This window comes from Eurosta solidaginis, chromosome 5 (assembly GCF_040869045.1).
Source record: "Eurosta solidaginis isolate ZX-2024a chromosome 5, ASM4086904v1, whole genome shotgun sequence".
NCBI lineage: Eukaryota > Metazoa > Arthropoda > Insecta > Diptera > Tephritidae > Eurosta > Eurosta solidaginis.
The window spans coordinates 209,801,433-209,873,521 of NC_090323.1; the positions used below are offsets into that span (position 1 = coordinate 209,801,433).

The window sequence follows — 72,089 nt, forward strand, 5'->3', positions numbered from 1 at the left end:
CGAACCATTTGGCTTGATCAATAAACCAGCTGATGTCATTTTTCAAGCTTTTAGTTATTAAGATCGGACCGCAAAGAACTAGCTCAAGTTTGGTACTTGCTTTTCGAAAATGCTTGACACTCGCAGAGTGGATCGAAAACTTGGTGCGACATTTCTGCCACTATTTTGAAGCTCGTGCGATTTGCTAGAGGTGAAATATCTTAATCATTGTTTTGGTATTTTATATTTCGTTTGCTTTTGAAACTAATTTCCACTTGCTATTCGAAACATATTATTAAAAAATATTAAAACATCACAAGTAGCTCTAAGGTATTGTTATGTTAAGTTTATCTGCTTATGTTTTAAAATCTTTTGTTTAAGGAATAAATGGTCTCTTATTTGCATTAAATTTGATTTCCTCTTGCTATTAAAAAGCGACTTCGATAATATTAAAAGTGTATTAATTTATGAATGGACGCTAGACCTCTTTCAGTTTAATTGCAATTTTTATTTATTTAATTTTTAGTATAAATATCTGTATCATTTAATAATTGAGACATACAACAAACAGTAGTTGACAAAACCGTGGAGATTACAGTTCAGTCGGAACTTTAGATATTTTTTAAAGCATTACAAATTTCCTATAAAATGTTCAAATTGGTAAGCAATATTTCGGTTAATGGTCTGGTTTAGTGAATGCTGATCTTATATTTATAACTTCCTCCTTTTCAGATAATTGCCCTTTCCGCTCTTTTCGTTGTTACCTCAGCTGGTTACATACGTGATAACGGAGCTGGTGGTCATGGCCATGGTTTAAGTTATAGTGGCGCTATATCACCATCTTACTACCATTCGTCTTATGAACCTGCTCCACATTATGTGAAAATTTATAGCGCTCCCATCGTATCCGTACCAGTTGTGAAGACAATTACGCCAGCCTACAAGACATACAAACTGGTAGAAAATGCCCCAGTACATATCGTGCCAGTTGTTTACTCGCTTAATAGCTATTCGGATCACTATGGTATCCATTAGTCAATGTTTGTGGAAGAAAATGCCTGTTGAAGCTATGTATAATATTTGTTGATATAATTGAGTGAAAATGATATCGACGTAATTGAGTTTATTTTAATAAATGTTGAAATTGAATATTTTGTTTATTTCTTGCGCTTTGAATGATTATAAAACGTTTAAGTTAAAGCCTATGAAAAATGGGCACATAAAACTTCAATAGTTATACCTGCCTGACAAAAGAGGTGACTCGAATGGAAACACCCGAAAGTTGAAGGTACCAAAGAGTCGATCGCAAGTCTTTTTGGTAGCACAAGGTGGTAGGATCAAAGCGTAAACGATTCATGTATGGCAAAGAACATGCGTAATGCTTTGTTTTCACTATGTCAAAATCACTGACATCAAATACTGACATAACTGTCACCATGGCGATTTGGTGTCAAATGTGTTTTCATTACATATTAAAAACTGGAATGAAGTCGATATAGCAGTGTGTGATAAAGACTGTCATCAAATTGTGGTGTCAGTCGATTGACATCCAGTTTTCACCACTGACGTCAAACGTTAAGTAAATATTTTTGACAGCGACGTGGTCATTTCGGGAAATAGGATCATTTGGGGTACCTACCGGAATCATTTCTGGTTGGTTTTCGGGTTCCGTCTGGGATCCCATCGGGGTCATTTCGGTACTTTTTCGGGATCATTTGGGGTACCTTCCGGCATCATTTCTAGATATTTTGGGTATCCGTCCATGATCCCGTCGGGGTCATTTTGGAACTTTTTCTTGATTAATACGGGATCATTTGGAGTACCTTCCGGCATCATTTCTAGATGGTTTTGGGTATCCGTCCATGATCCCGTCGGGGTCATTTCGGGACTTTTTCGCGACTAATACGGGATCATTTGGGGACCCTTTCGGCATAATTTCTGGAGGGATTTCGGGTTAAGTCCGGGATTCCATCGGGGTCATTTCGGTACTTTTTCGGCATCATTTCTGTGGTTCTCTGGATAAGTCTCGAATCGTGTCGTTGTCATTTCGGGTTTTTTTGGGACTATTCCCGGAACTTTTGGGGACCCTTCCGGGGGCATTTCTGGATGGTTTCCACGATCCGTCCGTGATATCGTCAGGGTCATTTCGTGGCTTTTTCTGGATAAATTCGGGATAATTTGTTGGATCCTGTCAGGTTTTCAGCTCATATAGATCTTTTTGTTTTACTCTATTACAAAAATAAAGTGCATTAGACAGAAAAAATGTTTAAACAGATAATATGATAAGCAGGCTAACGGGAATAGCCCATATATTTCATTTTCTCCTTGCGGACGGGGCCGCGGGTAAAGGCTAGTAAATTTATAAAGAAAAAAGGACTCACGCGGAAAGAGCAGCGCAGGCTGTTTCACTTGGCAGATACCTCAAATCGCGACATCTTTAAAATATTCGCCACATCTTGAGCCTCCTCAAATTCCGGTCCCTCTATTGAGGCGAAAGAAAATTCAAGGTCCCCTCCCTGACCTCTACTTCCTACAATAGCTTCTCCGTTTGCTCGGCTGCCCATTTTTCAGTCAGTTTTCTCACCCGCTTCCTTTTTTCAGTGGTACTACCGACTGGGTGAACGAAAATTGCAGAATTTGAAGCTGACTCATCCATTACGTCTTCCAACTACCCCAACCCCAAACGGCAACCTTACTCAAAAATGTCCATACCTTTCGTTTGATTCCCATATCGGTATATGTCATGCAATTTTTTTTTAAATTTCGAAAAGGTGGCAACCTTGTGAAACATTCTGAGTGGCAACACCTAAGTAGAAAGTCTTAGAAGATGATACATTATCTCTGTGCCAAATTTCATTTAAATCGGTTGAGCCGTTCCCGAGATCGTTCGGATATACAAAGAAACAAGAAATGCTCGTTTAGTGACAAATTTGCCAGCATGTTGGCAAATCTGTTTTGTATGTCAAACGTTGCCAACTGCGCTTGCAAACTGAAATTTGGTCGCTTTCACTTGTATGCCATTTTCTCTGACAGTGAGCTGTCATACCTGACTGCAAACGCAACTGACACTATTTCGCAGCCCGTTTTCATTATTTTGGCAATATTTGACAATATATATGCCATAATGAAAACAAGGCTTAACACCCCCATAAATATTTGAGAAGGAGGGCAAAAGCTTACTCAACTTAAGCTCTCACCAAAGTTTGTATTTTAGTCATCAAGTGGGCGCCTGTCATTGTGACATCGGCTAAGTTCATAAGTATGCAATTACTACCAATACAATTACAATAATGTGTTCGTACTGTAAGCTGAGTTTTCGACCCGCCACGTTAACTACTTCAAATACAAATTAAAAGCAAGCCTTTGATGATATATTTCTTTCTCAGAACCCTTATAAAGAAGGGTTCCGCTAAATAGTTGTTTGATGTCCACGTTGGTGCTAAATGCTAATGTTAACTTACATATTTATTTAATTGGTGCTTAACCGCTTAAACAGTTATGACTACCCAACAAGGCGTGCCAATCGCTGCTTCGCTTTGCAAACTGGCGCCAATTGGTAATACTAATATAATTAAAATTGTTTTCAACCTGGTTGTTGTTGTTGTTGTTGTTGTATTAACGATAATGACACTCGCCGAAGGCTTAAGGGATTGATACCAATGTTGATGGTCTTTTGCCGGATATAGATCCGGTACATTCTGGTAACAAAGCACCATTAAGTTACTAGGCCGACCATCTCGGGAACGATTTATATGATCACATTAAATCTTTAAGGCCATCCCTCCCTCCCCATACCCTAGTTCCATGAGGAGCCTGGGATGGCCAAAGCCTCGTCTGTTAATGAGAGAGGATTCACCGCGGGTAGGTGAGGTTGACAATTGGGTTGGAGGAGCTATATATTGCGATGGCAATCCCTTCAGAGGGTTGCGCTACACAATCCCTTTTCCCTGGTTCTTCCAGAGGATTGGGGGGCCACCCTCTTCCTCTGCTTCCGTAGAGAGGTTCCGATAAGAATAATTTCTCTGCCGGAGCATTATCTTTCATTCGCATTATATGGCCTAACCAGCATAGCCGATGTGCTCAAAATTAAACCTTCTTCTGTAAATGCCGTCGCCAAGACGTAGAGATCTGTTTGTCTTTCGAAGAACTTGTTTCTCGAACAAAGCGACTTCCTCATATGTTGTCAGTGTCGCTGGTTCTGCATCTTACATCAGAACGATACTTTGAGTGACCTATAGGGCACAATTTTCATTTGCCTACTTAGTCCAAATTACCATTTATTGGCAAGAGAGATTTTTCACTAGATTTCAAGTGTTATGTTGTTGCTCATGCTAATGCGGCATCCAAAATAAATGAAGTTGGTTACTATTTGCAAATTATGGCTATAAGCAGTGGCGTAATTGTCAGGACGCAAATGCGCTAACCCTTTGCTTGATGACAAGCGGTAATTCGTGTTGCCCTCATTCACTATCAAAATCATATTTTCTGATTTTTCTCCAGTTTTGAGTATGCAGTACTTACGCTTGTTTATGTCGATGACGAGAAGATCGTAAGTTTATGCCACAAATGGCAAGTTCTGCAGCCTTTCTTATTTTCTCCAGCAACAAATCGCGGTACATGTATGTGGCCCCCGTCTAAAATATCGTTAAGTCTCGAAAGGCTTGGAGATGTCCTTCTTAGTTTTGATTGAGCTGTTAGTAGTGCTCATCTTCTTTTTGCACAGCCATATAAGTTTTGAAATCAAGTTCAGGTATAGCGGCATATAGGCAGCGTCTTTTCGTGCTGATAAGATCTTATCATTTAATTTATGCTGGGTTTGAACTTTTTGTACGATATGCTTGAAAAAACCATCTACCGTGGTCATTGGTTTGCAGGATCCCCTATTTACACAAATTTATTTCTAGTCACGTGATGTATGGCGTAACCTCATGAAATTGATGTTATTGGCATTCAGATTTTTCTAGCGTATAAAGGGGAGAAATTGAGTCTTTTAGCGAGCGAGGGCAAGAACAAATAAGACTTTGTTGAGACTGGGCAGCCACTTCAATGTCGACCGATATTAATTTTATACTACAAAATTCTTCGTTGGCCAAAACTATAAATTCATTAAAGAATGACTCTAACCAGCAAATACTACTTTGGAGTAAGCGCTAGGGAGAGAATCTCGGACTTAATTTTTTCAAATCTATATTGCTCTAAATTATTACATCATTATTATATATACAAAAACAATGGCAATTAAACCTTACCGCTATGAATTTTGTAAAAAGAACATATTTGCTTGGTTAGCGCATGTATCTTACAGTTAAAAAATTTACACAACTATATGATTTGCAACTATTATATAACTAATGCGGCAGTTACCCACCGACGGGTGCCGTACGTAAGGACGTTTGTCGTACGAACCACGTTTGACCGAATTCTCAAGCCCGTAGAAATCAATGTGTGCGTCCGTGTACATGTACATAACATATTTGTGTGTGTATTGTTTACAGATAAGCACTGTTGCCATTGGCCATTTTGTATGTATGCTTATGGAAACATCAACTTTTTCTAATTTAATTTTTGATATTGTAAAAGGCCGGAATACATATTAAATAAGTATAAATAGATTAAATATTTATAATCAGCACTTTCACATAATTATTTCGAATTATTTTCACAATTTTTCAAACTTTAATTAGGTGTTTTTGCATAAAACTGCAAACGGTCAAAAATTAGTGCACAAAAGTTTACTACGCAACTCTGTCTAGTGAGAGAGCGATCAGCTGACACGTTCTTACGGAAAAAATCAAAATTGTTTTGATTTCTACGTTCCGCGCTCCGTACGTACGGGCGTTGCACGTCGGTGAGTTTTCGTTTACATTGCACACTCATAAGATAGGTCGTGTCAGCTGACACGTTTTTGGTACGTACGTTCGTGAGTAACTGCCGCATAACTGTACATTTTGCAATAATTAATGCAATGAGGTTGTTTACATTATATTTTTTTAGTTTATTTATTATTAAAAAAAGCTCTAAGTTCGTAGACTTCACGGCAAAAAGCGTTTCACTGCCAATAAGTAAACAATAACATAATAAAAGTAAGGACAGACTGTCTTCTGCTGTGCCAAATACATCGTACCTTTTATGAACGGCAGCAGAGCATATATATAAAATTCAAATTATGTATGTATCTATGAATGTAGGTATACATAGGGTTGCGTTCTAAACGGATCAACCGATCCTAATCAAATTAGAAACACCCATAAGAAACCTTCCAAGGATGGGCATAAATGAAAAAATAAAAATAATTTCGATACTTAAAAGGGGCGTTGCACCTCCCATACAGATGGAGTATTTGATACTGGAAGTATTCATGCTAGAACAATGAATTCAATAAAGAGTTACGTGAGGTCAATTCCTAACACGACCAAGAAAATGTGGGGTAAGGAATAAGCGGTCGTTGCAACTTCCATACAAATGGAATATTTCATACGGCATATCTAGGGATGTTGTAATGGTAGGGTAATAAAAATTCGTAAGGAGCTACACACATGACGTTAAGCCCTATCAAAAGAAAAAAAAAGAAGACTTGGCACCTTTCCTACAAGTGAGATGAGGTGGCTTTTAAGTGTTGGTTAGTGAGAGAAAAGCTTCTTGGAAAATGTATCATCCTGTACGTGATGACGACAGCGAATATCGAAGGTGGTATGTATGATGAATTGTATGAACTTTACGCAGATATGATGATAGTGCGGCGAATATCAACCCTGACGTTTCGCTGGCTAGTTCATGTTATGAGAATATACGAAGATGCTAAGGCTAAAAAAGTATTTCAGTCGATACCTCAGTTTGGAAGCAGAAGGAGGAGCTGATCTCCACTGAGTTGGGAGAGGCAGGTGGAGGAAGACTTGACCTCTCTTGGTGCTCCTAATTGGCGTTAGTTATCGTGACTCGCTAGGAAACGGCCAAAATCGCTCTGGCACATCAAAGCGAAACCGATCTATTTTAGTTTACTATAACACAAGTTATTCTCTCAGAACTGAACTTAATCTTAAAAATAATTAAGCGATTATGTTTTAACACAATTAATGAATTTTGTTGCTGCAATAAATGCTATCAATAAAATTACCATTACAAATAGAGCAGTGTTTAAATATAAATGTTGTCATATAATAAACGCCAGTGTCTTATAATAATTTGAGCGTCTCTTTCAAGCTACCTATTGTTATTGCAGAGAGTTAGTAGCAGCTCGCTGTCGTCTAAGCTCATGCGCTCTGTCACAGATTTTATGCGACATTTTGATCTTTTTTTTAGTGTTTTTGTTTTCCATAACTACCAACAGCAAACCAACCCCTTAGCTTGCGAACTTAAGTCGACAGATCGCTAATATACAACGTAACTGCAAGTTTCATTACATATTACATTTTGCTGTTGTTGGTATATCGCTGGGGCGTTTTTTCACCGTTTGTTTGTTGTAATGGCCGCGTCACAACCAACTTATTCATATAGATACGTTCAATGCATTCTTATGCATAATGAGTACATGGCACGTATTTTTATGGAGAACGGCAGATCGTGTAACACAGGTGCCATATGACATACAAAAGGTGGCAATCTTCAACTTTGTCTACATTTAAGGTTTAAGGAGAAGAGTTCAACATTTTCTTTGGCAATGATTGCTTTCATTCTTTGCATGTGAAATAATTTTCCTAATACTTTGCCATCATCCCTTCGCAAAGATCCTGAGTCAGATAAATAATTTTTCATATAAATGCAACAACAAAGATATGAGCCAGATAAATCCAGATAGAAATCCAATTCAATTTGTTAGCTAGATAACTTGTTAATTTCTTATCTTAAGTTTGGCAGCACTGCCTTTTATAAACATACTCTTTCAAAATTAAATATCGCTGCTTTGTTTTTAGACGTATGTGCAGGCTCGTCGAGAGGAGGGCGGGAATGGGGGGATTCCCCCGGGCCCGGGGTTTCTCAGGGGGCCCGCGATTTAGAGGTACTAACACATTTTTTTTTAATTTAGGAGAGTTAGTTGTTCCATGTGCAAATTTTAAGCCGAATTTCAAAAGCTACGAATATTGATAATGATTTTTTGCCTGGGCCTGAGGAGACAAGAAAAACATCAAACAAATTGTATGTTTACATGAATCCGAAATCGTAAAGTTTCCGTGGTGGCACTGATGGAGGTTCATCTTCAAAAAGTTTTCCAACAATACCACCAACTCTATATCAAAGTACAGATTATTTAAACGACTTCGATATCGGTACCGTGAATAATGAATTTTTTCGATCTGAAGAAGTCAACAAAATAATACGTCGAGGTCATCAAAAGTGTCCTGTTATTTTTCCTCGTGATTGTCAGGACGATGCATTTCCTACCTCGTTGTTAAACAGAATATTGCCAAATGGAGAGAAAGTGAAGAGTGACTGGTTAGTGTGGAGTGCCAGTAGCAATGCTTTTTATTGCCTACCGTGTCGTCTGTTAAGTACCAATACTTCAAATCGACCTAAAATTTGTTACGCGGATAATCGAAATTCGACGTATGGAAGAAGCTATACTATAAACTGCCATCACACGAAAATACTCAAGATCACATTAAATGTTATATTCATCTTTACAAAATCTAATTCAAAAGGAGGCTACAATTGATACACTTACCAATGAACAGCTAATCACTGAAACTCAAAAGTGGAAAGAAATTTTATATAGAATTTGGACACTATTTTATTTTTGGGTGAAGGGCCCTAAGTTTCAAAGGCGAAAGTATATATCAAGGTGAACGAAAAAATCGAGATATTTTGGGCATCTAAGATCTCATACGCCATCATGATCCGATACTTATAGATCATTTGGAGAAAGTTAGGATTTCACAATGATAGCTCAAACGTTTACAAGTTCACTATCTTTCTTCGGACATTCAGAACGAGTTTAAAGAAATTTGTGCAAAGCACGTGAGGGAAACTATATTAGATCAGGGCAAGAAAGCCAATTATTTTGCTATTATCGTTGATGCTATGCCTGACGCTAGTCACGTTGACTACGTACATTTTTAGCTATCTCCATTTCAATACGAAAGCAACAAATTTTACAATTCAAGGCGCTATAACCTCCGAAGAGATATAAGGCCGAGCTTCTCTCCAATGTGCGTCGTGCTCCTCTAGATTCTCCCTACAAATTGGCCGAATGGGATCTACATGTTTTATGTCGACTCCGAAGGCATCTACATTTCAGATCAGTTTTCACAGAGAGCTTTTCATGAAAGAAATACACCCGGAGCGCTTGCAAAACACTGCCGAGGGGCGACCCCGCTTAGAAAAATTGTCATCTAATTGAAAAACCTTATATCTAAAATTTTGATATGCTTTACCCGGGGTGTGAGCCCAGGGCATACGGTGTGGCAGGCGGAGCACGCTACGATCACACCACGATGGCCGGTGGCTGCCATCTAAATATGTTCAAAATCTGTATACGATTTCCCCAACATTTGTGTTGCTTTACGTATCTTTTGCACTATTTCCGTCGCTGTAGCTAGTGCAGAAGGTTTCTTCAGCGTCCTTTCAAGAACTAAAACTTTCATAGATCGTGCTCATCTCAAGAGCGAGTTTCAGGACTTCCCACGCTTTGTGTTGAATCCGTTTTGGCAAGACAGTTAAATTTTGATATTACATATTATAAAAATTTTGCAGCGAAAAAGCAAGTAAAGCCACTCCTTGATATCCGAACTTACTATATTGAATATTTAAATTTTATAATCATCATTAAATTTATCAGAAATGTATTAAAATGTTACCAAATATCTATAAAAGATTATTTGAAACAATAGTATAGTATAAATAGTGAATATTTTGTGTTAATTTTATTGTCAGCTGTTAGTCCAAAAATCATTTAGTTGATGTGGCAAACATTTTTTTTTGATGTAATCCATCAATAATGATTCATGAATGAGACGTCATTAATTCAATCAAATCATTTCAAATGTATTAGTCAAATGTATTAGTGGATTTTTTATAGGGGGCCCGTAAATTGTTTAGTCCCGGGCCCGGATTTTCTCTCTACGGCCCTGCGTATGTGGTAAATGAAACCCAACAGCGACATCTGCCTATCACAACTCATGTGTAAAAAAATATCACCCCCTCTATTTCTCAAGTCTCCTAATGAGTCAGAGCATTCCCGTGAGAATTGAGCGTGATACGGAGCTTAAAAAATAACTCGTTGATAGCTAATATGTCAGCAACTATTTGTCTTGTATGTTGTTGTTGTTGTAGCGATATGGTTGCTCCCCGAAGGCTTTAGGGAGTGTTATCGATGTGATGGTCCTTTGTCGGATAGAGATCCGGTACGCTCCGGTACCAAAGCACCATTAAGGTGCTGGCCCGACCATCTCGGGAACGATTTATGTGGCCACATTAAACCTTCAGGCCGTCCCCTCCCTCCCCAACCCAAAGTTCCATAAGGAGCTTAGGGTCGCCAGAGCCTCGTCTGTTAGTGAAACAGGATTCGCCGCGGAGAGGTGAGGTTGACAATTGGGTTTGGAGAAGCTATATATTGCGCTGGCAACCTGCAGGGTTGCGCTACACAGCCCCTTGAATCTGGTACTTTAGTCGCCTCTTACGACGGGCATACCTACCGCAGGTATATTCTGACCCCCTAACCCGCTGGGGATTTTTCTTGTATAGTGAGCATAACCGTATTTTTTCACGAATATATTCATCGGCGAATATATTCATCTGTGGGTAAAAAAATACTTATCATCATTTAGATAATGTATAGAAAACCCATCTAACTGCAAATATTGAATACTCGATGGAGTGGTAAATAACTACATAGCTACAAAACGGGTTGTATTTAATAGCGGAGATATGCACCTCTGTTCGGCATAGTGTATAACCTATAGCTGAATTGGTTGCCATGAATAAAGGACGCACACCATTTTTGGTCACAGAAGTTTAGAATAGTGTCGATATAAAATGAAGAGACACATTTCAGTTGCAACTGAGTATAATGCATAATACACATTGAAGCAGTGCTAAGTGCTGATAAAGTTATACACTAATCAGTCCAAATACAGTTTAAGTGCATACATATATATATATATATATATATATGTAAAAAAACACAGCTAATGTTTATAACAATGCTTTGCGAAATTCTGTATATGCACGAGCAAGGCTAAATAAGTTTCAATTGATTAGTCTGAAGTTCCTTTATATTTTTGGAAAGCAACACCTTGCGTGTTTGTGGCGATGTTACTATCATGCATAAGATTGCGTTGAACGCACAAATAAGAAAAAGTTCATTCTGACTCGGCCATAATATGCGCATTTGTTATAAACTCTTTTTTTTGTTGTGAGTGGCTGTTGCTTGAGTTAACTCTTTATGATTTGGCTTACAACTTGATTTTTATTTATTTTTCATATGCCAATTTTTCTTATGTGTCACAACAAAAACTATGTATGTATATGTGTTAGTGTCGCTTATGTGTTTGTGTTTTAGCTTTTCGCCAAATAATAAGAATTTTTCTGAGATTTTCGTGTATAAATATCAAACACAATTGCTGTGTGGAAGCATAACCAAATTTGCAGTAAACAAGAACTAGTTGTTAGTGTTGCTAAAAGTGTAGTGTCCTTTGCGTAAAAAATATCCTTCAAAATGTTCAAATTGGTAAGCAATGTTTTAGGCAACGAAGTTAGTAAAGTTATTGTGTAAAACTGTTTTTGGTCAGTGGAAAAGTTGAGTTACTATCAAAGTAGCAATCATTGTAAAAAAGTTTAAAAATTACAGAACTATGCTATTATGTGCTACAAACTGTGACTGAAATAAAGTTCTCTATTAAAAAGTGAAACTCTAAGGGATTACACCCAAAAAGTGAGAAGAATTTATGCATTTGTAGGACTTTACATGCCGATGCAAACAACGATTTTGACAATTTGCACTTATTTTTTGATGATTTTATAAAAAACAAATAATACTTCAAAAAGAATAACACTGCTCATAAGTCAGTATCTACAGATGCGAAAATAAAAATAGCAGTGAAACCTTTTATAAAATCTCGACAACTAAATTTATTTGTTTTTAAGTTCGATATTTTCAATAAAAACATCAATGAATTTAGTAACAGAAAACCAAACTCAAAACCATTTTTAGAAACACGCGAAAATCTTACGAAAATGTCGCATTTTTTTACGAGTTCTCTGAGTACATTTGTTTTTGTTTTATCGGCCTACTAAGAAAGAATTCCAGGATCGAGGTCAAGGTCTATAACATAAAAAACATTTTTTTTAGTTCTTCTATAAGTGAAAACCCCGCTGCGAAGACCTGCCTTCGAAATTGATCTATCTGCGCAGCTATTCAAAATTTAAATTAAAAAAAATAATAACAATTGTTTTTGTTTTTATCGGCCTATTGATAAATCATTCAAGGTTCGAGTCGAGCTCAAGGCCAGAACAATAATTTTTTCTAATGATAATTATTGTTATTTTTTAATTTTTCTAAATTTGAAAAATTGTATTTTGTTTTTGGAATAGTAAGTAGAACATTTTTCAGACAACCTGACATAGCTGCGCAGATAGATCCATTTCGAAGGGTGCTAAGCCTTCATCATCAGTACGCTTTAGGCATGCTGCGCTAACCATTTAGCTATACAGCGGTGGTTTGTTTGACTGGCAAATTTGCTACTTCTATTCCTTTTTACCAACTATATTTATTCAGTGTTGCGCCATCTGGTGCAAATTGTTAATAAACCATGAGCACTTGGGAATGTCAAACAAAGTAATTGACAATAAACAAAAATCCAGCATTATCAGTGATTTGCACCAGATGGCGCAACACTGAATAAATATAGTTGGTAAAAAGGAATAGAAGTAGCAAATTTGCCAGTCAAACAAACCACCGCTGTATAGCTAAATGGTTAGCGCAGCATGCAGGTTGTCTGAAAAATTTTCTACTTACTATTCCAAAAACAAAATACAATTTTTCAAATTTAGAAAAATTAAAAAATAACAATAATTATCATTAGAAAAAATTATTGTTCTGGCCTTGAGCTCGACTCGAACCTTGAAAAAATAATAACTTTTAAATTATAGAAAAATTAAAAAAAAAAACAACAATAATTATCATAAAAATTATTCTTATAGGTCTTGTGCTCAAATTCGAGCCTGGAGTTATCTGATTTTATTAAAAAAATATATAAATATAATGCACAATAAATCTGAAGAGATTTTTGGCCGAGCTTCTCTTCCAATTTTTTTCGTGCTCCTTTTTTAATTTTTCTTTCAAATTGGCGGCATGGAACTTACTTGTTTTATGCCGACTCCGAACGCCATCTGCAAGGTAGACGAGTTTTCACTGAGAGCTTTTTATGGCAGAAATATACTCGGATTGCTTGGCGAGGGAGTGACCTCGTTTGAAAAATTTTCTTCTAATTGAAAAAATATTTTTTCAAAAATGTTGATGTTGCTTTTGTACGTGGAGTGAACCCAGGATCTTCGGTGTGACAGGTGGAGCACGCTACCATTAACCGCGGCGGCCGTAGGGAATTCAATTTTGCAGCCCAGTACAAAAATAAAAGTTATATATTTCTAGCAATTCGCACTAATTATTAACAATTTTTTTATGAAAAGTGTTCCAGATTTTTCTTTGTTTTATGAGTAAACAAGAGAAAAACTTAAAAAAAAGGGCCATAAAATGCGTAAAATAAAAAACGTAGATGGAAATAAAACCAATTATTCAAGAAAAATGCCGAGACCTAAGCCGAACCTAATATACTAAGTCATATGTTCTATATTATCGTTATATTTGCCTTATTTTATTTTTCTACAATAAATAAAAAAATAAATGTAAGGCGCGATAACCTCCGAAGAGATCTAAGGCCGAGTTTCTCTTCTAATTTGCGTCGTGCTCCTCTTGATTTTACCTACAAATTTTATGCCTACATGTTTTATGCCGACTACGAACGGCATCTGCAAGGCAGATGAGTTTTCACTGAGAGCTTGTCATTGCAGAAATACACTCAGAGCGCTTGCCAAACACTGCCGAGGGGCGACCCCGGTTAGAGAAATGTTCTTCTAATTGAAAAAACCTTGTTTCTAAAATTTTGATGTTGCTTTGCCCGGAACGTGAACCCAGGATCTTCGGTGTGGTAGGCGGAGCACGCTACCATCACACCATGGTGGGATATATTATACAAGAGTTTAAAAATTGGAACAGAGCGGAAAGAGTACCAGTACGGGTAGAAAAAAGACTTGTGAGATAGTTCCCGTAAGGATGAAAAGAAGATGTGCGGAACAATAACCGTAAGGACATTAAGAAGAACAGAAAAAGTATGTGTCTGACAGTACCCATTGGGGTAAAAGGGAACCCGTCGGACACAAAAAATTTAGGTACAAACAGTTACAATCGCTACATAATAAAACAAAAGGAATAACTCCAACCCATATAAAGATATATAACTATGAAGCCAGTGCATGCGCATACTTCTTTGCTTTTCATTCCGGATTCATCCTAGAAGAGAAAAAATTATTATGATTTTTTGAGCAAAACAGAAAATTTAAAAATAACTGTTATTTTCAAGGTAAAAAAAAACCAATCAAAAATAAAAGTAGTTTCGATTTTGTTGAGCTTTCTTCTAATTTAAAAATTTTTTCAGTTAAGAAAAAATATATATTAGAGGTCAAAGCAAGCATAATATAAAGTATGAACCCTGGAGATTTCGAATTCAGTACTCAGCTCCCGAAAAGCTAGCTGATAAAGAAGTGAAATTCAGAAACATGTCCTAGTAACCATTGCCGTTTATAAACTTTGTAATTTTTCTCTAATAACAATAACAACAATAATTGTATAAAGCAATATGAGCAAGTCCGGCAAATTAAATACAAAAAAAATGTATCATAACAATAAAAAAAATTTTTTTTTTGTGAGTCCATGCGCAACCACTATAAGTTATTTATATACGAGTTAAATAAAAAAGTTTAAAAATATATTTTTTCCGAGCAAAACTTAAAAAATTATTATTTGAGAGGTGATTTTTATATTAAAATATATAATAAATTATAAATGTTACATTTCCTGATTTTAATATTTTTCTCCTATTTAAGAGCCATATGAATTTAAATTTTGAACAGTTTTAAAAAGTTTAAAAATTTAATTAAAATTTGCTTTATATACTAAATCGATTGGATTGCTTTTAGTGTAATATTCGATGATTCAATGCAAAGTCAGCATTACACAGCTTTTAAACAAAGGACTTAAGCAACGAACTCGTAGTGCATAACACAATCAACTCGTCGACAAAAAGAAATAAAATAACGCTAAATGCTCTATTAACTTTATATTTAGCCCAGGAAAATTCAGTGGTTTCCTCTATTTCAGAATAAATGTTGTTTTTGAGTTATCTGAAAAAAAAAAACCCCGACGAAGAAAGATTCAATGAGATTTTTAAACCAAACACCTTTAAGTTGATCTTTGCTGAAAAAAAAATTGTTGGGGCTTCAAACAGTTTATATTTTTTGATTGCGAGTTTGCGCTGCAACTAAAATAAACTCAATATAAACTTGCCACTTTGGCTATTTACACAAAAATGTATTTCTCATCTCAGTTGAAGGGCCCAATTTGGCCGATTTAAGCTCTGGTTAACTTAAAATTGCACTGGAAAACTAGGTCATAGTGATTTACCTAGAAACTTAAGCCAAGTTAAAGAAATTTTATATTAAAACTTTATACTTTCTCATTCCAGATCGTCGCTTTCTCCGCTCTTTGCGCTATTGCTTCAGCCGGCTATCTCGGCGATTATGGTTATGGTGGCTACGGTCTTGCCGGTCATGGTTACGGTTTGGGATATGGTGGCTATAGTGGCATTTATGGACCAGCATATCATTCGTCTGCCGTAGTAGCAGCACCAGTTGTTAAGACTTACAGTGCACCAATTGTAGCGGCACCTGTTGTGAAAGCAATTGCACCAGTTGCTACCTCATACGCTAACACCTACAAAGTAGCAACTAAATCGATACCTGTTGTACATGCTGCACCCGCTGTTGTGCATGCTGCGCCAGCTGTTTATGCGGCTCCAGCCTATTCCACTTATCATGGTTCATATGGTCTAAATTATGGTTATGGTCATGGTTACGGTCACGGTTATGGACATGGTTTATATCATTAAGTGCAAAAAATGCATGCATGTAGAAAACTTGCTGGAAAAGGAAACGAAAAAGGATAATGAATTTATGAAAAAAAAGATACAAGCATATGATATTATTCGGATAAAGTTATCATATCACCATCATATGCATTAACGCGCTTAAGCATAAATAATATGACAAAATCATCATCATATACATAATTACTTCTATATGTGCATACATAAAATCTTGCCAAGAGTGGGTGAGTTTTGAGACACTTAATTGAGTTATAGAGAAAATAGCAGTATTTAGTTTGCTAAGTGGAGTCAACAGTTGAGTACGTCGTGCCTGCAAAGTGAGTAAGCAGAAAAGAGACGAAAATTTGAACTGCCAACAATGAATGTATTGTTTTGTTTGTTTGTTTTGTGTATTTGATATTGAGTGTATTTTTAAGTATTTTTTAAATAAATGTTAAAAAAAAAATTTATTTATTATTGGGCTTCGTTCACTTGAAATTTGTCTGTTACAATTACATACGTACCGCTCATACAAATTACAACAGCGGCATAGCTATTTGTATCGCAAATAATCGATTGCCTTTAGCGTAATATGCGTTGATTCAATGCAAAGTTAGCATTACAACACATTTAAACAAAAGACTTTAGCAACGAACTCGAAGTTGATAACATTCAACTCGCTGCCAAAGACAAATAAAATAATGCTGAACGGTCTATTAACTACGTATTAAGCGCAGGAAATTTCAGTGGTTTGATTTGGCATAAATTACACAGCAAAAACAACAACAAAATTGTAAATCAATATGGAATACTTATTTTTCAAATTAATAACTCACAATCGAAAATCTTTTGGCTGCAATAAGGCAATTGGCCTATGTCTATTAGATAGCTAATTGCTAATGCAGCTGTGCCCTCAATTATGGCATGAGGAATTACGTTAATAACTGGCTGATTTTGGCATTTTTTACGCCCACACCGCCCCCACATATCAGACGCATCAACAGAAATTCTAGCAGTAATAACAATTTGTTTTACTGTTGCTTGTTGCACATTGTCTGTTGTATGTCTGTTGTCATAATATGGCATTGTTGTAAGCCATTTATTTGTTAATGCTTGCAACTTGCAAACTTTGTTGTTATATAATAGTACTATACTGCAATTTAATCGTAGCTATTTATCAAATTGTTGTTGCCGCCAGCGATTGCTAAGTTCCCGAGCGAATTATTTGTATATTTTTTTTCATATCTTCGCACAACACAACTTTCATTTGCATAAACAACGACCTTGATTTGTGTGCAATTTACCATTGTCGTAGTCTTTTGTAAATTATTTTAATGAAAAAAAAAAAACAAGTAAGGAAAGCTAAGTTCGGGTGTAACCGAACATTAAATACTCAGTTGAGAGCTATGCAGACAAAATAAGGAAAATCACCATGTAGGAAAATGAACCTAGGGTAACCCTGGAATGTGGTCGTATGACATGTGTATCAAATGGAAGGTATTAAAGAATATTTTAAGAGAGAGTAGGCCATAGTTCTATGGATGGACGCCATTTAGGGATATCGCCATAAAGGTGGACCAGGGCTGACTCTAGAATTTGTTTGTACGATATGGGAATCAAATGAAAGGTGTTACTGAGAATATTAAGAGGGAGTGGGCATTAGGTCTATAGGTGGACGCCTTTTCGAGATGTCGCCATTAGGGTGGGCCAGGGGTGAATCTAGAATGTTTGTACGATATGGGTATCAAACGAAAGGTGTTACTGAGCATTTTAAGAGGGAGTGGGCATTAGGTCTATAGGTGGACGCCTTTTCGAGATATCGCCATTAGGGTGGGCCAGGGGTGACTCTAAAATGTTTGTACGATATGGGTATCAAACGAAAGGTGTTACTGAGCATTTTAAGAGGGAGCGGGCCTTAGGTCTATAGGTGGACTCCTTTTAGAGATATCGCCATTAAGGTGGGCCAGGGGTGACTCTAGCATGTGTTTGTACGATATGGGAATCAAATGAAAGGTGTTACTGAGAATATTAAGAGGGAGTGGGCATTAGGTCTATAGGTGGACGCCTTTTCGAGATGTCGCCATTAGGGTGGGCCAGGGGTGAATCTAGAATGTTTGTACGATATGGGTATCAAACGAAAGGTGTTACTGAGCATTTTAAGAGGGAGTGGGCATTAGGTCTATAGGTGGACGCCTTTTCGAGATATCGCCATTAGGGTGGGCCAGGGGTGACTCTAAAATGTTTGTACGATATGGGTATCAAACGAAAGGTGTTACTGAGCATTTTAAGAGGGAGTGGGCATTAGGTCTATAGGTGGACGCCTTTTTGAGATATCGCCATTAGGGTGGGCCAGGGGTGACTCTAAAATGTTTGTACGATATGGGTATCAAACGAGAGGTGTTACTGAGCATTTTAAGAGGGAGTGGGCATTAGGTCTATAGGTGGACGCCTTTTTGAGATATCGCCATTAGGGTGGGCCAGGGGTGACTCTAGAATGTTTATACGATATGGGTAAATAACGAAAGGTGTTACTGAGCATTTTAAGAGGGAGTGGGCATTAAGTCTATAGGTGAACGCCTTTTCGAGATATCGCCATTAGGGTGGGCCAGGGGTGACTCTAGAATGTGTTTGTACGGTATGGATATCAAATTAAAGGTATTAATGAGGTTTTTAAAAGCTAGTGGCCCTTAGATCTATATGTGAAGGCGTTTTCGCGATATCGACCAAAATGTGGACCAGGTGATCCAGAAAATCATCTGTCCGGTACTGCTAATTTATTTATATATGCAATACCACTAACAGTATTCCTGCCAAGATTCCAAACGCTGTTGATTTCGTCTTGTAGAACTTTTTCATTTTCTTCTACTTAATATGGTAGGTGTCACACCCATTTTACAAAGTTTTTTCCAAAGTTATATTTTGCGTTAATAAACCAATCCAATTACCATGTTTCATCCCTTTTTTCGTATTTGGTATAGAATTATGGCATTTTTTTTAATTTTTCGTAATTTTCGATATGGATAAAGTGGGCGTGGTTATGGTCGGAGATCGGCCATTTTTTATACCAAGATAAAGTGAGTTCAGATAAGTACGTGAACTAAGTTTAGTAAAGATATATCGGTTTTTGCTCAAGTTATTGTGTTAACGGCCGAGCGGAAGGTCAGACGGTGGACTGTGTATAAAAACTGGGCGTGGCTTCCACCGATTTCACCCATTTTCACAGAAAACAGTTACCGTCATAGAATCTATGCCCCTACCAAATTTAAGAAAGATTGGTGAATTTTTGTTCGACTTATGGCATTAAAAGTATTCTAGACAAACTAAATGAAAATGGGCGGAGCCACGCCCATTTTTAAATTTTATTTTATTGTTGAATTTTGTTGCATCATATCATTACTGGAGTTGAATTTTGACTTAATTTACTTATATACAGTAATGATATTAAATTTTTTGTTAAAATTTTAATTAAACAAATTTTTTTTTTTAAAAGTGGGCGTGTTCTTCATCTGATTTTCCTAATTTTTATTCAGCACATATATAGTAACAGTAGTAATGTTCCTGCCAAATTTCATCATGATATTTTCATCGACTGCGAAATTACAGCTTGCAAAACTTTTAAATTACCTTCTTGTAAAAGTGGGCGGTGCCACGCCCATTGTCCAAAATCTTACCAATTTTCTACTCTGTGTCATAACGTCAACCCATCTACCAAGTTTCTTCGCTTTATCCGCCTTTGGCAATGAATTATCGCATTTTTTCGGTTTTTCGAAATTTTCGATATCGAAAAAATGGGCATGGTTATAGTCCGATATCGTTCATTTTAAATAGCGATCTGAGATGGGTGCCCAGGAATCTACATACCAAATTTCATCAAGATACCTCAAAATTTACTCAAGTTATCGTGTTAACGGACGGACGGACATGACTCAATCAAATTTTTTTTCGATCCTGATTATTTTGATATATGGAAGTCTATATCTATCTCGATTCCTTTATATATGTACAACCAACCGTTATCCAATCAAACTTAATATACTCTGTGAGCTCTGCTCAACTGAGTATAAAAAGCTTGAGTAACCATTGTTTAATACACTTATTGCACGAATATAAAGTTGAAATAATATAAGAAATCGTGCAGAAAAAAATTTATATTTTATTAGCTTTATTGTTAGTCATAACATTGCAAATATAGTGTCTTTTGAAATTTCTTTGATATCGAACTAAAAAGAAGAAATAGTAATAAATAAACAATATATATGTAAATAACTCGTTCTTTAAACTATATACCTTGCTTAAACGGAGTCCGGTAAAAGCAGCTTTTCGGTCTTTAAAAAAGTTTGATTGAATAATACCCAAAATAAAATGATTAACAAAAAATGTTCAGCTTAACGGTTTTGTTGAATATAACACTTACATTAAGTAATAATAATACTAAAAGCTAAAAATTAATTAGGTAGGTGCTAGATACTAGTAATCACACTACTCATCAATCTAGGGCGTTGGTCAGACAATTAAATAAATCATTGGACGCGCTAAATTTCTATTGATAGTCATAAATAAGACTAACTGAACCTTAATCAGGTTATGCTACGACCCACATTTTTAGAAATTTCACGCGCCCATCATTTTTATTTAATTGTCTGGTCAACGCCCTAGAATAATGAGGAGTGTGATGACTAGTACCTAGGACCCACCTAATTATTTTGTAGCTTTTAGTATCATTATTACTTAATGTAATTATTGTTTTCATTAAAACCTTTTAACTTAAACATTTTTTTATTATTTTATTTTCAAGTTTTTAGCCTTTCTTTAATTGACTATTATTTCACATTCTATTTAGTTCATTTAGGGCCTTATTATTACAGGGACTCTTTCCTGACAATTTATTGCAATCTAAGTCCTCAATCCTTCTAAAGACTTTACTCGACTCGGCGTCACGTATGCTTGTCCCTCCTCGAACTCCAAAGTATTTTGATATCACTTTTACTGGACTATATGTAATATTTGTTCCAGATGTGAGCCAAATCGGACCAGAAATACCAATTTTTCCAATATCTCGACCTTTGGGCCACCTGGTGGTTTTTTTCATAGGTTTCTTTCTATTCATATATGTATTATGTCGTTAGCTTATTGTGAAAAAGCGCTAAGTCACTTTTTACGAATTTTACAGGAGACGAAAAAAATGAATACTTTTTGAAATAACATTTTTTTTTGCAAAACTATGAATGAGTATACTTTAGTTGCAATACTTTTGAGTGTAGAAGCTTTGAAAAAGATAAATAAAAATCATGTATGCTAACCCAGCATCTATTTTATGACTTAGCACAATTTCCGCACTCAAAACAAATTTTTTCTCCTGATGTAGCACTTTTCACTCAATATGTTTCCCCATCACTATTCCCTTTTAATGATTGAAATATAACACCAAAACTATATATTTCACAAAAGATACTCTTTATTTGTCAAACTATTTCTAACGATTCTGATCTGGACTCTTTTTCCGGATGGTGCGCAGACAATAATTTATTATTAAATTCAAGCAAATGCTGTGCTGTGTCTTATTCCAAAAATACAGCTGCCGCATACTTTATCTACAAACTAAATGATAAATCTCTTAATCGTTACCAAGAGAGTAAAGAAATTGGTATAATTTTGGACTCCAAACTTTCTTTTTCTAGTCACATTGACTTCGTTGTGACTTTAAGGACCCTATGACGTTGAAGGCACTTTATATATCCTTGGTCAGAAGTGGTTTTGAATATTGCTCAATAATATGGAATCCTTTCTATGAATCTAACTCCTATAAAATTGAGGAAGTTCAAAAAATATTTACAAAAATTGCTTAACGTATGCTTCACTGGTCAGACGGCCTACCACCATATACAAGCAGGTACAAATTGCTCGGTCTTCAGGCTTTGCATGACAGAAGAACTTTTATCTCACTCATGCGACTTAGCACATTTACACACCATTGCACACAGCACGTAAAAATGAAAAATAAAAATATTTTTTTTGTAATCGATGTATTTAGAATTCAGTTTTAAAACTGCATTAAAATAAAATTTTTCAAAAAAAAAAAAAAGCGACTTAGCACATTTTCACATTAAGCTAACGAAATATGAGCCAAGTCTGACCAAAAATACGATTTTTTTAAATATTTCGATTCATGCGCCTCCTATCGGAGTTTTTTTCTTATTATTGCATTGTCATCGGGTTCTTAACTACATTCCTAGTTTCAAGCTTGCAGCTTATCGGGAAGTTACTTAAAATTACGCTCTACAAAGTTAATTAAAACCGTTTAAAAAACAAAGAAATCACTCGTTGTACATAGTGAAATTACTGCAGCATTTGAAGTAAAGAAAAGCGGATGAAAACAAGTGAGTAGAGATGGGAACGAGGTAAATACTCAAATGGTAAATACCCGGTAAATTGGTTATATATGGTAAAAATGTGTAAATACCCAAATATTTACCCAAGGTAAGGTTAAAAATAATCGTTTGGAAAATATGGGAAACAAGCACACAAATTCAATGCAAAATATACCCGATTTGCAATGTATTGGTGGGTAGATATCCATTACGCTATCGGTTGAATTAGGTTTAATCTGTAATCCAGCGGTTTTAATACATCTTTATCCGGTTATGCATACCGTTGCCCAAACCTTAGTTAACCCTATAAATATTTTAAGTAAGAGTCAGAAAAAATATCTAAATTGTAGCGCTTACAGTGCTATGAGCTCATTTGAGAGGCCGAAACATATGTATTTCCCTTCTTCGTCGGACGTCCTATATGAGCGTATTGATCTATATCATTTGAGCCCAAATAAGAGTCCGACATGAGTCCTAAAAGGCTTTTAAACATTTTCTATTATACTCTACAGGAACCCTTACCGGCATAATTTTTTAACTCTAACAAACTTTAATTATATGACAACTATTTGGCCTTTATATAAGGCATCGCCAGCGCTTATTGGGGGCATATATAGTTCGACATACCAGGACGGAACGTGGCACATTTGCGGTCATTTTAAAAATTTTGAGAAGCATCCATGAGCGATGCTTATAAAAAAAAAAAGAACGGTAACAATAATGTAAAAATGTAATTCAATTTGTATTAAAATGAAAATTGTCATAACATAGAATCAATATTTGTTCCAAACACGTTTTGGCGAACGGCCACCGTGGTGTGATGGTAGCGTGCTCCGCCTACCACACCGTATGCCCTGGGTTCACACCCCGGGCAAAGCAACATCAAAATTTTAGAAATAAGGTTTTTCAATTAGAAGAAAATTTTTCAAAGCGGGGTCGCCCCTCGGCAGTGTTTGGCAAGCGCTCCGGGTGTATTTCTGCCATGAAAAGCTCTCAGTGAAAACGCATCTGCCTTGCCGGCATAAAACATGTAGGTCCCGTCCGGCTGATTTGTAGGGAAAATCAATAGGAGCACGACGCAAATTGGAAGAGAAACTCGGCCTTAGATCTCTTCGGAGGTTATCGCGCCTTACATTTACTTTTTTTTATTTAATTTTTGGTTGCTAGGTTAGGAGCTTTTAGGCCGTTAAATAAAAGGCAAAAATTAAATTTCCTTTTGACCTTCTACGCTCTACGCTGTTCTGATTCCTATATTGCCCACTTATTTTGTACTCGTTTCGGATTCTTAAATTATGAGTGTCGTAAGCCTGTTTGAGGGGTAGCTTTGTTTGCTTAAATATGTGTACCATATACACATTCTCCAAGATCTTACAGTTCTGGAGTTCAATATGGGTCCGAAATATGTGAAAAATATAAGCCTCAAAAATACTATCACCTAAGAGTCTTTTATGACTCCAATTTGATGAAATTATGAAAAAACGAAAAATATTAAAATTAGTAAACTAAGCTGCTCCGAAATAAAAACTAAAATATTTTCTGCGGAAATTTATTCTAAATAAAAATTAAATTCAACCAATACTTATTTCATTTTTATCTTATCCTCATGGAAGTTTTATCACAACAATTTTCTCACATATGGTTTCCGCTTCGTGTGTCAAAAATTCTTCCTAAAAGCCCTGAAACAATGTCATTAAAGAATTCAAAATTAGCAGTGTATGGGGCCAATAAGACGCACAAATGATATCGGAAGGAGGCCTGTATAAGACTTATGTCAGAGACAAAGTATGAGCCTGCTAGAAGTCATATAACGTTCACTTCAGGCTCCCAAATGAGTTCATAACGAATGCAAACGATCCTCAAAATTTGGACTCATTTCAGACTAATACTATTTTCACACAGACGGCTTATTTAATAATAAAGGCAATTTTCTACATTAAGACGCTTATTGAGCTCAATCTTCCCTACAAAATTCGAATCTTTTATTATTTCATTAGTAGCTAATCGAATACCTAATGAAGTCAAAAGCACAATGTAACTCTGTTGGCAGCGTTCCGCTTCCGTTTCCGCTTCTTAGTTTTTGGTGTGTTCAGTGCTTAAAAATGTCATTTGTCAAAGCAAATGTCATTGTCTGCATGGCGGAACGATACAAGGTGGCCGCATCGAACAGCTGATTATAACCTTTTTATTTGATTTGATACATCAACTATCGACGCAGTACGATTTTGACATTTGTCCATCGAATTTACTAGTACATGGAATTTTTTTTGTTTGTAGGTATGTCACCATACTCCCCCCTTGTATCGTTCCGCCATGATTGTCTGTCTCATTCTTCATACTAATCGAGCAGTCACTTTTGTGTGAAAGCAAAAAATTTACGATTTCATTAGCAGGTGAAATGAGATCATTAAGTTTCTGTGTGAAAACTGTATAATTGTTGACTCCGCCTATTTGCTGGGTTGTTTGTTTAAAACCAAAAAGAACTGTTTTTATACTCAGTTGAGCAGAGCTCACAGAGTATATTAACATTGATTGGATAACGGTTGGTTGTACAGGTATAAAGGAATCGAGATAGATATAGACTTCCATATATCAAAATCATCAGTATCGAAAAAAAAATTTGATTGAGCCATGTCCGTCCGTCCGTCCGTCTGTCCTTTAACCCGATAACTTGAGTAAATTTTGAGGTATCTTGATGAAATTTGGTTTGTAGATTCCTGGGCACTCATCTCCGATCGCTATTTAAAATAAACGATATCGGACAATAACCACGCCCACTTTTTCGATATCGAAAATTTCGAAAAACCGAAAAAATGCGATAATTCATTGCCAAAGGCGGCTAAAGCGATGAAACTTGGTAAATGGGTTGACGTTATGACGTAGAATAGAAAATTAGTAAGATTTTGTACAATGGGCGTGGCACCGCCCACTTTTACAAGAAGGTAATTTAAAAGTTTTGCAAGCTGTAATTTGGCAGTCGTTGAAGATATCATGATGAAATTTGGCAGGAACGTTACTACTAGTACTATATATGTGCTAAATAAAAATTAGCAAAATTGGATGAAGAACACGCCCACTTTTTAAAAAATTTTTTTTTAAAATTCAAATTTTAACAAAAAATTTAATATCTTTACTGTATATCAGTAAATTAAGTCAAAATTCAACTCCAGTAATGATATCATGCAACAAAATACAAAAATAAAAGAAAATTTCAAAATGGGCGTGGCTCCGCCCATTTTCATTTAGTTTGTCTAGAATACTTTTAATGCCATAAGTCGAACAAAAATTTACCGATCCTCCTCAAATTTGGTAGGGGCATAGATTTTATGACTGTAACTGTTCTCTGTGAAAATGGGCGAAATCGGTGGAAGCGACGCCCAGGTTTATACACAGTCCACCGTCTGTCCTTCCGCTCGGCCGTTAACACAATAACTTGAGCAAAAACCGATATATATTTACTAAACTTAGCCCACGTACTTATCTGAACTCACTTTATCTTGGTGTAAAAAATGGCCGAAATCCGATCATAACCACGCCCACTTTATCGATATCGAAAATTACGAAAAACTAAAAAAAATTCCATAATTCTATACCAAATACGAAAAAAGGGATGAAACATGGTAACTGGATTGGTTTATTGACGCAAAATATAACTTTGGAAAAAACTTTGTAAAATGGGTGTGACACCTACCATATTAAGTAGAAGAAAATGAAAAAGTTCTACCATCCGAAATAAACAGCCCTTGGAATCTTGGCAGGAATACTGTTAGTGGTATTTCATATATAAATAAATTAGCAGTACCCGACAGATGATTTTCTGGATCACCTGGTCCACATTTTGGTCGATATCGCGAGAACGCCTTCACATATACATCTAAGGGCCACTCGCTTTTAAAACCCTCATTAATACCTTTAATTTGATATCCATATCGTACAAACTCATTCTAGAGTCACCCCTGGCCCACCCTAATGGCGATATCTCGAAAAGGCGTCCACCTATAGACCTAATGCCCACTCCCTCTTAAAATGCTCAGTAACACCTTTCGTTTGATATCCATATCGTACAAACATTCTAGAGTCACCCCTGGCCCACCCTAATTGCGATATCTCGAAAAGGCGTCCACCGATAGACCTAAGGCCCACTCCCATTTAAAATGCTCAGTAACACCTTTCATTTGATACCCATATCGTACAAACAAATTCTAGAGTCAGCCCTGGTCCACCTTTATGGCGATATCCCTAAATGGCGTCCATCCATAGAACTATGGCCTACTCTCTCTTAAAATACTCTCTAATACCTTCCATTTGATACACATGTCATACAACCACATTCCAGGGTTGCCCTAGGTTCATTTTCCTACATGGTGATTTTCCTTATTTTGTCTCCATAGCTCTCAACTGAGTATGTAATGTTCGGTTACACCCGAACTTAGCCTTCCTTACTTGTTAATTTTAACTTATTTAATTGTTAAATTTTAATTCCAAGCAGCCTCGAATAAAATGACTTTAAATGTCCAAGAAAAGATACAAAGAAGGAATATCCCTGGTATATTCCGGGTATTTACCCAAAAATGGTAAATACCTAGTAAAATCCCATCTCTACAAATGAGGGTGTTCGGGTGTAACTGAACATTATATACTCAGCGTGAGTTTCAATTGTAAATTTCATTCCAGGTGTATTACTTTTACAAACCGACTGAGGCACATTTTTGACAAAAAGTATTAACAAAAGAGTGTGTAGCATTAACTAATATTTTTAATAAGGGAATATTTATATATAGGGAAATATGTGTACCAATTTATGTAAATGTCAACTCATCTTCGACTTACGGCTCCAGAAACGTGAGATATTGCTTGGAAAAAAGGAAGAGGTGCCACGCACATTAAATGTTTTTCCTTTTCTTGTTATAATGACACTTTGAAAGTAAAATATCACTGATATAAAACAATGCTTTGAATAGATTTTGCATACTACGTTCATCTACAAACTACTACTTAAATAAAAGTGGGCGTGGTCTTTAACTGATCTTGGCCGTTTTGACTAGAAATATTTCTTGCAAAAGCATATCATGTGTATATAATTTCGACACGAGGGATTTATTTTTTTTGAGGCTATAGAAATGCTGTATAATTCTTGATCGAAATAGAGGTGTGGCATCGCCCATTTAAATAAAAAATTTATCTCAATTTCCTCCTACAATGAAACTTGGGAAGTGAAACATCATTAATACAAAACTATTTTTCTCTAAATATAGCTTTTTATTGTAGTCTACGACCCTTCTAAGAATATTCCTCAACCGATCCCATCCATTTGTACTAGGAATATTTCCTGCTATGGAGGAAGTATTTATTTCCAATTTTATTAAGACATGTTTATTTTTTTCGAGTTATGGCTCCTGAAACATAGAAAATTGCTTAGTAGAAAAGGCAGCAGTGCCACGTCCATTTTAATTTTTTTTTATATTCTAACTATTTGCTATAATTCAATTTAAAAGTAAAATACCATTGAACTAGACCTCTTTTTTGCAAAGATTTTTTTTATTTTATTCGTGCACGACACTTTTATATAAAAGTGGGTACGATCCTTTGCCGATTTCATTAATTTTTATTCGAAGCATTCTTAATAGTAAAGGCAAACTCGCTGCAAAATTTCGCTATGATTGGTTTAACGTTTTTGATTTATGATTGGTGATGTTTGCAAAAAGGTTTTATCAAAAATGGGCGCTGCCCCGGCCGATTTGAAAATTTATTATTTTTATCAAGAGTCTCAATATTCTAGGTATATTATTTAGTAAATAATCAAGTTTTTAGTGTTTTCCAAAATGTTATATACATAAAAAGTGGTCGTGGTTGTCACTTGATTTCGCTCATTTTAAACAGCTATAGAAGAGAAGTGCCGAGGAGCCTACAAGTCTAACAAATTTCAATAAGACATCTAAATATTTAATTAAGTTATTGTGGTCACAGAAAAACGTGCGGATGGACGGGCATGGCTAAAATAATTCCCTTTTCGCATCCTGAGCATTTTGATGTAGAGAAGGCTCGTTTACGATGAACCGTTATGTTACCAAAGTTAATATGCTCTTTGTGCAAAGAACGCTGTATATAAAAATTACCCTGTATAAAAATAACCCTGCAGTCGTTATCCTGACTGAAAATTGGTTTACCCACATTTTAGAATTGGACCTCCAATAAGTCTACTTCCACCTATTTAAAAATTACTCCGTATCCTTAGCAAATTAGAAGCTTTCTACTTGGCTGCTTCTAGATCTGATAACTGTTTAACTTCTAATAAATGGAGTCGTAGCCTGGCTAGCGCAGGATATGAGCACAATGCTCGATCCGCAATCCTTACATCTACTAACATTGAAAAGGTCTAATTTAAAAGCATTTGACGCCAATTGGCAGTGTACAATCAGACAACATACGATGAGCCTACAGTCCCCTCTATCTTGGTTTCGCGCCTTTCGTACTTGGGCGCTCATGTGTAGCTCTTGTCTTCTTTTAGGCTTACCCAATCTGATTAGAATATTTCCATCTGCTGTCGTTTGCCCAGGGACCCAATATTGAAGTATAATTCCTCATAACTTGATTCTTTTCAATTATTGCTTCTATGCTTTTTTAAGTGATTTGCATTTGCTTACTCTGCTGCTTGGGTATCAATAAAAAAATTGACTTGGCTGCAGTTACAGCTATTTTACGCCAGGGTTTGAAATGAATTGGTCCGGCAACTACTTCCGTCTGAAAACACTACATTGAGCTGGTAGCTGCTTATTATTGAGTCAATATATCACATACAAGACTAAAATGCTGAATACCTTTCGGTGCAAATATCTAAGTCATTAAGAATAGTGTGCCATACAGTTATTCCTAGAAGTTGTACAAAAGCTAATTGGACTCCTGTATATTGGTAGAATGATGAAATAGCGGAAGAGCGTTGAAAATACCATAAAGCATGACCAGAGGCATAAAGAGTACTGCCATTACCATGATATAATGAGCCACACAGTACCAATATAGCCCAACGGACATCGGTTAAAAATGCTATGAAAAGAGAAGGTACTAATGGAGGTACTAAAGGAAAATAAGAGCAATGTAGATGTCCGGTGCTAATAAAAATTGTAGAAACTCCTTCTTCACACAAGATCACTGGACTTGTCGAAACGAGGACCTCGAAAATCTCACGAGCCTCAGAGTGGGTCCCAATGGAGTTCCAAATATAGCCTTAAAGCAGCGATGAGGTCTAGAACATTGGTAATTGCAGATGTCTTCAACGCTTGTTTTCAAGAAGGAATCTTATCTAGCTCATGGAAACGTCGATGAATGGTCATTTTACTTAAACCTAATAATATGTTACAGGCTACCTTGTATGTTGAATTTTCTGGGAAAAATTCTATAAAAAAACTTTCCGAGTATCAGGCAAGTTGTCGGATATGCAGATGATATTGCCCTCGTTGCAGTGGCAAGAAAAGGGATCTGCTCCAAACATTTTGTAACGAAGCCGCACGAAGAATGAAGGTATCGCAGACGAATAGGGGCTGTAGATAGCTAGTAATAAGTGGCGCTTATCGGATAGTATCCAAGGAAGTGCTCCCTTTTCCTCGCGAAAAACTCAAACAGATCTGGATCAGAACAGAACAGATCAGAATGGCTAATCTGTATGTATTGGAATCAAGTGATGACCAGAAGATGCCAAAAATAGCGCAAAATCACAAATGGAGCGGGTATTGGTATTGGTAGAAATGTGACTGCTGTTTTCTGGCTATCTCTGTATATTGAGAAACGCTTCATTAGTTCTAAATTTCGAAGCGCGGTCACCCCTCGGTAGTGTTTGGCAAGCACTCCGAGTATATTTCTGCCATGAAAAGCTCTCAGGGAAAACTCATCTGCCTTGCAGATGCCGTTCGGAGTCGGCATAAAACAAGTAGGTCTCGCCTCGCCAATTTGTTGGAAAAAGTAAAAGGAGCACCACGCAAATTGGAAGAGAATCTCGGCCTAAAATCTTCTCGGAGGTTATCCTGTCTTACATTACATTTCAGGCTGTCAGATTACTGCAGCGTCTTTTAAATGGAAATTATATCTGTGAAGAGAGCTGCAGACATTCTGGAGAAAGCATGTTTTGGTTGTAGTCGCGTCGATATATATATTGATAGTCAGGTGACGACTAAGGCAATAATCCCACACAGTACTTCTTCAAGAAGTGTCCTGGAATTCAAAAGAGCATTGGAAAAACTTCGCTTAGGCCGGACCATACATCTTTCCTGGTAATAAACAAATAAAGGTAACGAAAAGTCCGCTGAGTTGGCAAAAGGAGGGTGCAACACTCCCTGAATGCCGATAGACGTCCCAGTCCGTTTGTGAGAAAAGGAGACAGAAAAATCGCAGGTTGAAAAACTTCTAAGATCATGTGCAAAGATTACAATATTAGACCCACAAAGTGGCGCATATCTCTGAAGAGAAAAGACTTCAGCCTCAAAATGGGCATACTTACTGGACACTGCCTTCTAGCGTCACATGCTTATAAGTAAGGCCTCGTCAGTAACAGCAAGTGTAGGAAACGCGAGCTTGGAAAAGGGTTGAGCACGTTCTGTGTTCGTGTCCAGCGCCCGCCAAGTCAAGGCTCCTGTTGTAGTAGGGGCAGCAGAGTTTCCAGATCGCGAGACAGCAATTAAGCTAGGTTCTAGAAAACTTCTAGTATTTGCCAAGAGGACGGAGTTATTCTATAACATAAGTCCTGGTATCTACCTTATTAGGGCCCTTCGGTTTGGTCGTCAAACGAATTCTGGTAACACTATGGACATATTCATTCTATATTAGGTTTTTTTTGGCCTAACCTAACCTACCGTCAAGTCCAATTTCATATATAAAAGTGCGTACACACAAATTCACTTACATTGATAATAATTATTATTATTCATGTACAAATTCCAAGCTACCGCTCATGTGATTATTGAGCCAGGTGTGAACTGCTCTTATAATTTGTATGCTCAAATTAATAAATAATTTTTTTTATATTTTGGTGTTATTTTAGAAGGAATTTAGTACTTTCTTCGGATTGTTCAATTTATAGTGAACACTAAAATCAATGAGTCTCAAAAATGTAAATACTTTTCTTAACTTACGGAACACTCTAATATATCTACAAACTCACACACATACACACTCGACTTACTGTTTAACGTGGTTTAGCGGTGTTCCAGTAGCTACGCTTTAAAGCCAAGCTTTTAAGCTAATCTTATGGCGTTGAGCGATAGATGTCACTGCATATCTTGCAAAGCTTGCTATGCAAGTTTGTTAAATTTAAAATGGATACACATAAATATAAGCGGAAAATTTGTTTTTTTACAGCAAATACTTGAATCTTTCTTAAACCAAAATATTCCAATATCAATACAAAGCTTTTTAAATGCTTATAACGATCATTTGGATATTAAAAGTATTTGCCAAGAAATGTGTTTCTTTAAAGTTCTAAAAATCCAAAAAAATCTTCTTAAAATTAATAAAATTCGCAAATGAACTAACTTTAACTAAGACAACAAAATCGAAGTAAGAGGAAAGCACACTAACCAGGGAGACACGAGTCACCGTGGTCGAACTCCGTTCTGGATACTTTAACAGGTTAAACTCTTATTTGTCCAGAATCAATTCTTTTTGTTTAATTATTGAGCTCAAGGCCGCAAGGATAAATAAAACACCATATATTTTGTGGTATTATAATTTATATAATTGGTCGATATTTCGGATTCAATCTGAAACCATCATCCGGAACAAATGAATGTATGTACTTGATCGACATTAATTTGTTCCTGATGATGGTTTCAGATTGAAACTGAAATATCGACCAATTATATAAACTATATGCCACATAATATATGGTGTTTTGTTTACCCTTGGGGCCTTGAGTTCAATAATTAACCAAAAAGTTAAAACACGCTTATAAGGCTATTAGCAAAACCCAAAAAGAATCAATTCTGACTTACGTAATGTATGCCATGCATGCGATGTGTCCCACCAACCATCTTTTTAATTGTAATTTGAAGCCTGCGCCTCTAACACCAATTTGCCTATGGTCCATCGCTGTTGAAACTGCTAGTTTCCTAAGACTTCCGTAAGGGGACTGTAGTGACAATTTGCGAGTGGTCGTAACCATTGATTGGGGCAAAGAACTGTTAAGACAATAATTATAAGTTAGAAAGCCTAAGTTCGGGTGAAACCGAACATTATATATCCAGCTGTGCACTTGAAATGCTGTTGTTGTTTGCTTTGTGTGGTTAATAGTGTTATAGCGCAGCGCAATATTACATACATGATTCTATTCTGAGCTAATTTTGGTTCAATACTAAACTTGAGCGAGTAAAAATGCAGTTTAACAGTTGGAGCTATGAAAAAAATGGTTTTGCCGAATTTCGTTCAGATTGGGAGAATTTTGTTCGACTTATGGCATCAAAAGTATTTTGGAAAGAGAAAAAAAAGGGGCACGTCACGCCCATTTTCAAAATTTGCTTACGTTTTGTTTAGCTAGGCCATATCACTACGGAAGTAGAATATCAGTCAAATGTAGTTAAATACAATCGAGCTATTGCAAACTTTGCTAAGTTTGGACCTTTAGTAAAAGTGGGCGTGGTTTTTAGCCGATTTTGATGTTCTTCACTCGGTCTGTATAATTTGGTATGTATAGTGGCTCTGCCACGTTTCAATGCAATATCTTTTACCGCTTTTGATTTAAGGCTTGTTAAACTTCTCAATTTTCTTCTTCTAAATGTAGGGTGGTGTTACGCCTATATTCTAATATTTATTGGAATTTGTGTTTAGCAGCATTAAAACAACTTACACAACAAATTTTATTAGCTTAGCGGTATTTGTTTTTGAATTATCTCATTTTTACATTTTTCAAAATTTTCGATTTTGAAGAAGTGGGCCTGGTTATCGCCCATTTTCAATACCAATCTATTCTGAGTCCAGCTCGCATACCGTATTTGGTGAAGATATCTCATAATTTGGTCAAGTTACCGTGTGAATGGATGGAGAGACGGTCAGATGGACGGACGGACATGGCATAATCAAATTTTTTCGATACAGATGATTTTCATATATGGAAGTATATATCGATCTCGATTAATTTATACCTATACAACCAACCGTTATCCAATGAAAGTTATAATGCCCTGTGTGCAAGTACAGCTGGGTATAAAAAAGCATAAATTCTTTTTGTTATAGTAACCCAACTCCTATTTTGCTAACAACTCGCTCATTACACCTATCCTAATATAAAGCTTGGAATCACGGACGGTGTCGAGAGAAGATGTGATGGTGCTCAAAGTATTCTAGAGGAAATTCTCCGGAATTTTTATAGTTCTGACGACAGTGACGAAGACGAATTTCGAAGCAGACACAATGACAACTTACATGCGCTTACGCAAATATAAAGATGGATGCAACGAATAAAAGCTCAAAGCATTCGCGTGCTAGTTCATGGTCAATTAATTATATAAAGAGACACCTGTATTTGGAAGCAGGGGTAGTAGGCGACCTTCACTGAGTTCGTAGAGACATGTAAGCGAAGACTTGATCTCCTTTGATGCTCCCAATTGGCGTCATTTGTCGCGAAACAGGTATATCAGGTATGTCTTGTTACGAAACCGCCAAAATCCCTAAGCCCGTTAAAGGACAAGCATTCAATTATTTATAACGTTGGCACTTTGTTTCTGAAAGCCCCGTCACATAAGCTGATTTTCAAATAGACGCGAAATGGAGAAAAGCAGATTTAGCGACACTGGCGCCATCTGACATGAAAAAGTTGCTAACTTCCAACTTTTGTTGCAAGCAAAGCATAAGAAGAAGAATTTGACATTTGGTTTGACTAAGGGTGATTTCACACTTTGAAATTATTTCTCTCACTTGTTGGTAATTTTCTAAACTTTTTCACAGTTAAAAACTGCAACTTAACAATTGAATAGAACACAAAATATGTCAGCAAGTATTTTTCTTGCACAGTATAAATGTTTTTAGCAGTGTTTCGCGAAATTTTATATGTGAATGGGCAAGGTGAAACAAACTTCAATTGCCAAGTCTGAAGTTCCTTAATATATGCATAAGTTTGTATTCAGTGCACCTATAAGAAAAATTTCATTGTGCCTTCGCTTTAGTGCAATGCTCTAATCGAAGGCCAGCATGAGTATTGAGTAAATATAACATTTTGTTAACATGTTGAACTTTTCCGAACTACCAACCCGCCCTGTCTTCATTAAGTTCTTTTCAATTCCACTCTATCTCTTAGACACATCTTTTGTATTCTGTTTGCCTATATTCATGTCCATTGCAGAATTCATTACGTTATGGTCATTGTCCCTTTCAACATCCTTGATGTAATACTGACAAAGTGTATATGTATGTAGGTATCTGCATTTGTTTATTAGTAGGTATATATATATATATATATATATATATATATATACATATTTATGGCAAATATAACAACAGAATTCTGCAGTTGAAATATGAATATTCAACAATAAATCTCATATTGTAGAAAATAAAGGGTGAATGGCGCGTGGTACAACTGACGTTATTTGGCTGCACTTTAATATGCAATATCCTTAACCAGTGTTGCCAGAAAAAATTTGTTTGGGGCTAGAATCAAGAAAAAAGGGCTAGAAATATCTACATTTATTCAAGAAAATTCAAAATCTGTTGCAAAAAGAGCTAAAAGTATTTGTATGTATATTTTTCAATGTACATTTTCACATTTATTTCAAATCAAACAAAAACAAAGTTATACAAAAAGTACATTAAACTAAAAAAAAAAAAACAAGTAAGGAAGGCTAAGTTAGGGTTTAACCGAACATTACATACTCAGCTGAGAGCTTTGGAGACAAAATAAGGGAAAATCACCATGTAGGAAAATTAACCTAGGGTAACCCTGGAATGTGTTTGTATGACATGGTATCAAATGGAAGGTTAATAATTAATAATGAGTATTTTAAGAGGATGTGTGTTCTATAGGTGGACACCTTTTCGAGATATCGCCATAAAGGTGGACCAGGGGTGACTCTAGATGCGTTTGTACAATATGGGTATCAAACGAAAGGTGTTAATGAGTATTTTAAAAGGGAGTTGGCCTCAGTTATATGGGTGGTCCCCTTTTCGAGATATCGCCATAAAGGTGGACCAGGGGTAACTCTAGAATTTGTTTGTGCGATATGGGTATCAAATAAAAGGTGTTAATGAGTATTTTAAAAGGGAGTGGGACTTAGTTCTATAGGTGGACGCCTTTTCGAAATATCGCCATAAAGGTGGACCAGGGGTGACTCTAGAATTTGTTTGTACTGTTACGAATATTAGCAACACTAAGGGGTGCTGTCATCTCAAAACCGATGCTAAGCAGCGCCCTGTATGTACACAACCAAATTAATCATTATGTCTTCACATATGTACGTACACGCAGCGGAGAAGCAACGCATAAACACACGCGCATAAGCTGTGACACGAGCTATAAAAATTGTGCATCTGTGGTTATAGCTGAGAAACTTAAAGCATATAACCACTTATAGCAGATAATAACTGTGAAATACGTTATTGTACTTTAATAAAGGTCATTTTGCATTATTGAAAAGTGGAGTTATTTATTTAACAGTTTAGCGATACGAACGTTAGCAGAGAATTTGAAATAAGAGGAATTGCAGTAAGTTCTTTACAATTGGTGTCAGATGAGGAATTGCTGAATAAATTCCGAAGATTTTGAATACAACTTGGACATGGCAAAGTTCTGTGAATTGAAGATCCAGCAACTGCGGAAGGAGTTGGAGAGCCGTGGATGGAATACAAACGGCATTAAACTCGAACTTCAGGCACGACTACGAGAGGCAATGGAAGCAGAAGGAATTAACGTGGAAGAGTATGTCCTTCCTCTTGTAGGCGAGGAGACAACAAAAATTGAAGAGAAAAATGAAACATCGCAGACAGTTACGAGCACAGACTTGAACATGATATTGGCTGCAATATCTGCACAAACAGCGACAGAAACATCAATGTCGTCGCAAATGTCATCTCAACTGGAAGAACAGAAGATATGTATTACATCACAACTGGAGAAACAGAATACGTATATGGTATCCCAACTGGAATCCCAGGAGAACAGTATAACATCCAAGATGGAACAACAGAAGACATATATGGCATCCAAGTTGGAATAACAGGAGACACGTATTGCAGAAATGTTATCTGAAATAACATCAAAGATTGAAGCACAAGAAAAGCGTATATCCGAAATGTCGGCGCAAATTTCAGCACAGATATCATCGCAGATCTCTGCTAAACTGGAATAGCAAGAAGGACGTATTTCCTCAAATTTGGAGGCGCAAGATACAAAAATTTCACAGTTTGAAGAAAAAATCGAGGCCGAGGTGGATGCTTTGAGAGGACGTATCGAGCAATTGCAACTAAATCGCCCAGCAGTTTCAAGGAGTAATCCAAAGGTAAAAACACCATCATTTGACGGTTCTGTTCCTTTCCAGGTCTTTAAGCTACAATTTAAGCAGGCCGCAACAGTGAACAACTGGAATGCTGAAGATAAAGTTGCTGCACTCTTCGTAGCATTGAAAGGACCAGCTGCCGAAATCTTACAGACTATTCCAGAGTACGAACGGAACAGTTATGACGCATTGATGGCTGCTGTAGAACGGTGATACGGAAACGAACACATGAAACAGATATACCAAATATAATTGCAAAACCGTTACCAAAAAGCTAATGAGACTTTGCAAGAGTTTGCTTTGGATTTTGAAAGGTTGGCTCATTTGGCAAATGCGGACGCACCCGTGGAATAGACTGAAAGGGTAAAGATGCAGAGCTTTATAAATGGCAAACGGGACGTCGAAACAAAGCAAGCTACATACGCAAACCCAAAGCCAACATTTGCAGAAACGGTGTCACAAGCTCTGATTCAGGAAATTCTGTGTAAGCCAGTTTTCAAAGCACGCCGTGTGGAAGTAGAAAGGCCAGAGTGGGTAGACGCAATTTTAGAAGCTTTAAAAGGAACGCAGCAGAAGAATAATGGTGCAATCAAGTGTTCCAAGTGCCGTAACCCAAGTCACATTGCACGTCATTGCAGCACCGGTCCTGGTAGTTCCAACTTGGGTTGCCGTAAACGCAAAGCGAAAAGAGATGAGCAACAGGGTGCCAGATGTAAAAATCGAGAGCTAGCTCCAGGTATTGAATGTCCTGTGATATCTTTGTCGTAAATTGGTAGAAACTCGAGCAGTCTTACCGTCAGAGGGAATGTGGATGGCAAAGGACGTGTACTGACTGTAGACATGGACGCATCTCATTCCTTAATCCGATCTGACTTGGTCAACAGGAGAGTAAAACCGTTACATGGAGCAAGGTTGCGTACGGTCACTGGCGATTATAACCAAGTCCAGGGAGAAGTGATCTGTGAAGTCTTAATTGGCAATGTCCTGGTTCTACAAAAATTCGTTGTGGCGGAGATCGTGGATGAAGTCATATTGGGAGTGAACTTCTTAGTTGACCATGACATCAGGATCGATACGCCGAGAAAGATTATGCTCTATGAGAACCAGGATATGCCACTTAACTTCAGTTTGGAAGAAGGGTTCAGCAGTAATCGAGTGTTGGTGAAAGAGATTCGACAAAAACTACAAAAGTCAAAGGCAGCAGATCGGGCAAGGGTTGTTGGAACGAATGGACCAAACAAATCAAAACCAAAGGCACCTGCGGAAAAAACAGTGGCATTGACAAAACCTAAGGATGCACTAAAACGACTGAAAGAATTTTCCAGAGAGAAGGCAAGGTTGATTTCAAGCCAGCGCGCAGTACTCTTGTGAAACGTCAAGACGATACTGATGATACAAAGTCAATCCGTCAAGAACAAGCTCTGCGAAGTAGTTCTTCATTGGCTAAAGAACAGAGTGTGAGGCAATGGCCCAGGGTAATGAGTAGTAAGATGAAATACTGGCTTGACAAGAACTTTTAGTAGGAAGATTTTTTGGAGGGAGATTTGGTACTGCTATACAACCCTTACCGGCGAAAATGTGTTCCATCAAAATATCAGTGCAGTTGGGAAGGTCCGTACAGAGTTGTGAAGAAGACCAGTGATGTCATCCACCGCATGCAAACAATTGGAAAACCACAAAATAGAAGGGTGGTTCATTTGGAGAGGCTAGCAGCAGTAAGATTGAGAGATTTGTCTGATCGGGACGATCAGACTTAGGTGGAGGGAAGTGTTACGAATATTAGCAACACTAACGGGTACTGTCATCTCTAGGCCGATGCTAAGCAGCGCCTTTTATGCACATAATCAAATTAATCATTATATCTACACATATGTACGTACACGCAGCGGAGAATCAACGCACAATCACACGCGCATGAGCTGTGAGAGGAGCTATAAATTTGTGCATCTGTAGTTATAGCCGAGAAACTTATAGTAGATAACCAAATAGTAGACTCTAGAACAGAACCGCCTAGAAATGTCAACGAGGAAACCAAACACTATAAAAGGCAGCAACAGTAGAGGCGCGACATTTATTTTGATTTAAAAAGCCTTCTGGCGAGCAATAGTAGTGTTATTGTGAAATAGGTTATTGTACTTTAATAAAGGCCATTTTGCATTATTGAAAAGTGGAGTTATTTATTCAACAGTTTAGGGATAGGAACGTTAGCAGAGAACTTGAAATAAGAAGAGTTGCAGTAAATTCGCTACAGTACGATATGGATATCAAACGAAAGGTGTTAATGAGTATTTTAAAAGGGAGTGGGCCTTAGGTCTATGGGTGGTTCCCTTTTCGAGATATCGCCATAAAGGTGGACCAGTGGTGACTCTAGAATTTGTTTGTGTGATATGGGTATCAAATTAAAGGTATTAATGAGGGTTTTAAAAGGGAGTGGTGGAGGTTGTATATGTGAAGGCGTTTTCGAGATATCGACCAAAACGTGGACCAGGGTGACCCAGAACATCATCTGTCGGGTACCGCTAATTTATTTATATATGTAATACCACGAACAGTATTCCTGCCAAGATTCCAAGGGCTTTTGATTTCGCCGTGCAGAACTTTTTCATTATCTTCTACTTAATATGGTAGGTGTCACACTCATTTTACAAAATTTTTTTCTAAAGTTATATTTTGTGTCAATAAACCAATCCAAGTACCATGTTTCATCCCTTTTTTCGTATGTGGTATAGAATTATGGCATTTTTTTCATTTTTCGTAATTTTCGATATCGAAAAAGAGGTCATAGTCGGATTTCGGCCATACCTTATATCAATACAAAGTGAGTTCAGATAACTACGTGAACTGAGTTTAGTAAAGATATATCGATTTTTGCTCAAGTTATCGGGTTAACGTTAGAGCGGAAGAACAGACGGTCGACTGTGTATAAAAACTGGGCGTGGCTTCAACCGATTTCAACCTATTTCACAGAAAACAGTTATCGTCCTAGAATCTAAGCCTCTACCAAATTTCACAAGGATTGGTAAATTTTTGTTCGACTTATGGCAGTAAAAATATACTAGACAAATTAAATGAAAAAGGGCGGAGCAACGCCCATTTTGATATTTTATTTTAGTTTTATATTTTTTTGCACCATATCATTACTGGAGTTGAATGTTGACATAATTTGTTTATATACTGTAAAGATATTACATCTTTTAAATCTTTTGTTAAAATTTGACTTAAAAAAAATTTTTTTAAGGTGGGCGTGGTCGTACTCCGATTTTTATTAAGCATACATATAGTAATAGGAGTAAGTTCCTGAAAAATTTCATCATGATATCTTCAACGAGTGCCAAATTACAGCTTGCAAAACTTTTAAATTACCTTCTTTTAAAAGTGGGTGGTGCTACACCCATTGTCCAAAATTTTACTAATTCCCTATTATGCGTCATAAGCTAAACTCACCTACGAAGTTTTATCGCTTTATGCGTCTTTGGTAATGAATTATCCTACTTTTTCGGTTTTTCGAAATTTTCGATATCGAAAAAATGGCGATCAGAAATGTGTGCCCAAAATATGTTGAAAAAATAGGTGAATCAAATATCAATTGCATTTTATCGAATTCAATTGCCGGTAAATCTGAAAAAAAATTTTCTTGAGGCAAAAAAAAAAACACGTCTTTCATTATTTTGACCAAAGAACAACATACTAAAATTTCATCGAAATCAAAAATCATGTCCTGCGCGACCGGGTGTCTTGAAATGAAATGAGCCCACTGCATTTGTAATCTCGTTATTTCATCAGTGCTATACTTGTTTTTTTCATTTATGAAGTAGGAAAACCTTTGAGGTTTTACAAATCTCAATATGTTTTCAACCGAAAAGAAATCTATTTTGCTAAGCGTTTCTATATTGTGCGGCAAGCGTGCCTTAATTTCTCTATTAATTTAATTATGAAGCCGCGACATATATTACCTATTTTTATACTCAGTTGAGCAGAGCTCACAGAGTATATTAAGTTTGATTGGATAACGGTTGGTTGTACATATATAAAGGAATCGAGATAGATATAGACTTCCATATATCAAAATAATCAGGATCGAAAAAAAATTTGATTGAGCCATGTCCGTCCGTCCGTCCGTCCGTCCGTCCGTCCGTCCGTTAACACGATAACTTGAGTAAATTTTGAGGTAACTTGATGAAATTTGGTACGTAGGTTCCTGAGCACTCATCTCAGATCGCTATTTAAAATGAACGATATCGGACTATAACCACGCCCACTTTTTCGATATCGAAAATTTCGTAAAACGGAAAAAGTGCGATAATTCATTACCAAAGACAGATAAAGCGACGAAACTTGGTAGATAAGTTGAATTTATGACGCAGAATAGAAAATTAGTAAAATTTTGGACAACGGGCGTGGCACCGCCCACTTTTAAAAGAAGGTAATTTAAAAATTTTGCAAGCTGTAATTTGTCAGTCGTTGAAGATATCATGATGAAATTTGGCAGAGACGTTACTCCTATTACTATATGTATGCCTAATAAAAATTAGCAAAATCGGAGAAGGACCACGCCCACTTTTAAAAAAAAATTTTTTTAAAGTAAAATTTTTACAAAAAATTTAATATCTTTACAGTATATAAGTAAATTATGTCAACATTCAACTCCAGTAATGACATGGTGCAACAAAATACAAAAATAAAAGAAAATTTCAAAATGGGGGTGGCTCCGCCCTTTTTCATTTAATTTGTCTAGAATACTTTTAACGCCATAAATCGAACAAAAATTAACCAATCCTTTTGAAATTTGGTAGGGGCATAGATTTTATGATGTTAACTGTTTTCTGTGAAAACGGGCGAAATCGGTTTATGCCACGCCCAGTTTTTATACACAGTCGTTCGTCTGTCCTTCCGCATGGCCGTTAACACGATAACTTGAGCAAAAATCGACATATCTTTAATGAACTTAGTTCACGTACTTACTTGAACTTACTTTATTTTGGTATGAAAAATGAACGAAATCCGACAATGACCACGCCCACTTTTTCGATATCGAAAATTACGAAAAATGAAAAAAATGCCATAATTCTATACCAAATACGAAAAAAGGGATGAAACATGTTGAGGTAATTGGATTGGTTTATTGACACGAAATATAACTTTAGAAAAAACTTTATAAAATGGTTGTGACACCTAGAAGAAAATGAAAAAGTTCCGCAGGGCGAAATAAAAAACTCTTAAAATCTTGGCAGGTATTACATATATAAATAAATTAGCGGTATCCAACAGATGATGTTTTGTGTCACCCTGGTCCACATTTTGGTCGCGATCTGGAAAACGCCTTCACATATACAACTACCACCACTCCCTTTTAAAACTCTCATTAATACCTTTAATTTGATACCCATATCGTAAAAACACATTCTAGAGTCACCCTGGTCCACCTTTATGGCGATATTTCGAAACGGCGTTCACCTATAGAACTAAAGCCCACTCCCTTTTAAAATACACATTAACACCTTTCTTTTGATACCCATATTGTACAAACAAATTCTAGGGTCACCCCTGGTCCACCTTTATGGCGGTATCTCGAAACGGCGTCCACCTATGGAACTAAGGGTTACTCCCTTTTAAAATACTCATTAACACCTTTCATTTGATACCCATATCGTACAAACGCATTCTAGAGTCAACCTGATCCACCTTTATGGCTATATCCCTAAATGGCGTCCACCTATAGAACTATGGCCCACTCCCTCATAAAATACTCTTTAATGCCTTTCATTTGATACACATTCCAGGGTTTCCCTCGGTTCATTTTCCTACATGGTTATTTTCCCTTATGTTGTCACCATAGCTCTCAACTGAGTATGTAATGTTCGGTTACACCCGAACTTAACCTTCCTTACTTGTTCTTTCAATGAATTCGTCTATACATTTATCTTATTTGTTAGTTCGTATATATTCTTCAAAGGTATAATGAAAATAAGGTGTGATAAACAAAAATTTATTATAATCTAAAGTTAAGGGGTCCAACCTCTTAGAAGGTAACACTATGCTGTTACGCAATCTGGAAAATAAATATACAACTTCATGACACAGTTTATCGATTAAAGTTTGTGTTATCAGTTGAAATGATACAAATAGAATAAAACTTCGACACATAAAAAACACATTAAAAATTTCACAATACGTTTTGCCGAAATAGATTTGGAGCCAAAAAGAGGCAAGCATTTTAAAAAGGGCCAAAAAAAGAGCTAGGGGCTAAACCGGAATTTTTGGAGTTAAACGCAAAAAAAAGTACTAGATTTGGCTCTAAAATGGCAACAGTGTCCTTAACAGCAGCCAGCGCTAACAATGCACTTCTAACGGACATTGCTCCTTTTGAGCAATGACCAGTTATGGGGGTTCCGTATCTACTTGTTTTGGTTTGATAATTTGAAGTAAAGCAATTTTATTCAATTCAATGGTTGTACGTATTGCGCATACTTAACTGCACATTGGCGCTTTTTATAGCCACTCATGAAGAAGAATTTAAACCAATTAAATGGAAATGAATGATATTGCGTAAGAGTTCTTGGTAAATAACGAAAATAAATCCTTTTCTGAAGGAACAATTTTTTATGCGCAATATGTCATTCCATGGCCACGGAGGGAGAAGGGTTGAGAATTAGCTCATTAAGAACACTTTTATATTGGTCCCTTGTATTTCCACACACTCTAATGATGATACTGTCTTTCAGTTATTTAGCGAATCGTTGCATTGCAGCGATAAACAATAAATAAGGCCCACAACGAACTTGGAAATGTCCTCCGTAGATTTGAAGGTATCTTCACCCAGATAATCAATCACCTCAACCTCGCAAGGGGTGGAGCATTAAGCGACTGAATAGTTCTACTTCCAATTCCTCCATAGAGCTAACTCAGCTGAAGCTGTCCAGTATAATAAGGTATACAACATGAAATCTTATTTGAAGTGTGATTTGTAAACAACGGGACAGAAAGGCCTCGACACACGTCAAGAGGCGGTGTCACCCCAGCGTTTGCTAAGTAAATAATAAAGGCCAGCGGAGTTCCCAAGTCGCCACTGATAGAAAAATTAAACTTGCACGTGCCTGCCTGGGAAAAGAGATAAGTGGGACAGTTGCTACTAATATCGTTATGCTGTTGCTCCTAGTTGAAACTACTCAAAGTCTTCGACCTCACGATAGCAGAGCTTTGCACTTTGTTAGCCGCCTGAGTTTCTAAGTATATTTCTTACAGTCGGCGAATATCATTCCATCTACCTTGTCCTTTATAACGGTGACATCCGCATGGAAGACGCTACAGTAATCGGGAAGATTAAATTGCTGGCTGAAATCGGGCTCATGGTAGACTACTCCACCTCTAATGCTCCCGTTTATCCTAAATCCATCCGTTCATTAGACTCCCGTCTCATATTGCTCTCCCCCTCCATTCTTCTCTTGAGGATATATGAGTGGTGAATGCAGCAATAGAAACAAAAGTCAAAGTCGGTCAGAATGCTGGAGTGCTCGTAATTAACTTCCACTGGTTGTAGCGTGCTCCGCCTAACCAACCGAACTTCCTGGTTTCAGGTCCCGTGCAAATGAACATCAAGAAGCGCGGTAGCCCCTCCAAACTGTTTGGGCAAAAAATGCGAGTGTATTTATACCATTAAAAGCTTCTCAGTGAAAATTCATCAGCAATTCGGGGTCGGCATAAAATTTCTTGGACTTGTTTTTCCAATTAAATAATTAAAAAAAAAAAAAAAATGTTTAAGTTAAAAGGTTTTATTGAAAACAATATTTACATGAAATATTAATAATACTAAAATCTAGAAAATAATTACCTAGGTCCTAGGTACTAGTAATCACACTCCTCATCAATTTAGGGCGTTGATCAGATAATTAAATGAAAGCGTTGGGCAAGTGGAATTTCTAAAAATGTGAGACGTTGCATAACCTGATTAAGGTTCAGTTGGTCTTATATATGACTATCAATAGAAATTTTACGCGTCAAACGCTTTTATTTAATTGTCTGATCAAAGCCCTAATCCTTCCAAAGACTTTACTCAACTCTGCGCAACGTATGCTTGTCCCTCCTCCAACTCCAAAATATATTGATGTCACTTCTACCGGACTGTATGTAATATTTGTTCCAAATATGGACCAAATCGGACCACAAATACGATTTTTGTGAATATCTCGATCCTTGCACCACCTAGCGGCGATTTTTTTCATACGTCGTCTTCTATTCTTGTATGTATTATGTATTCCAAATATGAACCAAATCAGACCACAAATACGATTTTTGTGAATATCCCAATCATTGCGCCACCTAGCGGCAATTTTTTCATAGGTCGCTTTCTATTCTTGTATGTATTATGTGTTCCAAATATGAGCCAAATCGGACCACAAATAACATTTTTGTGAGTATCTCGATCCTTGTGCCACCTAGCGACGATTTTTTTTCGTATTATTGCATTGTCATCGGGTTCTGAACTATATTCCAAGTTTCAAGCTTGTAGCTTATTGGGAATTTACTTAAATTTTAATTACAAAATTCGTTCACAACGGCCGGCCGTGCAGCCGTGCAGCCTGTCAAGTCAACCTAAATAAAACCGTTTAAAGAAGGAGCCCGACGCAAATTGGATGAGAATCTAGAACTAAATCTCGTAGCAGTTAATTTTTTGAGCTTTTTTTCTACATCGCATCACGAAGCCGCAGTGCCGCCCGTTGGGAGCAGGATGTAAACCGGGTACAGATTCAGCATTGCGATTAGTGATAGTGTAAATGATGTACGAATGACCCCGCTCATTCCGACAGTGGAATAAGTGTCTAGTACTCTGCAACAACCAAAACGCCATAGACGAGAACCAACCAACCGACAACCGACCGAAAACTATTGGAGAGAGAGCCCCCAATGTTTGTCAGTTGCTCGCCGAGGGCGGTAAAAGGAACCCGAAGCCTTACTAATCTCCTCCTCTTCATTAAGCTTCCATGGCAGCTTGCTTAAAAGGTACTTAGCCCTGCGTAATCTGTTAAACATCCCGCAGTGTATTAAGAAACTTACCCGGGGAATAATTACAAGATCGCGGAATTACCAGCAACTGCTACAGCTTTGCAATTGCAAAATCTGCTGAAGAGTTCTGTGGAGAGCGGGACTGGTCTGTAACTGGTTCACCCTAGTGTCTCTTAAATATTCTTAGCCATCCAAAATTACCTGATAGTTTTGCTCCTAAGACCTACACATGTCAAAAATCATGTCGAATATTATATGTAGGTCTTACAATCTAAGACTAACAAGGTAACTTCTACCATCAAATGGAAAGGACTGTAGACTTTTGACGGGTATTCTGACCGGACACTGTCTTCCAGCGTCACATGCCTTTAAATTAGGGTTGGCCAGTAAATGCAGATGTGGGAAATGCGGATTGGAGGAGGAAACGATCGAGCACGTTTATTGCGCTTGCTAGGCTACGTCTCCATCTTTAGGAATGCGATATTAAGGAGGTTACGCTACATTTCGTTCGACCATATTATTTACAACAGCTTGCATAAAGTTCGTAAATTCTTAGCATCAATGTTTTGTTGACCATTCGCACTGAATTATGGTGCTGGAAATTATATATGTTTGGCTATAAGGGTACTGATAAAAATTATCTCGACGCTTCGTTAGTTTTAAAATTTTATAGCGACCAGACGTGAGCGTCTAGCGGAATAAAACTCGGCTTTCCTTTGTAGGATCAAGGCACAGCGGCTTGTACCTAGATTGGTTACGATGATGCTACTAAGTAACGCGGTGAGTTATATCGGTACCTTTATTTTAGATCAGTAACGTCATAAAATCCGATTTGTATTTATTGATGTAAGCGATAATATTGTGAGAGTTGTTAGTTATGTGCCAATACACCAATCTTGACATTTACTTCGTTAATAAGCGCTTATTGTTTTAGCGACTATGGTCGTTCAACAAGGCGCGCCAGTCGCTTCTTCGCTGGGTAAACTGGTGCCAATTGGTTGCACCAAGGGATTCTAAATCGTATCCCACCTAATCCTTCCAGCGGTTTGGGGGCTGATAAAAATACTTTTTAGCCGGACCGTCATCTTTTATAGCCTAGCCAGCGTAGCCGTTTTGTTTTAATTCGCTGGACTACGTTCATGTCTGTGTGAAGCTCGTATAGCTCAACGTTGAACCTCCTTCGGTACTCGTCATCGCCAACACATAGTGGCCCGTAAATCCTTCAAGGACCCGAACACTTCCAGAGCCGCTTCAGTATTTAATCCTTTTGCACCTTGTCCTTCCGGCGGAGTGGAGGCCATCTTCTTCCTCTGATTCCATAGGCAGGTTCCGATAAAAATATTTTCTTAGCCGGAGCGTCATCTCTCATTCGCATAACATGGCCTAGCCAGCGCAGCCGCTGCATTTTAATTCGCTGGACTATGTTGATGTCTGCGTAAAGCTCATACAGCGCATCAGTAAATCCTTTTCGGCACTCGCCATTGCCAAGAAGTAAAAGTATGCAAATCTTTCTAAGAACTTTTGTCTCGAACACTCCCAGAGCAGCTTTATCTGATGTTGTCCATGCTTCTGCACCATATAGCAGGACGGGTACGATTAGTGACTTGTAGAGCATGGTTTTTGTTTGTCAAGAGAGAACTTTGCTTTTCAATTGCTTGCTTAATCCAGAGTAGCATTTATTAGCAAGAGCGATTCTTCGCTTGATATTAAATCTGATGTTTTTGTTTGGTTAGCAAAAATAAACGAAGTCTTTTACTACTTTGAAATTATGGCTGTCAACAGTAGCGTGGCTTCCAAAGCAGAAATGGGCTGAATATTTGCTCGATGGCAGAAGGTACTTCGGTTTGTCTTCATTCGCCATCAAACCCATTCTTTATGTTTCTTTTTCCGGTTTGGAGTAGGCAGAACATACGCATGTTTAGGCCAATTATATCAATGTCGTCCTGATACCATCAAAGATATAAGAAGCATTTGCGTGAGAAAAAAGTCTCCCTCGACGAAAAAATTATGCTCATATCAGTCCTAATGAATTCCCCAGTTAAAGGGAGTAGGTTCAAGTATTATAAAACAACTAGCAGACCCGGAAGACGTTGTTCTGTCCTAAATTTGCTCTATCTGCACATATTTAACAAGCTTTTTCCGTCTAACACTGCCCTCGCTCCTCTACACTTTTTCCTAATCTTTGTATTCACTCTCCCCTCCGTATTTTTTGCTTCACCTATCTCCATCTTCGTCTCATTCTATCTCTTTCTCAGTCTCCTTCTCTCTTTTCTCTTCTCTCAAGTTTTTCTAATTCTTCTTCATATGTCATTGCCAGTCCCAGAGCGTGATATGTATTTTGTTCCAGTCCCATTCCGAGTCTCAGTCCCAGTCCCACTCCAAGCCTCAGTCTCAGTCTCAGTCTCAGTCCTAGTACTAATCCCAGTCCCAGATCGACTCTGTTCTACTTCCCGGAAAAAAAACATCGAAAATATTAATATAGGCAAATTTATATACCAAATTTCAGGAAAATCGAATAGAACGTATGTAAGTAGGTGTGTGGGTATTATTAATTCATGCCTTTATTTCGGCTTCGCATCCATATTTATCAGTTTTGCCAGGTTGATGCGACTAAATCGAATATCGTAATGAAAATTACTTTAAAGCTCTCAGCAAGAGTTTTCATTTGATATCCATAATGCACGCACATTCTAGGGGTACCCGGGTCCACGTTTTGGCCTATATCTCGAGACCCTAGTCACCCAGGTGTATGAAAATTACCCTCTACTAAAGCACACATCAAGAGCTTCAATTTGATATACATAATGTAAAAACACATCCTAGTGTTACCCTGATCCACGTGTTGGCCAATATCTCGAGACCCTAGTCACCCAGGTGTATGAAAATTACCCTCTACTAAAGCACACATCAACAGCTTCAATTTGATACCCATAATGTAAAAACACTATCTAGGCGTTCACGGGCCCACGTTTTGGCCTATATCCCGAGACCCTAGTCACCCAGGGGTATGAAAAATACCCTCTACTAAAGCACTCATCAACAGCTTTCATTTGTTATCCATATTCTATAAACACATTCCAGAGGTACCCGGGACCACGTTTTGGCCTATATCTCGACACCGTTTGAGCCGATCCTGAATTTTCTTTGCTACAAGCCTCACAGATCCCGAGACCTTTCCAACGAATGCAAAATCGTGGAAATCGGTTGGTGCGTTCTGGAGTTCTAGCGTCAGGATAGAAAACCCGACTTATTTTTATATTAAAGATGAACTTGCGTAAAGAATTTGACGCAGTCAAAATATCAAATATCTTCCTTGAGAATTTTGTGTGCGTAGTGAAGAAGAATATTATAAACGTAGGATATACATACATAAGACTTAATCTTATTAAACATATTCTTGTTGAACTTTGATAATCAAACTTTAAGCTTTCCTATCTGAAAAATACTTTTATCCTTAAAATTACAACCTAGTAAAGCCCGAATTTCGTTCATAATTTGTGGTCACTGGGTTATCGGCAAGTTCTTTAAAACTTGAAAGCAAAATTTCAAAGCTCATAAGATCTTTTGAATTTTCACGATCCCTGACCAACATAGCAAAAAATTTTTTACCTCATGTTGCATTGCCACCGGGTGTTGAAGTAAGTTTTTTGTTTCAAGAATCTATCTCAACGGGAATTTATTCAAATAACACATAGCATAGATTGCACGTGATGTTATTGCACTTTTTATTACCTCTAAATATCTTAAACCCTGTCCCAAATAGAAAATAATACAATATTGTAGACCCCAAAGCTGTTTAAAGTTCCAAGTTATTGGGTTATCGGGAAGTTCCTTGGAACTCGAAAGTATTATTTCCAAGCTCGAACGAGTTTTTGAATAATCACGATCCCTGAACAACTTAGCAAACATTTTTTTACAAGAATCTATCTCTACGGGAAGATACTCAAATGGCGGTCGCCAAATTCCATATTTGTAAGTGGACTTTCTAAATATCTGGTTCCCTGTCCCGCCTTGAAATTTCTTTTATCCTTAATATCTTAACCCATTAAAGCACAAAGCTATATTCAAAGTTTCAGGCCACTGGGTTGTCGGTAAATTCCTTAAAACTCGAAAGCGAAATTTCTAAGCTCGGAATATTTCTTGAATTTTCACGATCCCTGGAACACCTAGCGAAAATTTATTTCCTCATGTTTTATTGTCATGTGTTCCGAAGCATATTCTTAGCTTCAAAAATCTAGCTCTACGGGAAGGTACTCAAATAGCGGTCACAAGATTCCTTGCAAATGGACTTTCTAAATATTTCTTAACCCCTGTCTAATAAAGAAAACCTTTTTATCTTAAATAATAAAATCAAATAGAATTCAAAATTATTGTTGAAGTTTCAAATCTCTGGGTTATCGAGAAGTGCGTTAAAACTCGAAAGCAAAGCTTCCAAGTCTGACAGTTTACTTAAATTTTCACGGTCCCGGGGCGTGAAACCAAAACTTTTTACATTAAGTTCCAAAAATCTAGCTCTGCGGGAACCTACTCAAATAGCGATCGCAAGATTCCGCATCTTGTAAATGGGCTTTCCAAATATTTCTAAATATCTTGACACCTGTCCCATCTAGAAAGCTTTTTTATCCTAAATATTACAACGTTATAAAGTCCAAAGTTATGTTCAGAAATTCAGGGCACTGATTTCAAAGGGAAGCTCCTTAAAACTCGAAAGGAACATTTTCCAATTCGAACGGTTTTTTGAATTTTGACGTTCCCTGGATGACTAAGCGAAAATTTGTTTTCCTAATGTTCTTAGTTTCAAGAACCTAGAAATACGAGAAGTTATTCAAAAAGCGGTCGCAAGATTTCACATCTTGTAAATGTACTTTCTAAATATCTCGATCCCTGTCTCATCTAGAGAACTCTTACAATCCTAAATTTTTTAATTTTTTACAGCCGAAATTTGCGTTCAAAGTTTGAGATCTCTGAGTTATCGGGAAGTTCCTTAAAACTCGAAACCAACATTTCCGAAATCACAGGTTTTTTAGATTTTTCACGATCCCTGGACAAGATAGCAAAGTATTTTTTTCAATTCATGTTAAATTGCCAGCCGGTTATGAAGTGTTCTTCAAGTTTCAAGAAGTTATTCAAAAATGGATTTCAATATTCTCCAATTTGTTTGGAAATTGGCGGAAAAACATCAAACGAAAGTTATATAAAGGATGTAAAAGAGGGTTGGGGGTTGACTTACTTGAGCTGAACCAGTTCGGTTGTTCAAACGTATCCAGGAACCGGGTCATAAACCATTTGAGCTGAATCGGTTCGGTCTTTCAGCGGTACCGAGGAACTGGATCTTGGAGTCGCCTCGCTTTTTGGAGTGTTATTTAACTTTTGCATTTATACAATGACTTGAGAGTGAGATCTTAAGTGTGGTAGGCCAGCACACCACTTCTATGTGATTGTGTATTCAATGATTCAATTCTTGTGTTACGACATCAACAAAATGTGGAAATAACTTTGCTGATGCAAAAGAGGCGACAAATTATACACTCGTCAAGTGCAAATAACAACGCCATCATGGATACCATATTTTTTACAGGAAGCAGTGAAGCTTTGCAGCGCATTCAGGGAATTTTAATATGAAATAGGCGGGTGGTTATTATGCATTTTGTTGCTAAGAATAATAACAATAATTCATTTCACAAATAATATTAGTTTACTAAGAGCCGCCGTGGTGTGATGGTAGCGTGCTCCGCTCACCACACCGAAGATCCTGTGTTCACGCTCCGTGCAAAGTAACATCAAAATTTTAGAAACAAGTTTTTTCAATTAGAAGAGAATATTTCTATGCGGGGTCGCCCTTCAGCAATGTTTAGCAAGCACTCCAAGTGTATTACCGGTCGGAGTCCGCATAAAACAAGTAGGGCTCGTCCCGCCAATTTGTAGGAAAATTTTGAAAGGAGCACGACGCAAATTGGAAGAGAAGCTCAGACTTAAATCTCTTCGGGGGTTATCGCGCCTTTAATTTTTTTATTTATTAGGGCCAGGTTTCGATTGCTTTACAAGGTGAACGTCATGATATTCATTGAAATAAAGACCACGCAATGTCAACTACGTCCTCTCCTGTTTGTGTGCCAACAATGTTGTCATTGTGGGCGTTAACTGAGCTGTTCTTATAGTTATTTAACTAAAACGTATTGATTGTGTACTTTTCGGGGTTGTTTTTATGACAATCATATTGTTTTTATGTATGGAAAAATGCGTTTTCGACCATAATCAAGGGATATGTCTTTGAATGTATATGTGTGCGTATATTTAAATTGAATCTGCTGATTGTGATATCGTTATGCTTTTCTGTAATGAATAATTGTTTCACGTACTTCTTTATTTTTGCTTTGAGAAAGAAACAACATTTTTATGTACGGATCGGAATCATCATATCCTTCGGTGAGAAATATGCGGCTCACGGATCCGCTGACTGAAGGCTATGTTATTTGTTATAGCGAAGTACGGAAAGCAATCGGAACATAAAAATTTGCTTTGTCGGAAACTAAGTCGGAGTCTGGACAGAAATCGGAAGTGTAAGCAGGATATATGTACATGCAAAAGTAGTTTGAAGAGACGACAAATAAAATATTTCTCCTCTTTCAGAGAAAAAATGTATTGAAAAAAGTTAGAGGTTGTTAATTTTCTTGAGCTCAAAACCAAATTTTATCAAAGCCGTAATTGCTCAATGAATTGGTAGTTTTTGTTTTGGTTAAAAATTTCAGATATTTAGATCTTTCCAGCGATGTATATATATCAACAATAAAAACGTGGCCCAACTATGAAAATTTTACCAATGAAACAATTTTTTCATTTTTACCGTAGATTAAATGTATAAAGTGCTCTTTATTTGCAGCACTACTCTGGTATTAGGACGTCGAAATATATTCGCGTACTTCACTTATTACGAGTTAAAATAAAATCGATGTACCATGCCTCTGATTGCGCTGCTTTTATACTCTCAGTTTGCTTGTCATTATTTTCTACCCGGGTCTAGACTTTTCGCGAGAAACCTTCTCGAGTGGCTTGTTTATTTATTTTTCGTTTCTTTGTATAAAATTGGCTTTGGCTATATATATATGTAAATATATCTTTTGTTTATCCATTTTTTATGCGCCTGTTATTTACATGTGTGAGTTTTAGGTTTCTAGTCTCATCTGTTTAAATGGCTCTTGTAGCTATCCAGCATTTATTTACTAGCGGCTTATTGATGTAATATTGCTCATCCGTATACTAGACACATCTTTAAAAATATGAATAAATATAAAAACTTCATCTTAATTCCATCGTGATATATAACAGATTTGAATAATATAATAAAGTACATTGCGTATGTTCGCTACAATTTCTGTTTATGTATGAATTCTAATTAGCCATAATTTTTTTATACTGGCGTAATAAAATACTCATGCTTACGTTATAACATAGCTTGTAATATCGATTAAAATATTTGTGGAATTGAGGCTTTCTGTTCATTGTAAGCGTGGGTCGTACTAAATTATTAATGATATTTTCATGTATATTTATGTATATGCATTTAATTGCTGCTTTGATGTACAGATTATTCTTAAATAAGCGAAATGTATATACAAATTATCTAAATACTTATATGGTTTGTTCATATAAATGTATGTATGTACATGTGTACCAGTAATTTGCCAATTTGTCGACTCTGCAATAACGTGATTATGCAAGTGAGCTCCTAACAGGCAGTGATAATTTATCTGTTGCAAACTAATCACATCACACATGATAAATGAAATATTCATGCATATCGCTCATTTACTTCAATAGTGTCATAACTCAAAAAACACGACTTTTGAGTTAATAACATATAAACGTACCTAATATCATGATCTTTGTTGTATAAAAAATTTTTCTGATCAGTTCAAAATTTACCGCGTGCTATAAAAATGAAAATATGCCTTTATATGCGCAACATATGGCAGTTAAAATCTTTGAATGGCTCTCCTGGAAAATTGTGTTTTTTGAGTTATGACACTACTGAAGTAAATGGGCGATATGTACACATGCAGAAATGTATGTATGTATTTATTCCTTAGTATGAGTGCTTTATTATGCCAATAAATTTATAATAATCTATTTCGAATCCAAACGCAAACAAAAATTGTAACGGATGTGCTATACTTGATATCATTCCCTATAATATTTTTTATTGACAAGCAGGTTGTTTAACTAAACGCCAAGCAATTACACGGAAATATATCCACACCACCTGAAAATATGAGTACCACTGCGTATACGTAACATTTTATTATTACGTATAAACAAATAAAAAAATTTGCAATAAAATAATATTGCGACTATAAACTGAGATGTAACCTATCCTATGTCTCAAGCTAGATCAAACTACACACAGGGCGCAAAACAAATTCAAAGTCGGTTCCGTAGTTTAGGAGTCCATCGCGGCCGAAAATGTTGTGACACGTGTTTTTTATATATTAAAATGTACATATAAAAAAAGTAGAGTTTGATTAATGATGACAAGTAGAACAAAGTATGTTATGCGGCATACTCGCCGCCCAGGTAATACTTTATTATAGAACCAAAATCTGTTATATGTCACGCTGAAATGCAGATGAGGTTGCAATCTCATATATTATTTCTAATTACTGTTTTTATGTGCAGGCCGCTTTTTCGCTCTTATTTTAAATGCAAATCTATAAACAAAGATTTGGTTGTACAGATGGAGATTCGTGCTATTAGCAAGCTTTGGCCATTATTTGTCCTAGTTCTTTTGTTTAGCTATATGTTATTAAAATAATTTATTCAAAATAAACGATTGTGAGCACACAAAGAAATCTATTTGCAGTATGACACTATTGTGAATATTTGATTGGAACTAAGACTGCATTACCTGCAGTTGTTAAAATTCGCACGATGGCAGGGCCAGTGCATGTAAGTTTTATTGATAGATGATCGATAGATAGAACAGCTGATTTCTGTTGATATTTGATATGGGACTTTCATATTTGGTGCGCAAAATAGGCACGAGTCCGGCTGGTATTTATTTATATATAAACGATTGGAAAATGTTTCCATTACATGGTATAAAGGTATTTTTTTGATGGCACAAGCAAGGCTGGTGGAACGTTTCCGAACAATTTGTTTTTTGTGTTTATCGAATTCTTCCAACAACAACAACAACAGTAAACATGTACTGGTGGAAAAAGCATGGATCTAAACTGTTACTCTTTTAACAATAAAAATGTGTGCGTTTACTTATTTACGTGCATGGGTATTAATAATTTTAGGCATTAAATATTGTTTTTAATTGCATGCAAATAATTTGTTACTTTAAAATATTTAAAGGGCTGGAAAAATAAAGTCAACAAAGTCAATAAAGTTTGGTTTAAGTTGGAAAAATTTAATAAAAAAATATTTATTTTCTTACATTAAGTGTAGGATAAATTCGCGAATCAAGCGAAAATCTACTGTCGGTAATGATGAAATCGGAACTACAGTTATCAGTCGCTGGCGATAAAAAGTGCTACCTTTATACCAAATTTCAGGAAAATCGAACAGAGAATAGAATTTGATCGAACAGACCGGTCCATGGCCCACTTCCCGGAAAGAAACTTCACAGGAACACTCTACGGGTTCACACAATAATTACGATTGATTAAAGTAGATCAGACCATGGCCCACTTTCCGGAAAAGAAAGGATGTACCTTTTATCAAATTTCAAGCAAATTGCGCTATAAACTAGTTTATGTAGAAAAGGTCGGCCCCAAATATTGTCTTTGTACCGAATTTCAAACAAAGCGTACCGTAGATAAGATTTTTTGGAAAAGGTCGGTCGTCAGTCCACTTCCCGCAAATCGAACTATAAGCTCTTTTATGTCCACTTCCCGAAATGAAAAGTTTCTCAAATATTACTTTGTCAAAGTGGTACCGGTGTACCGAGTTTCAAGTAAACCGCACGATACATATCGTTATTTGGAATGGATCAGCCTTGGTTAAACACCTTTGAGCACACACACAAAATTGTATCAAAATCGGTCCAACCGTTTAAAAGGGGTTTAGTGACAAACACATGTACAGAAGAAGTATACATATATGTATATATAAGATAGATTTAATCTCCTTAGTGCAAATCATTAGTATATATTTAGTATGTACCTACAAATAAACTTAGCAAAAATAGAAGCGGTATTTCTATTTTGTTGTTACGTAGCTTATTTTGGAATACATACATACATCTATAAGTTACATCTCATTCAATGCAAGTCATACAATTCGCATCCAACATACACACGAACTGCATTTTCAACCTTTGGTCACATTTTTTAAAATTTCACTGTCATCAATTTCTCATAACGCGCCTAAAGAAGCATAACTTCAAAACTCTTTCAGAAAAAATTATTTTCGAACTATTAATTTTTCAGTTCGAAATAAACTATTAAATCTGGACTTTTATTTTTTAGGGACAAAACAAAAACTGGCGCAATAACCATTGAACGGCTCATTCAATTGATACCAATTATTTTCAAACGAAATCCTTCTTGTTTCAACAAAAACCGGTGTTTTAAATTTGGAGGCAATATCTCAAATGGTTAAAAAAAAATATGACACTTTACAGGTGCAACTTTACCATGGAACAGTGAGACAGAACTTTGCGAGCTGGTTTAAGATTTTCTATCACAAACTTCTGGTATTTTCTGGGTTAACTGGGGTGGTTGCCACTTGCTCCTCTGCTGCCATAGAAGGGTTTAAATTAAAAAAAAAAATACTTTCTAAGCCGAGGCATCATCTTTCATTCGCAAAACATGCCCTAGCCAGCATAGCGTCTGCGTTTTAACTGGCTGGTCTATATTGATGGGGGCGTAAAGCTAAGCTGTACTAGGCTCATCATTAAGCCTTCTTCGGTACTCACCGTCGATAACGCGTAGAGGTCTGTAAATCCTTCGAAGAACTTTTCTCTCGAACACTCCCAGAGCCGTTTTATCTAATGCTGTCATGGTCCATTCTTTTGCACCATATAGCAGGGCGGATATGATAATATGATGATTTGTAGAGCATGATTTTTTTTTGCTGAGAGAGGCTTTGCTTATCATTTACCTACCTAGTCGAAAGTATTATTTATAGGCAAGAGTGATCCTTCGTTGCATTTTAGGGCCGTTATGGTTTTTATTGTTAATGTTCGTTCTCAGATAAATGAAGTCTTTTACTATTTCGAAGTTATGGCTGCCAACAGTGGCGTGGTTACCGTTCTTACAAATACACTCATTCTTTGCTCGATGACAGCTGCTTCTTCGTTTTTTTCTCATTCACCATCAAACCAATTTTTCGCTTCTTTCTTCAGTTTGAAAAAAGCTGAACTTACGTCGCGGGCGTTCAGGCCGATGATATCAATCTCATCAGCATACGCTAGTAATTGCACGCTTTTTTAGAATATTGTTCCAGAGCGGTAAAGTTCTGCAGCTAGTATAATTTTGTCCATCACAAATTTAATAAATCGCACGATAGGGGCTTAGGTTTAGTGGTAGCTGCCCTGCTAAGGGAAGTTCACTGGGACAACACGAAGGTCCGTTGTGACACCACATACAATGAACTGACGGTGATGTAACTATAGCTACTTAGATAGTCATTGCGTAGCATCAATAAAGTGCCGATAGGGAGTTACCGTATCTGAAATTTCTTTAAGTTTCGAACTGCTCAACGAGGTCCTTACCAATTTCGATTGAGACAATGGCGTTGCTCAACGTCATTTTGCTCAGCTGTATTAGTTTTGCGGGTAACCAAATTCAGACAATCCTACACAGTTACACATCAGAGACATGAAGGTAATGCACATTCAGATAACTTAGCAAATAAGGGTGCTCTAACAGCATTCTATGATCCAGAGCCCTTTTGTCGACTTACAAAAGCACACACCAAGGAAACTATAAGTAACTGGGAAACTAGATAATTCAGACACCACTGGATTGACTGTCCAGGGCAAAGACATGCCAAACTCTTTATACTTCTGGCAACGAAGGTATCAGCCAAACTCATTAATCTAAGCAGGGAGTACCTAAGAACCCTCACTGGGTACTATACGGGACACTGTAGTCTACGATAACACCTAAGTAAATTAAATCTATTCCATACATAAATTTGTCGTTTCTGTGAGCTGGTGGATGCAATGCCGGTTCACATTCTCTGCGAATGCGTCGCTCTGGCTAGGCAGAGACTTTCCCATCTAGGTATTGGTACTCCTAATGCCTATGTGATATGGAGTAAAAATCCCAAAGAGGCACTTAGATGCAAATAGATCTGCACAAAGTTCGCAGTGCTTCCAGGCCAAGTAAAAATATAAATTCATATATAGCATATAGCCTGCTGTTTTTCGTGCTGTAGAAGGCGGCTTTAAAATTGACGAAGAGGTTATGTGTGTAAATTATTCTTCATTTAGTAGAGCAGAAAGGTGTTTCCTCCAAAATCTGAGTACACTCTGGACCTTGGTTACAAGTTTGCCGTTTCCGTTCTTACAGTAGTTAACTATTCTCGAATTCGATGCGATGCCCATGCTTCGAAAAATGATCAACTGGATCGGGGATATTCCAAAAATTACTTGCACAATATAAATCTTTGATAACTAAAAAAAAAAAAAAAATGAAAAAAATAAATGTAAGGCGCGATAACCTCCGAAGAGATCTAAGGCCGAGCTTCTCTGTTAATTTGCGTCGTGCTCCTCTTGATTTTCCCTACAAATTGGCCGGACGGGACCTACATGTTTTATGACGACTTAGAACGGTATCTGAAAGGCAGATGAGTTTTCACTGAGAGCTTTTCATGGCAGAAATACATCCGGAGCGCTTGCCAAACACTGCCGAGGGGTGACTCTGCTTATAAAAATGTTCTTCTAATTGAAAAATCTTATTTCTAAAATTTTGATGTTGCTTTTCCCGGGGTGTGAACCCAGGGCATACGGTGTGGTAGGCGGAGCACGCTACCATCACAACACGGTGGCCGCCGATAATTTTGATAATTTAGTAAGTAATTAAGTGAATAGCCAGATATGTTACTTAACGGTTGTTTTTTATTATGCAACATTTGTTGGTAACGATTTTCGCATGGATGACACGTACGAATTTGATCGAAACACTGGTTTACAGTACAAATGCACCAGAGACGCGATTATGAAATTCCTATGTAAAATCACACCCTGATTCCGAAAACCAAGGTTATTTTTAATGCTATTGTAACGATTTTGAGATATTTACGAATAACCGTTTTTTTTGAAAAAAAAAAAAAATTGAGTCCACTTAACATATATATCTCAAGAACGAATTGAGTAATTCCAAAACGGTTTGATGCTTTTGAAAGATAATAAAATTTTCTATAAACCTCGCAAAATACAAATTTCTTTATATTTTAACAAAAAAAAAAAAAAAAAAAATTGTAAAAATCCGTATTGATAGTTCGTTATCTTTGAATCTCAGGGTCTAGCAAAAAGTGTTGTATGCACACTTTATAGAAAATTTTATTATCATTTTAAAGCTTCAACCCGTTTTGGAATTGCTCAATTCGTTCTTGAGATACATATGATTAAGTGGACCTAATTGAATAATGAACAGAATTCACAGAGTATATTAATTTTGATTGGATAACGGCTGGTTGTACAGGTATAAAGGAATCGAGATAGATATAGACTTCGATATATTACAAAATCATCAGGATCGAAAAAAAATTTGATTGAGCCATGTCCGTCTGTCCGTCCGTCCGTCCGTTAACACGATAACTTGAGTAAATTTTGGGGTATCTTGATGAAACTTGGTGTGTAGGTTCCTGAGCACTCATCTCAGATCGAGATTGAAAATGAACGATATCGGACTATAACCACGCCCACTTTTTCGATATCGAAAATTTCGAAAAACCGAAAAAGTGCGATAATTCATTACCAAAGACGGATAAACCGATCAAACTTGGTAGGTGAGTTGAACCTATGACGCAGAATAGAAAATTAGGAAAATTTTGGACAACGGGCGTGGCGCCGCCCACTTTTAAAAGAGGGTAATTTAAAATTCTGCAAGCTGTAATTTGGCAGTCGTTGAAGATATCATGATAAAATTTGGCAGGAACGTTACTCCAATTACTATATGTATGCTTAAGAAAAATTAGCAAAATCGGGGAACGACTACGACGACTTAAAAAAAATTTTTTTTTAAGTCAAATTTTAACAAAAAAGTTAAAATCTTTACAGTATATAAGTAAATTATGCCAACATTCAACTCAAGTAATGATATGGTGCAACCAAATGCAAAAATAAAATAAAATTTCAAAATGGGCGTGGCTCCGCCCTTTTTCAATTAATTCGTCTAGAATACTTTTAAGGACATAAGTCGAACAAAAATTTACCAATCCTTGTGAAATTTGGTAGGGGCTTAGATTCTAGGACGAGAACTTATTTCTGTGGGAAAGGGCGAAATCGTTTGAAGCCACGCCCAGTTTTTAAACACAGTCCACCGTCTGTCCTTCCGCTTAGCCGTTAACACGATAACTTGAGCAAAAATTGATATATCTTTACTAAACTCAGTTCACGTATTTATCTGAGCTCACTTTATATTGGTATAAAAAATGGCCGAAATCCGACTATGACCACGCCCACTTTTTCGATATCGAAAATTACGAAAAATGAAAAAAATGCCATAATTATATACCACATACGAAAAAAGGCATGAAACATGGTAATTGGATTCGTTTATTGACGCAAAATATAACTTTAGAAAAAAACTTTGTGAAATGGGTGTGACACCTAGCCCTTGGAATCTTGGCAGGAATACTTTTCGTGGTATTAGATATATAAGTAAATTAGCGGTATCCAACCTATGATGTTCTGGGTCACCCTGGTCCACATTTTGGTCGATATCTGGAAAACGCCTTCACATATACAATCACCAATCCCTTTTAAAACCCTCATTAGTACCATTAATTTGATACCCATATCGTACAAACGCATTCTAGGGTCACCCCTCGTCCACCTTTATGGCGATATATCGAAACGGCGTCCACCTATGGAACTAAGGATTACTCCCTTTTAAAATACTCATTAACACCTTTCATTTGATACCCATATCGTACAAACGCATTCTAGAGTCACCCCTGGTCCACCTTTATGGCGATATCTCGAAAAGGCGTCCACCTTTAGAACGAAGCCCCACGCCCTTTTAAAATACTCATTAACACTTTTAATTTGATACCCACATCGTACAGACACATTCTAGAGTCACCCCTGGTCCCCCTTTATGGCGACATCTCGAAAAGGCGTCCACCTATAGAACTAAGCCCCACGCCCTTTTAAAATACTCATTAACACTTTTAGTTTGATACCCACATCGTACAAACACATTCTAGAGTCACCCCTGGTCCCCCTTTATGGCGATATATCGAAACGGCGTCCACCTATGGAACTAAGGATTACTCCCTTTTAGAATACTCATTAACACCTTTCATTTGATACCCATATCGTACAAACGCATTCTAGGGTCACCCCTCGTCCACCTTTATGGCGATATATCGAAACGGCGTCCACCTATGGAACTAAGGATTACTCCCTTTTAAAATACTCATTAACACCTTTTATTTGATACCCATATCGTACAAACGCATTCTAGAGTCACCCCTGGTCCACCTTTATGGCGATATCTCGAAAAGGCGTCCACCTATAGAACTAAGCCCCACGCCCTTTTAAAATACTCATTAACACCTTTAGTTTGATACCCATATCGTACAAACAACTTCTAGAGTCAGCCCTGGTCCACTTTTATGGCGATATCACCAAATCCACCTATAGAACTATGGCCCACTCCCTCATAAAATACTCTTTAATACCTTTCATTTGATACACATGTAATCCAAACAATTCCAGGGTTACCCTCGGTTCATTTTTTTACATGGTTATTTTCCCTTATGTTGTCACCATAGTTCTCAACTGAGTATGTAATGTTCGGTTACACCCGAACTTAACCTTCCTTACTTGTTTTTTTTTTTTTTTTTTTTGAAAAACGGTAATTCGTTAATATCTCAAAAACGTTGCCATAGAGTTAAAAATAACCCTCGTTTTCGGAATCAGGGTGTGATTTTGCATAAGAATTTCATAATGGCGTCTCTGGTGCAGAAAAAAAGTTGGAATTTGTGATCCAGTGTAATCGTACGCATAAGACACGATTATTTGAGGAGTTTACTTACCACCGGAAAATAAAAGTGAGGAAGATAGTATTTACGAAATACTTTTTCAGTTTGTTTGTCTTGCAGGAATAAAAGAGTTTTGTGCGTGATTACAAGACACGATAAGTTTGTTCAAAAATGCACGTGCACTAAAATAGCTTAAAATATGCTATACACATGTCATATTTAAATAAAAGGGAGTATAAAGTATTACGCTCACTCGCTGTCGTAGTTCAACTATAAATTCGATTTCGAAAAGTTAAGGACAAACATTCAATTAAACGTCGCTACAAAGTCAACAACTTATTTTCAGTTAATGACTAAAAAAAAAAATCACTAAAAAGAAAAATGTTAAAATTATTTGAAATCGTTGTACGTAAAATGGTTAAAAGAAAATAATTTTTCTATTTTAAAATATTTGTTTAATAATAAATTTCAGTTAGTTGCGCACATTATCAAAACCATGCATCTCTATCAATGGTCAGCCACTGCCAGTTACTTGAGCTTGCCCAATGCCTACAATTCACCAACGAATGGCCTGACTTACGCCGCACCACTACTCTGTGACTCGCCGCCATTGGAAAGCTATGGCGCTGCCACCCTTAATCACCCGCCTCTGTTATTCTCATCATATCCTCTTAGCTATTCATCAGCGCCACACTTCAACTATGCAGCTTCTGCGCCTCCTACGTTTGTTAAGTATGCTAGTGAGCCGCGTGTTAAAGTGACTCATGGTGCACCTGTATCAACAACATATACCACGGGTGTGGGTTTTGCAGCACCACCTTCAGTGCAAAGTTATTCACCACCAGTAGGATTACTGCCGCAATTTGTACCACTTCAAGCAACCTTTGCGGCGCCAGCTTCCAGCTATGCTGCTGGAGTGGCATATTCTTCTCCCCCAAATTTCTTCAGTACTTCAAAATATGGTGTTGCAAACTTTTTGTCACCATCGGTGAAGAGATTCCGTACTCCTTTGCCAGTCGATACATATTCATACGCACAGGGGACCCCGAATGGTGTGTGGCAAGCGTGGTAAATTATATTTTAACCAATATCAATAGTCATGTTATTTATGCAATATTTGTAAGAATTAAAGTTTTGTGAATTACATTACGCGAATGATGTCTACTGCTGTCGTGAGGATATAGCCAATCGCTGGATGCTCTTTCTCAGGGTGCTCCATTCGATCATAATCGAATAGCTTTGATTGGTAATCGGCGTGGATCTCGCAACACCAACTCTGGCTTTGAAGACAAAGTTGAACATATACCATGACCATTATTGGAAGGGTATTAATATGTGCTTGACCTTTCAGTGTATTACTGTTTGTCGCGCTTTTACTATATTTAAAAACGCATTGAAGCTTTTTATTACATACCACGAAGGAATTTAGAGTCAATCCACCTACATGGGAGAGTCTCTGCCTTGCCAGAGCGACGTCTTACTACATTAGACTAAGTCCTTAGTCCTGGTTTTTAAAATGGTGTTTCAGTTTGGTCATTAAATAATCAACTGACAACACTAAGGGATCATTCAATCTATGTGAGGTCCTCATAGACCGACCAGCTCAACCTAACATAACCTATGGCTACAAGAGTAAAATTGAGGAGACTTCTATAAAGAATTGGTAGCATGCCGTTCGATTTTGGATCTGGCTAGGGTTTTGGCATCGGTTTTGCTTCAGACCTCTCCTTTTCTTCGCCTTCCTTTTATCTGTTTTTAAGGCTTGAACTAAAAGCTTCTTTTAAGCCAAAGCTTTTTGTTTCAAAACCTTCCTTTTCTACTTTGAACTCAAGATATCGTGCATGCGCATTCAGCGTACTCGCAAAAAACACAGATGCCTTCCTTATATATATCGCCTATTATTTACCTAAAATTTATTGCCATAAAACGAGGGGGGGGTTTTGTCAAGAGCTAAATATAAGCAGCAAGTTTAAGTTGGCTGATCACTGCAGTGTATTCCAAGCGGAAGTTGCTGCGATTAAGGATGCGGTGGATGGAATGCTATCCAGTGCTAATACGGTTATGGAATTTAACATCTAATCTGATAGCCAAGCGGCTATCAAGACCTTGAGCTTAACTACAGTGCGATCGAGGGTGGTCGGGGGGTGCCTGACCTCGCTTGCGATTGCATCAAATTATTTTACAATTAAGATTATCTGGGTCCCGGGCCATAGTGATATCCCGAGTAACTGTCAAGCGGATCTCTTAGCCCGCATCGGTACAACTGAACCGGATGAAGATGGCTGTATGGATTTCGGGACTCCACTGGCCACCTGTGGATTGCTTCTCCACAGCTGGGCCTCGAGTCAGCTCTGCAAACGTTGGGCGGACACCACGTATTGCCGGGTAGCAAGATCTTTCTGACCGAAAGTGAATGGCAAGAGGTCTGCTGAAATAATTGGGTTCACTAAGGGTCACCTATCTATGGTCATTGGGGTTTTGACCGGGCACTATCCCATGGGTATCCATGCGATACGTCTCAATATACTGGAAACTCCATCCTGCTGCAGCTGTATGGCGGATGGTGAGGTGGAATCACCAAATCACTTTATGCTTGATTGCCCAGCTTTTGCCAGAGCTAGGCGAAAGTACTTCGGTCGCGACTCACTTGGATCTCCCGAGGATTTATCCAAAGTTGAAATCTGTATCATTCGGAGCTGCATCGTTGCTACTCAACGATCCTCTAAGTATGTGTGAAGTATGTGGTATCACAACGGACCTTTGTGTTGTCCAAGTGAGCTATCCTTATCAGGGCAGCTACTACCTAACCTAACCTAACTTAACCTCTTCTTTTTATCTTAGAAGTGCCGTGAGTCATGCGAATGCGTACTTCGTGCCTGTAAGATAAAGATGGAAGCGATTTTTAAAAACGACTATATCATCAATAAAGTACCTCAGCACTTTCTAGTTCAAACATATACTCCCGCCATATTCTTATACCGTCAATAGTTTGTGCTTTAGCAGCAACTTTAGTGTAATCAACGCGGATATTATTTCACAGGAGAAGGTTTTTATTTGCTGGTTACCCTAAAATTGCTGTTAAAACTCGATTTCTAAATTGGCTGCCTACAAAATGAAAATCGAAAATTTGAAAGTATTATTTTTTCCGCTATATATCATACTGTTACGAAAGTTGGCACTAAGGGGTACTGCCATCTCTATGCCGATGCTAAGCAAGGACGTAAATGCACATCAATAATTTAATCATTTTGTCTACACCTATGTACGTACACGCAGCGGAGAAGAGATGCACAAACACATGAAAATATCTTATCTGAGATGCTCCTAAAGGTATGCAATTATAAGTGTGGAAGTGTCGCTCACACATACAAGCGCATGGGGTATGAGAGAATCTATAAAAATTATACATCTGTATTTGTAGCTTAACTAACTAGTAAGTTCTGGAATTAGAAAAGCCTAGAAATATGCAACGGGGAAATCAGACAGTATAAAATGTCGACAACCGTGGAGGCGAGAAATCAGTTTCATTTGAGCTATTAATCAGTTTTGATTAAGCACGCAGTCTGTCGGGCAATAGTAGAGTTTTTTATTGTGAAGTATTTTAATAAAGGCCATTTTGCATTATCAAATATTAGAGTTATTTATTCAAAAGTTTAGTGATTCGAACTTAGCAGAAGATTGCAAATAAGAGGATTTGCAGTAAATTCGTTACAATAGGAACTGGATAGTTAAAAAGAATACTAAAATAGAATATTAGGCCCAGATTATGTAAAACGACATGACACTTTGCACCGTAATCACTGATATTCGCAGTCACCACTACACAATATCAAAAATTTTCCAAAGGAACTCAAGTTTACTTCCCTTCACTGCGGTGAATGAATGCTCTTATATCATACAAGTTCTTGTTCACACGAGAAGATATGATTCAAAATGTGGCTCGTTGTGTTATACATAATAAATATCCTAACTCTTCTATTTCCTTGTAATTAACAACAGAGTCCACGTGTTCCTTTTGTTCTGTTATTTCAGCACAATTTCGTCAAATCTTCACCTCTATGTTGGTTACGGGGTCGAACTTAGTTCGTCCTCCTAGTGCTAGATAACGTTATATTACTAAAACCATACGGCCTACGCTCAAGGCCCCAATTTTAATTGCAGTTGTGAACGCCTTTTTTTGATTTATATTGAAATGCTTCTAGACAGGATTGCCATGTTTGTATATACGTGGCTTTCTCCGGAATTGCCTAGCCCATTTAGATGAAATTTTGCTGAATTCAATGCCCTTGTAGTATAGAGGTATTGCTATTGGGTTCGCTTTTACAAGGTTGCCGCCTATTTGAATATTTATTTTAAATTGAATAAAAAAATGTGTTATTGAGTATCGAACTAAAAGTATTAAAAAAAAAATTAAGTATTTACGTTTTATTAAAAAAAAGTTTTAGTAAAATAGCCATCTAAGTGCAAGGCGTGATAACCTCCAAAACGATTTTAGGCCGAACTTCTCTTCCAAATTTTACCGTGCTCCTTTTAGTTTTTCTTGATCGAATAGCTTTGTCACTGCAGGGAGACAGCGTGCAGTGTGAATACCTATCATAAAATAACAGTCCGCACTTTTTAACGATAAGAGTAACTTCGTTGATCTAAGGTCTTAATCGTGCAATTGATCTCCGCGATTGGGACGTCCGCGGTACATGCTGCGTGGAATATTCCCTTTTTAGCTAGTTCATCCGCATTTTTATTTACATCTATTCCTAGATGCTCGGGCACCCAATATAGATGTATGTTTCTCTATACCAAGAACCTTTATCGGGATTGCCCACATTGTGTTAGAACACACTTTTCGATGCTTTACTATGCGAGAGTTGTTTCCGCCTTCCGGTTGTCAATATAAAAAATTGACGCTGCTGCAGTTTAAGCTGTTCTCCTTCAGTGTTTCTACTGCTTTGGTTACGGCTACAATTGTCGCTTGAAAAACACTACAGTTATCTTGTGGCTTGAAGTACCTATTTATTTACGGATCGGCGCGGTATACTGCAGAGCCTTTATAGGCCCATTACGAAACTACACGAATTTGTTCCTACTCTCCTAATCAAACCACTTTGTTGAATTCATGAAGCTAAGCAAGCGTCGTGTATTGACCTGCAGCTTCTACAATAATCATTAAATGGAGCGTCAATCCTTTCCGCATGCAGTCCAATAAAAACGTGACCAGTGAGAAGACCGACAACTAAGGAAAGATCCCTCTTTCGGAGGGCGAAAAGCTCACGCGACCACTTCTCATTAAATTCTGGTCATGTGAATTTCGCCGTGTTGCATCTATGGCTCCTGCTTCCATAAGTAGGGCCTCCTTTATCTTGAGCTTGCATGTGGAGAGCGGCATGCCCAACTTCTTCCAGGATGGCGAAAGTCCAAGGGAGGTACCCTTCATTGCAAGCTCATCCACCATCTCATTACCTGGTGTGCTCCTCTGCCCCGGAACCCACACCAGATGCAGAGCAAACTGTTCAGCCATCACGTTAAGTGATCTGCGACAGCCTAATACAGTTTCAGAATTAGCTGTGATATGATCAAGGGCTTTCAGCGCTGCTTGACTGTCTGAGAAAATATAGATGTGCTTCTGAGATTCTGCCTTCTGCCTAAAGCAGTCCACAGTGTCTTGTTGGCCGCAAGCTCGGCCTCAAATACGCTACAGTGATACGATCTTTGTACGTCCAATCGTTCCGAATAGACACCCCCTCCGACCCTGTTATCCAGTTTAGATTCATCTGTGTAGATCTGAATGCTGTCAGTGGGCCAATCTGATCCATTCATCCACTGTTCACTCCCGGAGATTAATATCTCGTATCCCTTGTTAAAGTTGGTATGTGGTTTGCAGAAATCTGTCCATTCTGGTATGCAGAATCTGTCGAGAATTTAAAGCATTTAGTCTCGTTGAATATGTTAGCGTTTTGTACTTCGCAATCAGTTTCCAGTAGGATGTGCAGAATGTTGTTAGGGTTCTCTCCAAGTTTTTAGCTATTTAATCATTGCTAACTTACCTTCTCTAATTTCCTGAGGTAGATGCTTTTTGTGTGGCCATCCATCAAACATGGCCTTTATAGTAAAGGATAGGCTTCACAATCGGTGTAAATACGCAATGAGAGTAAGTACGTAGACCTCACATAAACCGTAGCATCATCTTACATGCATTAAGTGACGTCGAGGCCTTATTCAATCTACCGTTCATATTGAGCTTTCACGACAGCTCAGGTTAGGTTGAAGTGGCTGCCTGAGGGAACCACGAACAGACACCATTACCTTTCCTCTTCGAACCATTTGGGGGTCATGCTCCACAACATGTTTAAAATTATCTAGAAATTAAGCACCCAGTTGCAGATAGGGTGAAGCATCGTTTCCTCGGCCTCATTCTTCTTGAACCTCCTGCTGCATCGACGATAAGGCGCCCCTAACCTTTCTGCATGCTCACCTATGAGAAAATGCCCAAATATTGCCTTTACAAGTGCGGAAATTGTACCCCGACTTTGGTTGTACACATGACGCGATCTTTTAGAATTCCCATTACAACTTACTGTATAGATTAATTACTAAGTTTTTTGTACAACGTTTCTCTTCTTAGCTTAGGACTATTACAAAAGGGGGACTTTATACCTCTTATTATGTTGTGATTACAACCTGAGTAGTATTTTGGGAAAGGTTTATTTTCATTATGCCACAGTGCAAATAATGACGTTTCAATAAAATTTAAACCAAGAATATGAAAACTCGTCCCACAGTGCAGCAAAATTTTTAAATGAAACTGAAGGCTTGTATATCGGCTATCGTCGCACAGTGGCGCCTTTTAAGTTTTTTCTTTGCAAAAATCATAACTTTTGAACCAATGAAGATATTTAAAAAATTTAAAATGCAGATCAAAGATAATTATTTGAAGTTTATGTGTGAAAGCTCACTCAATGTCAGATAAAAAAAAAATATTCGTCGAAGTCGAAAATTTTCAGAAAAATGCAAAAACAAAATGTTTTTAGTAAAAAATAAAAAAAATAAAATGAGATTTGTCTTATAATGACGTATTTAAGCATTAAATAAGATAAACTATTGATTTTGATAAGATTGCGTGGCACTTCCCAGTTATGATAAAAAGTTGTATCTAAGTAGTCACATAATCAATAACTACCAAAATCGATAGACGTATTGTTTCTTTTAAATGGCAATACTCTTATAAAACTCAAATGTCCGTTTTTGGTGACACTATAACAAGATGCTTCAAAATTCATCGTAAAATTTTACATGTTTTTTTTTTTAATTTACAAGCCAAATATGTATTTTATTAATAACTAAAAGTTATTGGAAGTGGTTCAATGAAATTTTATTTGAGCTAAAGATTAAACAGCCAACGAATTTTGAAAAAGGGGAGTGTCACTGCCTATTTATGCTAAAAAGTTTGATCTTAGTAACCGCTTTACCAATTTGTACCAAACTCGATAGACGTATTGACTTCTATAAAAATTTAATACTCGTTTGAAGGCGAAATGCCTAAGCTTTAAAATAAATTTGATAAACTTTAGAGAAATGCAATAATGAAAAGTATATATTTATAAATTAATTAATTCTTTTATTTGAAATAAAAAATTAACTTGTACATAGATATCTTATTTTTCAATAAAGTAACAATATTGATTAGTAATTCTCTTTTTTATTGTTGTGATAAGAAGTGACAAACTTATTTTATCTTAACATAGTCATCGTCACTGAAACACATATCTAACAAAGCAACCATCTGTAAGATCTTTTTGTGTTCTTACATACCTCATATATGATATGACTGGATCAGAAGAGATAGCTAACATGTTGAAAAGGTCTTCGTTTTGTCTAACTCGTGATACTTTACAGGTGTTCATACATCTATTTTGTTTTGTAGCTCAATTTCAGCTGATACTTCGGTTACTTTGGGACTTAGAGGAACTGCTTCTTTCTTGGCTTGTGTAATTTTTTTCTATCCAGGTAAAATATCGGCATTACGTTCCAATAATGACTTACGCAATATAATATATTTTTCCTTCGTTAAACCGATATCTATAAATAGCGCCAAAGCTTCTTTGGGAGTGTATTTCCTAGGTAGCGCATTTGGTGGTGTGGGAATGCTGTTTTTGATAATCATCTGTCCCACTGGACTTGCTACCGCAACTGCTTATGTTATATGAGACTTCACGTTTTCTTCGTCTTTTTTATATTTAATAGCCAGTGCTTCTTAAAGATGAGTCGTGGGCATAGCTTTTGTGGTATCAGACAGCTTCCTTTTCCTTGTGTAGGTAAAACACTCTTATATGGGCTTTGTTGGTCTCCTTCTAGTTGGATTGGTTGACGTGCTAGGCGTTTCTTCGTCCAAAAAAGTTTTGTCAGCTAGCCACTTTTCATGCTTAGTTAGAAATTTTGAATTGTTACGATAGACGTCCTTCCATTTTCTTTCTATCATAATGTATTGTAAACCAATTTTTTCTTCCAGGCCTTCCTTTTCTTTAATGCTTGTTTCACTCGCTAATTCTCTCATAATAGCCTCAACGAAGTCCCGTCTTGACTTTGTAAATTTAAACACCGCAAATAGTTTCGAGTTTTCTAGATAAATATTAGAATTGGCTTCGAGTGTATCTGACTAAATATTAATCTGTGAACTATATTTAAAAATACTATTCTCTTTATTTAAGTAAACAGAGTACTTAGTTCCTTAATATCCAAAAGACGAATGATAATGTGCATTGTATGATGGATAGCTTTATATACCTACTCAAATTTTTAAAATGAACTTCAGGTATACAATTCGTAACTAAAAAAATGTATGCTGTTAACAAGTTTCAATAACAAAAACGACCTTACCGCCATACTGAATTATATATACCTGCTCAGGCGCGTATTTATGCACAAGGTTGTTTAACTTTATTTGATGTAAAAAGTGAAGTTGCAGCTGGACGCAGGTAGACTTTATGAATTCAGGTAACTCAATATTTCACAAATAACTACTGTTAATTTGACGGAGCACATATTTTAACATTTTTTTTGTCCATCAAAATTTTAAAAAGGGCCTAAAAATAAGTATTTCAAAAACAGGTATATCCGCCAACTTTTAATAAAAAAAAAAAACAATTTTTTTTGGTTCAATCCTAAATTAAATTATTTTTAATTGCTTTACAAGAAAACGACAACCGGCCGCCTTATTTACTCACAAAACCATTTTAAATACAACGAAAAAAAGAAAAATTTCAAATTTTTCCCAATGTTGAAAATTGGTCAACTTTGAGCGGCTCTACCTGGTAAACTATAATTTTCTGTGAAGAAACGGTTATATACTCTTGATCCCTGGAAAATTCTCTATTACATGTGTTACATTTAGCGAACGATTTCATGATTTTTTTGATTTTTGCCATGCTTTAACGGCAGAGGCGCCACTGTGCGTCGTTAAGATAAATATTTTAAAAACGAGCTAAGGAGGTTATCATTTCGTTACATTCTTAAATGATCAACTGGTTGTCTGAGGTGAACTCAAACTCTTCTGGTGTAATTGCTTATACATATTTATGCTCATGTATGAATGATAAACTGAATTGCGTATTTTGTATGTAAATGTGATTAAACAATCGATGAATGCCAGTTTGATTAGACATTCAAATTTGAGTTATCAATAATAACATCTGCATGCGATCTACAAGTGGTTTATCTACTGTTTTGTTTATATGGAATAATGATGCTAACTATAGATTGTAGTTTTTTGGCAAAATATTTCACATCACCAAATGTGGTTTAAAACAGGTTCCGAAACGATTACAATTTTTAAAAAAGATCAGTTATGATATAGCTCGCATTATGTGCTTTCTTGGTGAAAGCGGTCTAACGGCTTTGAGTTTGGATGAAGATATAGGTTTACACTATTCGACTTTATGTCTTTAGCTTGTTAATTGGTTGATTGCTGTGACGCCCGTACATGAAAC

The 72,089-nt window shown here is 36.9% G+C and overlaps 2 protein-coding genes across 2 annotated transcripts; both read left to right on the plus strand.

Annotated features, from left to right (window-relative positions):
- The first annotated feature begins 11,528 nt into the window (after positions 1–11,528).
- Positions 11,529–16,184, plus strand: LOC137233543 (cuticle protein 10.6). Its single transcript, XM_067756633.1, has 2 exons — positions 11,529–11,641; positions 15,711–16,184. Exons 1-2 carry the CDS (start codon positions 11,630–11,632, stop codon positions 16,131–16,133), a joined length of 435 nt encoding a protein of 144 aa, XP_067612734.1. The 5' UTR covers positions 11,529–11,629; the 3' UTR covers positions 16,134–16,184.
- Positions 16,185–62,425: 46,241 nt separating this feature from the next.
- Positions 62,426–63,181, plus strand: LOC137254373 (uncharacterized). The gene is made up of 2 exons (XM_067792010.1): positions 62,426–62,514; positions 62,582–63,181. The coding sequence occupies exons 1-2, from the start codon at positions 62,491–62,493 to the stop codon at positions 63,179–63,181; spliced, it is 624 nt and encodes a 207-aa protein (XP_067648111.1). The 5' UTR covers positions 62,426–62,490.
- The last annotated feature ends 8,908 nt before the right edge of the window (positions 63,182–72,089 follow it).

Excerpts from the sequence above, each read along its gene's own strand:
- LOC137254373 (XM_067792010.1), top strand. The coding sequence starts at position 62,491 with ATGTTAAAATTATTTGAAATCGTT. Across the intron at positions 62,515-62,581 it reads TAAAATTATTTGAAATCGTT|TTAGTTGCGCACATTATCAA; the intron begins GTACGTAAAATG and ends AATAAATTTCAG.